Genomic DNA, 71172 nt, shown 5'->3' with positions numbered 1-71172 from the left:
GGTGGTTCTGCAGTTAGCAGTCTGACATGTAACCACCACGCCACCAGCACTCCCTTAACTTATTGAAGATTAGTAACCTATTGAAAGTTTACTGTGTACCATCATAAACAAAAACAAATGCACTGACATCAAGTTGATCTTGACGGACAGATTAAAACTGCCCCTTGGGGTTTCTGAGGCGTTAGATCTGTACAGGAGTAGACAACTTCCTTGTTCTCCTGCTGAGCAGCTGGTGGATTTGAACCACTAGCCTTGTGGATAGCAGCTCAATATGTAAGCCCATCTGCCATCAGAGCTCTAACATCCTCACTTGATTAAATAAATACATTGACTAACTCATTTCATCCTAATAACAGTCACATGTGAGTCCTGTTAACTCAAATGTTGGTTGAATGAGCTTCCTGGAGTCTTGTAGGTTTGAGCACTCCCAGGCTTTAAAAATCCAAATGAAAATAGCTCAACCGAGCCAAATACCAAACTCACTGCCATTGAGTGCATCTTGATTCAGTGTCCCTGCAGCACGGCATTGAAGGGCCCGGTGGCTTCCCAAGGCTGTAACCATCACAGGCACAGAATGCCTCATCGTTCCCCCTCAGAGTGGCTAGTAGATGTGAACTGCAGACCTTCCCGTGAACAGCTCAGTGCATAACCCACCAGGCCACCGGTGCTCCTTCAAATGGATAAGCTCCTGCTGTAGCTACTACGCTACTACTATCCTTCTCAAGATCTCTGCACATTCCCAAGGGATTTTTTTTCAGGGAGTCCCTGGGTGGTAAAAAAAAAATGGTTATGCGTTCAGCTGTAAACCAAGACATATCTGGGAACTTGAGTCTCCTCGGGGACACCACAGAAGAAAAACCAGGTAATCTCCTGAAAAGAAAACAGCTACTGAAAACCCGATGGAGCCCTGTTCAACTCTGACACATGGAGCTCCCATGCGTCAAATTCAGGGTGAGTGACTGGTGGTTTTTGCTTATTGTTTTCCAACCAGGATCCCCCTGCAACTTTCATCTCTTCGTCCCCATCGTCTCTTCGCCCTGAGCTACTGAACCACACGTGGGTCCTTTTTGCCCTACCTCCACGTGGAGCTGGGCCCTTTCGCATTCCCAGGCCGCGCTAGCAGATCTCTGCGGAAGCCGGGGAAATAAGACAGCACAGCAAACCATAGCAGACTGCACCTTAAACAGGATGTCTCAGCTACACCAGAAACTGATAAAGGTGACTGCCTCCAGGGAAGGCAACTGGAACGTTGTGGGCTCAGGAGGAGAAAGCAGCTTTTAATTCAGACCATGAGCTTACACTGCCTCTTCAAGAAAACAAAATACAACTTCCAAAATGTTTGTTTTTTTAATTAAATTATTACTGGAATTTTCTAATCTTAAAAGTCCCTTGACCATTCTCACAATCAGGGCATTTGCTGGTGGCCCCTTCTAATAAGACATTCGCCTTCTGCCCTGTGGCTAGACCCTCCCTTCTATTCTCCCCTCTCCACCTTTATTCTCACACCCGCCTGCGCCTTCTCAGGTCACCTTTCACTGTAGCTCTGGTTTGGGGCTTTTGTTGATGGTGGTCTTTCCCCCCTCCGTTTTCCAGACTAAGTCCAGCAAGGGAGAGAAGGAGGAGGTTCACCTGTCAGGGACAGAATGAATTGAATATGAACTGTGCCACCTCCTAGGAGCGGAGTTTCATTTGAAATGCCACGCTTTCTCTACCTGCTCCGTGGTGGCTGGGTGCTTTCAAGAAGCGTTCGGCACTTGGCAAGGCCCTGTGCCGGAGCAGAACCGGCTCACAGAGTGTTCGTGGCTGTCGTCTTCAGGAAAGCAGGGGCACAGGTCTTTCCCCTGGGGAGTCCCTGCGTCCACCGTTCATACCCCTAGGCTTTCCAGGCAGCAGCCACACACTGGCTTGGTTGCTCCACCACGAGGGCTTCTTTGTCCACGGTCTCCCTCTTACCATCAAGTGGGCTCCTAATTATGGCCAGCCCGGGCACTGCAGAACGAAACACTGCCCAGTCCTGCATCAACGCCAGAAGCCTTGGAATGTCCACGTGCATTTTTTATGGCCACTGTGTAGTTTGAAAGGTGTCCTGGTGGTGGTGTAAGTGGTTTCTCGTTGGGCTGCGGATCCCCAAGGTCGGCAGTTCAAAACCACCTGCCACTCAGCATGAGAAAGACAGGCTTTCTACTCTCCTAAAGAGTTACAGTCTCCCAAACCCACAAGTGTGTGTATGTGGGGGGTGGCGTGGGGGTGGGGTGTCGTTAAGAGTTGGCCTTGACTCCGATGGCAGTGAGTTTGGTTTGGTATAATTTGAGTACTTTCCAAACCTAGCAGGCTCCTCTTTCAGCACCAAGTCAAACCGTATTCTTGGTTGACCCAAAGACTTTCCATTGGCTAATCTTTGAAAATAAATCACCAGCGCTTCCTTTCCACTCTTTCATAGTCTGGACAGCTGCTGAAACCTGGCCACAACCAGTGACCCTACTGGTTTTTGAAATTCTGTGCTGTTGGAAGCTATGTTGCTAGTATTACAAATATAAATACATAAAACTATTGTCCTCTTATTTACTCTATCATTTTATAATAACATTGCTAATGTTAAGTTGTAGTTTAACTGTTTGCTTTCCTGGGTTGATTCTGAGCTTCTTACAAAAAGCAAAAGTCTTCTTCATCGCTAGATGCTTCCTGTTTACTTATCTCAGTGTCTGACACGTAGCGTTGTCTGGAAGCTGACGACCTTGAGCCTGTTAGGGGCTTGGTCCGGGTGGCCCAGCGACGGAGTCCATGCAGGGCCTCAGCACATCCCCCATTCTAGGCCCTGGAATCATTGCTGGGCTGCAGGGATCAAGAGGACAATCTCTAGCCTCCAGGAACATCAATCTTGCGAGCCAGCTAGACACGGAATCTTAGAGTCTATTCCCTACAAGCTTGGATAGAACACAAGGTACAGTGAGATCCCAGGAGGACAGCAGGCCAGAGGTCAGGGGAGAATTCTTAGAGAGGGTGATGTCTGATCTGTGTGTGGGTGAGCAAATGGAGCTGATCGTAGAAGAGCATGAAACAATGTCCCAGGCTGAAGGAAACGGGCACACAAACACGTGGAGGTGTCCGATTGGGTTCGGATCTGGGAAGGGAAAATACATCCTTAGAGTTGGAATGTGGAGTTAGAAGGAGATAGCAGCTGTGATAGGAGGCTGGGGAGGTGGGAAGAATTATAGTCAGGAAGGGTCAAAAGATTTGTAGCTCTGTGCTGATCCGGATGATAGGAAGCCGTTTCAGGTTTTTGTTGTTCAATAGCATTGGGTTGTGTTTGGGGTGAAAGTTCACATAGTAAATCGTACACATCGTTGCCTGGGTTACATTTTTCACACGGTGTCAGCATTCTTACCCTTTCCATTCAAGTTCTTCGATTTCTTCTCACCTAACTCCCCTACCTTCTTGTTGTAGCTTTAGGGTGCATTCTGACTGTTGGGTCTCATACCGCTGATTATTCAAGGAAGTACGTTATTCAGGGAAGATATTGTTTGCTTTCTAAGCCAATCCATTATTTGGATGAAAGGCGATCTCCAGGAGTGGCTTCAGCTCCAGGTTCCAAAGATTTCACAAGGCAATTGTCTCCGGGGTGCCTCTAGTCTCTATTGGTCTACTAAGTCTGCCTTTTTCATGAATTTCAGTTCTGTTCTACTTTTTTCTCAGGCCACTTAGGGTTTTGAGAAGAGAACTGATACATCATCTGTTCCGTGGGAAAAGTAGTCTGACAGTAATGTGGAGAATGGATGGGAGGCATCAATCCAAGGGCGAATTCCAGAAATGCCAGCGGTATGAACCTACCTGAGAAGCACTGCGAGCCCGGGGCTTCCAGAGGGCCCCGTGACCCTTGGCACAGATGCCAGAAATGGAGGTGGAAAGCCACGCCTGAGAGTCACCAGGAAGCCGCTGTCAGAGAATCTCTGCAGAGGGCAGAGCAGTGCCGGACCAGGCCGAATAGCAAGGGAGGAAGCGGGTCCCAGAGTGGAGCTTGGATACTAAGACTGGATCCTTGACGGACCTACAGAACCTGTGATGCAACAGACGGAACTGCAAAGCACAGGACTGTCCCGACTGCGAGCCCACGAATAGGAGTCACCAAACATTCGCACCGATTTGTCTGCAGTGTGGACTTCGTTTCTTCTTCCATCGAACTACAGCCGAAGTTTACTAATCGGTCACTAATTCAGCAATTATTCAGTCCCTGAGACGGGGCCTTCAGGGCCCAGGTGCCAATCATTGGTAGCGGTCTTGGAAGGCACCTGCTTTCCTTGTCGCCTGAAATGGGCGGGGAACCATGGGTTCAGGGTACCGTGGGGCTGTGTACGCCCCTCAACATAGCAAGCAAGTTCTAGAGAAAGGGTGACTAGAAGAGACTAACACACTTGTAGAATATCATTTAAAGATGATCGATTTCCCAAGGAATGCTTTGAAAGCCCCTAGGATTTAATTGATTATACACCAGACAAAGAACAATGTTTCCATTCTTTTAGGTGAAAAGGCAATGGAAAATGGACAATTTCGTATGGTTGAACCGGGGTAAAAGTCACCTTTTTATGGACCTCGGAAGTACACAATTGGATGAAGACGTCTCCTTCATGCCATACGGTTCTCATCGCTCCCCATTGGCGTTCTTGCCTGTCTCTTTCCTGCTGGATTCGGAGAACTCCAAAATCAACACCACCTCCCCACCCCTCCCCATCATGCCCTCCTCGCCCTCCAAAAGTCACCACTACCTTGAGAGTCATCTACAACAGCCCCTTGATCCTTTCTGGTTCCAGCCAACACACGCACATGCGAATCAGCACCTTCTTTAGCGACCCAATGCAGAAAGACGGACATCCTGCCTGCTTCTGCACCAGTCTCAGTTGTTTGTGTTGAACCCATTGGTTCAGCCCCCATATCAATTCATCTCTTGGATGGTTATTGTCTTTCTTGCTTGCTCTCTGCCTGGCCATGCATGATGTTCTTTCCATGGTCGACTCTCCTCATAATATGTCCAAAGGTTTTTGTTTGTTTGTTTGTTAATGTTTACTTCAAAACAAGGATAAAATGCTATTTGTAGTCATTCTGGGATTTTTTTTTCCAATCACGTTTATATTACTAACATGTAGTTCATTCATTTCCAGTGCTGCATAATATCTCATTGTATGGTATACATAGAGAAAGGTTATTTTTAATATTTAATCTCTCCCCCAAAATAAAATGAATAAAATGGATGTTTACTCTTCACTCTTACATTTGAGGGTCATTGATTAAGCATGTGCATGTGGGCTGAGGATTGAGGGTCAGCTTACCACTTTCTAGACAAGTTACTTAATCTTTCTACCAGCATCAGTTTCCTCATCAATAAAATGTAGGTTAAAAATGTATTTGCATCAGGTAATGATTGTTATATAGTGCCCAATCCCCACCTCACACATGTTACCTAGCACAGCTCATCGCTATCAAAATGATCCCAATGCTTAGTGACCCTGTAAGACGGGGTAGAACTGCTCCTATGGGCTTCCAAGACTGTAACTCTTTGTGGGTATGGTAGTCTGGGTACTTTAGAGAAACAAATCCACAGAAACTCATGTATGAAAGAATTTTATATAAAGGTTAAGTGCGCATCAAGAAAACATCCCTACCCAGTGCTGCCCAAGCCCACAAGTCCAACATTAACCCATATGTGCAACACCAATACAAAGTCTTCCTCCATCTCACAAAACACGCAATGATGCCAACTGCAGGAGGAAAGCCGAGTCAGTGAACATGTAAGCATCTCAGTGCTGGCAGGGTCTCCACACGGCTGCTCCGGCACCCAGGCCTGCATTGGGGAGGTCCATGTGGCTTCTCCTCAGGGATGTCTTGCAGGAAGTGAGGTTTGCCAGCTGAAGCAGGGAACTGGCTAAGGCAGCTGCACCCTGGTCCGACCATCACAAAGCAAGAGAACTGAGAACTCAAAAGGCGAGGCTCACCGAGCCATTTATCGCGTCACCCTTCCATTAACCCCACCTGTGTTTATCGGCCAGGTTGGCACAATGAACTTTAGCCATCTCAGCGGGAGTTAGAAAGCTTCGTCTTTCTCCCAAGGAGCTTCTGGTGGTTCCAGACCACAAGGCAAGCAGCCCAGCAGGTGACCATTATGCTGCCAGGGTTCCCATATGGTGAGCATGAAATCAAGTGAGGTTGCTAGAGTTTATCACAGAATGAGTGAATCAACGCTTGGCCAGGTTAAGGAACTTGCTGATGATTACACAGCTGGGGATGACAGAGCTGGGACTTGAGCCCATCTCTATGCAACCAAAATGTTATGCTCTTTCCCCTGTACCATGAAAGTGGTCCAGGCACAGCATGGCGTGGTGGCCAGAAGTGTGAAGTCATGACTGGTATGATTGTAAATTAAGCTTATGTTCAGTCAATATTGCAGTAAAATCCAAGATAGCTTACTGGAAAGGAGAGCCTCTGAAATGTATTTTTTGTTTGTTCGTGTGTGTGTGTGTGTGTGTGTGTGTGTGTTTAAGAATAAAAAGTACGTATTTAAAATGTAATTCATTAGCCTCTCCTGTTTACACCAAGAAAGGTTCTCCTGCTTGCTTCATTGCCTCCATTATCGCCTAGAAGAACTAAACTCTTTAAGGAGCAGTTTAAGGGAGAAGAATGTTTTCAAATGGAGGGGAATCAAATTCATTTTGAGAAGCACTTTTCATAATCCACATATATTTTCTCCTTTGGGCCTTTCTACTTAAGAGTCAGTTTGAAAATACAGTTCCTTTATCTGGAGCAGAAAGGTGTGAACTATACATTTCACATATTGTGAGACCCTTAGTCAATTTGAAGAGGAATTACAAAGAAAAGAAAGAGTGACAACCAAACAAACAAACCCAACAAAAGAAATACAAATATAAATAGCTATATTTGACTTGGAACGTAGCATGGTTTGTTCCAGAACAGAATTCTGGAAGGTTGTATCTATTATTCCATTGCATATTCTGAAAGAAAATGTTACTATTGCCAAAATTTAAGCAGGAAGAGGGGGTTTCCCTGAAGAAAAATATTCAGCTGCCTGCTGAGATTGCAGCCTTAAAAAAGGCATCTACAATATACGTGGTTTCTTTTATTTTCTTCTAACAAAATACCTAATTTAAAAAATAATTATACTGTGCTTCTTTTTGATACATTTGGGGTGAGAATATGTAAGTTTGATTTTCTTTCTCATTTAGTTTTCTTTAGTAATTATTGTTTGGGGAAAAAGACACTCCTTTCTATTCCTGTAAAGAGTTACAGGCTCCGAAACCTCCAGGGGCAGTTCTGCTCCACCCTAGGGTCACTACGAGTCAGCATTGACTCAATGGCAGTAAGTTTGGTTTTTGGTTATTATTGCTAGTTGCCATTAAATCCATTTTCACCATGACGGCCTTGTTTGTGCATAACAGAAACGCTCTGGGGAAGGTTTTCAAGGCTTTGATCTTTCCGGAAGCAGATCACCAGCTTATCTCCCAAGGCACCTCTAGGTGAGAACCCCCACTGTGGGCTAGTAGTTGTGCCACCAGGACTTCCCTAGCTAACTCTTTAGTCTGACATTGAGCAAACACGCAATCAAGATGGTGATCTGAATGTAAAAGTTGGAAACAAAGAAGAACCAGTAGCTGGAAAATATGCCCTTACTGATGGAAACATGCATGATGAAATTCCGCAAAGCCAACAACTTATTCCACGACTAATTAATTCACGATGCATGGCAGGGATACACGTGGACCTCCTCCGTGAGAAAACGCAGGAATCAAATGGGAACGAACCTGGATGGAATGAATAGTCATTCCAAGCTCGGTGCTGACCACCAGGTCAGCAGGTCAAAACTCCCACCTGCTTCTCGGGAGAGAGATGGGCTTTCTGTTCCCATAGAGTCACTGTTTCAGAAACCCACAGGAAGTGTTCTACCCTGCCCATCAGGGTTCGCTGTGAATCAGAATCAACCCCATCACAGTGTATTGTCGTCAATGGCCTCCGTGGGAAAGCATGGCAGCGAGCCTCATTCCCATTAGGCAAAATAACGCCAGAGACTGACTGTGGAACAGATCATCAATTGCTCATAAGTAAGTTAGTTTTGAGCTGAGGAAAATGAACATGATTCCACGAGAACCAAAATAGGACTTTGAGTCTATTCCACCTGAATTTAGGGGCCATGGCAAGCATAGATTTGACACAGTGAACATTGTGGGAATTGTGTCCCACCTTTTCTTTTGTCATTGTTTTTTGTTTTGTTGTTGTCATTTTGTTTTCTTTTGCTTTGTCTTGTTTTTTGTGCTTATTATTGTCTCTGCATGTCTATCTAGATAAGATGGCTGGGATAAACAATCCAGAAGAGAAAACAACGGGACTGACAATTCCGGAGGGACATGGGAGAGGGGGAGGTGGGAGGCGAGGGAAAGGAAGGGGTGTTTCAACCAACCCAGGGACAAGGGATCTAAAATCAATGGTGAGGAGGTTACAGGAAGTCTGGTAGGGCTTGACCAAGGGCAATGTAGCCTAGAGGAATTACTGAAACCTGAATGAAGGTCGAACATGATAGTAGAACAAGAGGAAAGTAAACGGAAATAGAGGAAAGAACTAAGAGGCAAAGGACACTTAAAGAGGTCTAAATACAGGCATGTACATATGTAAATATATTGGTTTATAATTATAAGGAAATAGATCTATGTACATATGTTAAGTATTAAGGTAGTAGATGGACATTGAACCTCTATTCAAGTACTCCCTCAACACAAGAACAATTTGTTCTAATAACCTGGCATTCTGTGATGCTCACCTTCCTGACACGATCGATTGCTGAAGACAAAATAGGTGCATAAGCAAATGTGGTGAAGAAAACTGATGGTGTCCAGCTATCAAAAGATATAATATCTGGGGTCTTGAAGTCTTGAAGATAAATAGGCGGCCATGTAGCTCAGAAGCAGCAAAGCCCACATGGAAGAAGCACACCAACCTGTGTGATCATGAGGTGTGGATGGGATTAGGTATCACACACAAAGACCCAGAACAAAAAAACATATCAATGTGAATGAGGGGGAGTGCAGAGTGGAGACCCAAAGCCCATCTCTAGACAGTTGGATATCCCCTTACAGAAGGGTCACAAAGAAGAGATGAGCCAGTCAGGGTGCAGTATAGCACTGATAAAACATACAACTTTCCTCTAGTTCTTTAATGCTTCCTCCCCCCACCCCCAGCTATCATGATCCTAATTCTGACTTACAAATCCAGCTAGACCAGAGCATGTACACGGGTACAGATAAGAGCTGGAAACACAGGGAAAACACAGGTAAACCCCTCAGTACCAATAATGAGACTAGTGATACCAGGAGGGTAAGGGGAAGTTGGGTGGAGAAAGGGGGAATCAATTACAATAATCAATATATAACCCCCGCCCAGGGGGAAGGACAACAGAAAAGTGGATGAAGAGAGACATCAGTTACTATAAGACATGGAGGAAAAATTGATAAATGATGAAGGGTTCATGAGGGAGGGTGGGGAGGGAGGAGGAATGAGTTTATCCCAAGGGCTCAAGTAGAAAAAAATGTTTTGAAATTGATGATGGCAACATATGCCCAAATGTGTTTGAAACAATGGATGGATGTATGAATTGTGATAAGAGCTGTATGAACCCCCAATAAAACGATTAAAAAAAATCTGTCTCAGAAGAAGCATAACCAAAACCACATTCAGTTGTTCTGGAATTCCCCCATAACCTTCCCCCACTCTTACCCCTATCCCCCGCTCCCCACCCCCCAAAAAAAAAGAATGCTCACTTGAAGTGCCACTTTTTTTCAGGTCCTTGGGGGGTGCAATTAAGAGTGGCCAAGCCTGGTGAGGAGGGCGTGATGCTTGGGAAAGTAGAAGGCAGCAAAAAAAGAGGAAGGCCCTCAATGAGATGGATAGACAATGTGGCTGCAACAATGGGCTCAGGCCAATGTGCTAGTGGCCCATCTAGGTAACATTTGAGTAAAGAGATCTCACTCCTACACAATCACCTATGTGGTAGAGGTTTCAGATGGCTTCTGCCACCTGCAGGCAGATCGTGGACAAGGCAAGAAACCTTTCACAGGTTCTGGTTCAAGATGAGTAAACATGATGGCAGTGAGTTTGGTTGGTTGTATTTTTTTTAAGCCACAGTAGTTGCCATCGAAAAGGTGACCATGAGTTTGGTTATCTTTGTTTTTTATTATAATCACCGCTATATTTATTTCCCAAGCTTCTAGCACATTCTTGTATAAAAGTTTTAGCCTCACCTCTACTTTGCTTTGGGAAACAAAGAGCATAGTTTTTATTCCACAATTGTATGGAGCATCTGTGAGCCCTGGTGGCGTAGTGAGTTTATGTCTTGGGCTGCTAACTACAAAGTTAGCAGTTCAAAACTACCAGCCATTCCACGGGAGAAAGATGGGGCTTTCTACTCCTGCAAAGATGTACAGCAGTTTGAATCCACCATTCGGTCCCCAGGAGGAAAATGAGGTTTTCTATTTCTGTAAAGAGTTAAGTCAGCAGTTTGAATCCACCATTCGGTCCCCAGGAGGAAAATGAGGTTTTCTATTTCTGTAAAGAGTTAAGTCTCAGGATTCTATACTAGGGTGACCAGACGTCCTGCTTTTTAACAATTTTTTTCCGCGTCCCACAGCGTTTTAAATGTCCCGATTTTTTGAAAGAATGCACAAGCTAGGGTATGTGGTTTTCAGCTGCCACGTGGCTATTTCACCAGGATGTGAGTTTTATCAATGGTGTCCCGCTTTACCAACGTTAAAATCTGGCCACCTTACTCTATACTCTTATAGGGTCGCCATGAGTCAGAATCAACTCAGTAGCAGTGAGTTTGCTTTAGTTTATTAGTATCATAGACTGTTCTTAGGTTGGTGACCTCAAATTTCAGAACAATTTTTATTCTAACTCAAAGTGTAGATTTGGTAGGCCTGAAAACCCCAAACCAAACTCACTGCTGTGGAGTCAGTTGACTCGCAGCTAGACTCTAGGTCAGAATAGAACTGCTCTTCAGGATTTCCGAGGCTGGAAGTCTTATGGAGGCTGACCGCCTGTATCCCACCGAGATGGTGATTTCCAACTACCAACTTGTCAGCTGCTTACAGCGATTATACCACCAGGGCCCTTTAGAGGAAGAGTAATGGACAAGTGGGAGTGAGCCTTGAAGAGTAACCAGTCCAACTGGCTGGGAAGGCAGGCCATCCAGACAGAATCCCGCTCTCCAAAGCTGATGCAATAGCACCAAGGGATAGCTCAGCTAGCAATGACTATACATGTGTGTGTTCAATGAACTCTTCGATGAGCAACTCAAATCTTTGTAACTATCCTTTGCTCTTCTACTCTGGATTGACGTAAATTCTGCTGAACCTTCTCCTCACAAATATTCTCCATTCGATCATAAGAGGAGCCTTAGTGGCACAGTGAGCTAAATCCAAGGTCAGTAGTCCAAAGCCACCAGCTGCTCAGAAGAGGCTGTCTTCTCATCACCTCAGCAACCACAGACCCAGAATTGCCAGAGCTGAATCAACTCCACAGCGGTGGTTTTTTGCTTTGTAATGGGCCAGTTGAACAGCAACTGGTCATGGTCTGCTTCCAAGCTCTTCAACCTTTGAAACCAGTCCCAAGCACACTTGCAGTCTTTTGTTTCAGCTTTATATATTTCAACTCCTAACCCAAGATCGCTAAGACTACCAATAAATCATCGACCAGGTATCCCGTGTAGCTTGGTGATCCTCCCCATAACTAGTGTACAGCTTGTCCGACAGTTCCTTCAAATTAAGCTGTTTTTCTGCTTCCTGGGGGCTTTTGTATCCACCAAACCTGAATCAGATTATCTTCCCAGGTCTAGATCAAAACTAAACTCACTGCCATCATGAGTGGATGCCAAAAGAACTGGCCCTGCTATGGGTTTGAGTAACTTGCTTTTTGATCAGAATTAAGTCTCATCCTTCTCCTTGGTACAGCTAGTAGTTTTGAACTGCTTGCCTTGCAGTTCGCAGACCAACCTGTAACCACTACCCACCAGGGCTTTCAGGGCCCACAAATTACAAGTATGCATCAGAATCACGGTGTGGCTCTCGGGGGTTTGGGATGGGGTGTGTGTGTAAGTCCTGGGAATCTCTGCAGACCTATGGAATCCTAGAGCAAGGCCCAGGCTCCTGCATTTTAAAGCAGCCTGATTCTGATGCACTCCTAGTCTGTGTACTCTGCTCAGCAGGCCCAGAAGTGAAGGACCCTCAGCATTAGGGAGAAAAACCGAAAACCAACCAAAATAAACTCTACCCTCTTGGCAAATTGCTGTGAACTCTACAAAGCTTGCTTTTGTTATCACCATTAACATTTATTATGCATCCACTTTGGTGTTTGCCCTTTTACCTCCAAGAAAACACAGCTACTCGGGATTAAGCATGTATTTATTTTAGTTCAGTTAAAGCATACATTGTTTCATTGAAACGGTGTAGCACTCCTCACCAACAAGCCGCACTGGACTTGCTGGCCTCTAACAGTAAGGTGGGGTATTTACATTATGTACACAGATATCACACCCAGGTTCTCAAAGGTCTTTCATGTCACTAAATCACATTTGCTTTCCATCACAAGATCACATTTTGAAAACCACTGCATTTTGAAATTTTAGGCCTTATTTAAAATGTAAATAAGCATTCTGAGGTTGAACTTGCACCAAGTTTTCATGAAAGAAAAAACTGATATTCAACCAGTTTCACTGAAAATTTTAAACATTTCCTTGAATTTTGTACATAATGGTCAATATGTTCATAAGGAAGGCTGTACAGGTATTTTGGGGACAATTCTGATATGTAATATGAAGTCATCAAAATGCAGTTAAGAAACTTATAGGAATATATACAATTGAACCTACGACCCCAAACCTGGTATTATACACATCTATTTACAAATACATATGGACAGACAATGTATGTACATCGATTATCATAAATATTGAAAAATAGGTTAGCTTTAATGGATTAATGCTGTTCTATAAATAACATTACAGTTGTAACTGAAACATCCACGGAAGACAGTAATGCAAATGAGGTGACAGGACAGTGGTTTTTTTTAATACTGAAGACTGCTCATTCATGGGAATTCACTGTTCAGGAACCTTGGGCAGACAAGACCGTGCAAGGAAGTTGCACACTGGAATTGACCCTCCATCTTCAACGAGACACAGGCCTGGAGGTTTCCCCCATTGCTTTGATTAGGAGCCTTCTTCCACTCCTCCTCCATTGCCACTGAACAGGCTCCTCTCACATCTGAAAGGAGGTCAAGTGCAGGAAAAAACACCCGGTGCCACTTGGCTTTCCCTGGCAGATGTGACATGAAACTGGCCTTCCATTCCAGAAATTCACTTAAGTGCCCAATAAATGAAAGCAGTGCTGTGGAATCCATCTTTCTCACTGTCTTTTCAGATGGTCCCCAATTACTTTATTTCCATAGAAATAAACAGAAATGGACCATTGGTTTCACCCAATGTAAGCACTACAAGACGTCTTCCAGTTCCACAAGGGTCTTTGATTAGACATATCCTGTCTGTAATTTTGTCACATATGATACAAGAAAGTGTAACATAAACCATGTCTGCCGCACTTCTGGCTCTAGTCTAAAACTAAAACTGCTTAGTTCAAGAGAGAACCTTAGAGAGCCAGCTGACCAATTGAAGATGCCATTGTTTGCTTCCCTCAACCATGAATGGAATATGTATATTAAACTTTAGACATTATGCCTGATGAGCAAAGTACCACATTATTTAATAATATATTCACCATACACTGTAACGTACAATAAATGTGCTCTTAAAGCCAAGTTTAAAAGTAATGTTTTCACCAGGATTGAAATGGGAGGGTGAACATGCAGTTGGGTCAAAACAACTCCACACACTTGGATTGCACTGTTTTCCCTAGCTGACCATTTGTTGGATGTAAACAAATAATTTGAAGTTGTACAAGAATGAGATGACATCCAGTGCATGAGTTTTTTGTTTTTAAAAAGCGTACTGCATGAGAAACCCAGTGGCCTATACAAAGAGAACTCGTATGATACCAGATACCGGAGTAACCTGTGGATTAGACCTCTGCTGTACATAAAACATGAACACAACTAAGCCATACATTATCAAGTATTTCACACTTCCAGTAGTAGATGAGCATTTTGAAAGCTGTCCTCTCTGGGTAAAACAGTTGTGGCCTATAGCCACCAAATGCCCACTTTCCACCGCTGGAAGCAATATCCAAAAAGGGCTGGCCCAAAAGAGAAAAGAAAAGGCCCAGAGCTGTCCCAACCACTCGGGGACAGATGCAACTGAGTAAACCCTGTTTTACCCAACTGCACTATTTGGTACCTCGAAACTAGTTTGAATGTATTTCCCACAGAAACGTCTACATTGTCTTCTATGCTCATAAATCGAAGCCAAAGACATCTCTTTAGTCTCTAAGAACCAGATTATTTGGGGGACAAAAGTGATGAACAAAGTTCACCTGATTTGGTAAAGCGACATTCTGTTAATTATCCTTTAAAGTAACATAGTTTTGAATGGAGAGAACTATGTTCATATTTAATGGTGTACATTTCATTACATCACTTTTCTCTAAAAATTATTTTGGATAAAAAAGTATTTGGCTTATCATGCCTACAAAAAGGCAAATTAATCACCTCATAATACTTGATTTTTAAAATACCAATGGGGAGGAAATCTGCTTTACGGAATTTATTGATAACTGGATAAAATTTCTTTTTTTAAAAAAAAAGAAGCAATTTTTAAAAAAAGTAAAATAGTGCTTTTGAGGTCTATAAGTATTTTTGGTACAAAAAATAAGTGTTTTTCGATGGTTATTTTAATACTTTGCTGTAAATTAAGAATAGTTTCTCACATCGAATGGTTCCATTAGGCACATTCAAGTAAAATCATAAAATATCCAAGTTAAACAACAACACAGCCAAAAATGTGGCTTGATAAAAGTTAGAGTTCATCCATTCTCTGGAATGGAATAAAAGTGTCACTTCCCTTCACCCGAGACTCGTGGTTTTGCTGTTGATGTCCATTTCCACCAGACAGAATAATTTCTTGAGAGAGTTCACTTATTCTGTACTCAGAAGAACCAGCGAGGAATCTACACTTCAAAAGGAAGTGAAACTGAAAAAATTAGGTGAAATTTCAGTTAGTTGAGTGTTGAGACAACACCGGCATCAATGGACTACTGGAGTTTTGAGGGGTGCCAGTTAATGGCCACCTGGCAGGGGTGTTGTGTACCCAATCCAAGATGATCAAGGCCATGCTTCCGATCATCACCACTATACCGCTCAGCAGGAAGAACAAAGCCTGCAGCCAAACACAAAGGAAGCTGGTTAGCTAGCAAGTGACAACATGCCTTTCCCGTCTTAACTAATTTACTAAAGGCACGCCTTCGTTCTTTGATACGCTTAGTTTTATTTTATTCAAGATATTTAATTGGTTTTATGTCATCAAGGAGCTATTTCTATAAGCACAAAAATGCTTTTTTAATCAAATGGTAATGTATCTTGAGGTAGATGTACTTTTAACTAGCACTGGACTGGATTTATTTTTTAAAACAAAAACTAAACAGCGTAGATATAACCCATATGGTTTTCAAGATGGTAAAGCATGATGGAAGCAGGCAGTCCATCGTTCCTCTCCTGAGGCTAGTGTGTTTGAACTGTTGTCCCTATGGTTGGGAGCCGAATACTGAGACCACTGTACCACTAGGAATGGCAAACCAATTCAAAGATGTCACCCAAGTCAAACCCAGATCTTCTGAAGAGACATGAGCAACTTTACAACTAATCGCACCCTTCAATTATTGCCATGATATAATCTTGACCAGAGTTACTGGGTCATAAACAATTCTAATCATTTAAGCAGATGAAAGTGGCAGTGAAACATCAGCTATTTGGGTGGGTGGGGGCGGTGCGGAATTCTGGTTCTAGAACCATACTCTATGTGTGGTTGCCAAATCATGATCTTTGCCATCAGTTTGGAGAAAGTGCATCATCATAAACACCACTGACAGAAGCAGCCCCTCCTCCCTAGCTCTGCTCTGGTACAGAGATGAGACAGCCAGTCGTACAGAACTAAACTCAAATTTAATTTTCCCACCCACCAGGTTATATAAGCCCAGTAAAGTGCCGACAATAGGTAACAAATACTGGTTTAAACACATGTCAGAAATGAGGCATCCAAAAAAAAAAAACAAAGAAAAGAAATAGGGAATCATGTTACCATCCTCTTTACCTGGATTCCTCTCTCTAAGCCAGGGGTCCTCAAACTTTTTAAACAGGGGGCCAGTTCACTGTCCCTCAGACCCGTTGGAGGAACAGACTATAGTGTTCTTTAAGCTATCTGATACCCTGTTAGGGGCACAATCTGTGAAGCGCACCACTACAGACTGCTTCACTGAACACGTCAGAAGTAAACTACAGCAAATGAGGGCCAAGAGGTGGACATGAAATTTAGTGGAGGAATTGTTTACTCACCCCAATCTTTTGTAGAGATTTCATAGATTCTTTCTTCACCAACTTGATATAGAACGCAGATGGAAGAATGAAAATCAGCATAGCAGCTGCAGATGCACCTGTTTAAAAGAGCTCGATGAACCACCGTCACGTAGTAAACCTTAAAATCCCTGCCGTTTCTGGTGATGGGAGTGCGGCACCAAATGTGAAAAATGTGTCCGCATGTTAAACTGAATGATCTGGGCGGTGATGCCACGTAGAAACCTAATATGCCCTGAAAACAGCAATCATCTCTGACATCGCCCTTTAAACTTACCAATGAAACCAAAGATGTCCCTGATCGTCGGCACAAAGATGACAAGCAAGTTTGTAAAGGCCAAGACACACAGGGTAATGAAGCTGTGACGCGGCCAAGAGAAGTCCTTCCCTGCAAACAACAGCTGAGTTATGGAGCTCCGGATCTGTAGAGAGAGAGAGAGCGAGCAGGTTTTCATCAACTAAGAGGAACAATGGAACTATATCTAAACGTGGCACCTATTTCTAAAATAACATTGTGTCCCCTGCTCCATGGCGGTTTTCAGAAGATTAAAAACCTCACAACTCTTTCCCTCTTTAAAAAACTCACACAACCACAACTCCCCACCCCCACCCCGCAGGACGAGTGACTATTTACCGGGAAAATCACCACGGGAACTGTCAGGGTGACAGCCACCAGCACAGCCAGACGGACAATGAGAAGAATAATATCTGTAGCCATGGCGGTAGAGTAGGTGTGAAGCAGTTCGGCCTCAACGTGTCCTACGGGGAAAGCAAAAGAAGTGTCAAGTGTACCATTTCCCCCAGAGATTAAGTAGTAAACCTAACTTTACAGTAAGATTTGTTTCAAAGTTATTAAGCTACTCAAAAAAGGTCTCTGAACTAAGAGGCTAATGAGATTAATTTGGAATTATGGCCGATGCAATTAAAATAACATTGAAGGAAATTTTTTCTAAATACAGAGGAGAGATTTACGCACATGAAACCCAGTCAGAACAAGAAGCACTAAGCAGTGAAATCTCTTGCTCTGGCTTTTCGTGTGCTGTAGAATTGGAAGGTGGTAAAGATAGGCAGGATGAGAGAGCCTAACGGCAAAACCACCACACAACAATGGCTGACACTCTCCCTTTGAACCTGGATTCACAGAAATAACTAGTCAAGTAGACTCGAGGACTAACTATCCTTCAAATTCAACTCCTCATCAACAAGAGACAGCAGATCATGTCAAGGGGTGAACAAGACAGTATTTACCATAAAACGTCAGGTATCCAAAGAGGGCAGCGAGCAAGTACATGAGAAACATAGCAAAAAACGAAATCTTGGACACGTTCATCATTTTTCTACGGCTCCGGCTACGAAAATGCAAAGGAAAATGCACACCATTAATTACCACCAAGTCTTCAAATGTTTTCCCGGGAGCTTTGGTAAGAAATCCAACTACTCACTCTTTCAGCTCTTCGTAAATGGGTAGAACGGCAGGGTGGCAGACGAAGGAGAAGGTCAGAATCGGCACAGCATAGACGGTCTGAAAAGAAGGCCACAACTCACTCAGCACCGCCAGGCAGCGACGGACGTGCCAGCCCTACAGCCTCACCTTCATTGTCAAGCAGTAACTAAGGTGCCTAAGGAAGCAGTTACCTGTGAGTTGAAGATGAAATAATGTGGCCTGCAGGAATCTTCTTCAGTCATGTTAACTTTCACTTCAGGGACCCAAGTTGTCGGTGGTGGTAGCGTGCTGTTTACGGTTTCATTCATTAACAAAGCCATTTCCACAGGGCAAGGAATCTGAAATTTCTTGCAGATCACCTGAAAATAAGAGCATTTTGCATTTTGTTAAGCCGGCTAACGTGACGTGACAGAGCTTATAAAAATATTATCTAAAAAAATCTCTAGCGTAAAAAAAAAAGTACCTACCACAATCAGAAAGAACATCATACACAACAAGGAAAGGCCACTGGTATATCCCAAATATCCTGTAAAGGTGGTGGTGGGGGGAATGGAGGACATGGATATTAGTCTAATGTAATCCAAGTAGGGCAGAAACATTTTCTCAAACGCGTAAGTCAATTCTACTTGGAAGACTTTAGGTACTAAAGTGTGAAAATAAGATTAAATCTCTAATTCTTTCTTCCATATTAAGAATTATACATATCTAATAACATATAATTGCTTAAATAATACACCAACAGGCACTTCATGTCACAACTCTCAAAGGTATGTTTAGTAAGCGTTCACAAATTTCTATTAAGGGAAAATTCACGGGTCTCTTTCACATCTCTTTAGAGATGGGCTTGCTCACCTAAGTTTCTCAGCAGCGACAAAGGTAGAATGAGCACCACGGACACCAGGAGAACCAAGTAGTTGCCATTCAGATACCACACCCTGAATGAAAGAGAAGACAAGAAACCCCTCTCTGAAAAACAGACTTACAAAAGGGCTGTCATTTCTAACTACAGTTACTTTATGGAAATGCTGTAAATTCAGGTTTGGGAAGAAACACTACAGGTCGGGATAAACTTTTAACATTGTGAGCTAAATGCATATTCCCTCAAGTTAGAAAGAGGGTCTGAAACAGTATAACTTTTGTCTCGTTCTTTATTCTGGGAAGTCTGCCAGCTGATTTCTAACACAAAAAGCTGCTTTAATGCTTGAAGCGAATGCAGAGAACAAAGCAGCATTGTTGCCTCTGTAACCTTATCTTTAAGCATTTTAAAGATTGCCCACCAACTTGGTCACAGCTTTAGCTTAGTTTCAAGAGCCCGAATCAAAGGAAATTTTAAATAAGAACTTTCCCCTCTGTTAGCAAAGACACACATTTCTGCAAGAAAATATTTGCAAGCTTAGAAAAGGTCTTTAGGCAAAAACCAAAGTTAATTCCTGAAACCAGTACTTGTTTACTGATAATCAAAATATATTGTGACAGCCTGACACACCGACCTTGTCTTAAAATGGCTAAAAGAATCCCTTCTGAACTTAAGAAAATGTATACAGTGTGCCCGTAAGAGTTGTAACACTGACTTCCTTCTTAGGCAATCATTAATGTCACCAGTATTTTCAACTTCTAACTGCTCACATGGTTTCCACTTCACTCACCCCAGCAACATGTACACCAGGGAAAACTAATATTTAAAGACTAGCTTATCAAATTAAAGGTCTAAAGCCACACCAGAGAGAACCACATTTCTCTATTTTGAGGTAATGAGCTGCATGTAAGTCAGGAGACAAATGATCCTTTCCCCGTGTTTACTTTAGATAAAACCTGTTGGTCCACTGAGGATGAATGATTTTGCTAGAAAGATAAATGTCTCCAATAGCATGACCACTGCTTTGTGAATAATCTGTCTTTTAAATCAGATATACCTCTTGATATTTTAAACTTTTAGCTTCTTAGAGTATGACCATAAAGAGGAAGCTCACCTGTTTCTACAGGTCAGAAATTACTTATGCAGAATTACAGGGCCAGCTTACTAACTTTGGCCTTTTATTCTTAAAGAGTTCAAATCAGCTTATAGGGGGCTCCTGATATGTATCAAAAGGGATTACTTATGAATAATAGCTTACTGATAAGCATTTGGTATCCAAGTTTGGAAATGATATTTAGTAATTTTAGACTATAGTTATTTATGAGTAACCTTACTTAGCACACCTACCCAGTTTTATCTTCAATGTTCATTAATGCCTGGATCACCAAAGGTAACTCATATTTCACTATGAAGAGGTAGCTTGACATAGCTGGAGGAAAACAAAATTATACCATTACAAGTGCAAAATGTGGCACACGAGCAAAAAGTCTACCCAAATGGCTTTTAATGAAATTCTTACCTCCAATGTTCTGCATTGTAATGGATCCAGAGGCTGCAAGCTTTCCAACCATTCCAAATGCCTTATGTCCCAACTGTTCATATAATAAAGATCCTATAATGTGAAGAACACAGAAGCATGAAGCCAAGCATTTTATGAGGTAGAAGTATTTCATAGTAGGTATGCCTAATTGTTTGGGGAGGGGAACATGGCAAGAATATCACCATACCTCCTTCGTTGGCAGTCTTCAGAAGGAGATGCACAGAATACAGAGAAAATATGGACACGAATGACAGGAGGATTCTGTTGAAAGAAGAAAAAAGCAGAGTTATAAACAAGCATGACTGTAACAGAAAGACAACGAAGTTTGGTTATTACATGTCAAGCCAATGTGGAACTGGTCCTAGTATTAGACTGTCCTCAAGAACTAGTTATTCATTCACCTGCTATGCTAGCTGGATTATCAGTTTCTCTCACTGGGGGCTAAAACTTTGGTGTGGCACACCTCAAATATTCTCCTGCACTGCTTTACTGGCAGGGTAAAGGCTACCACGGAGCCAAAGGTACGAGGACGCACTGGAGAACCAAATCCTCCACTGGTGAAACTACAAGACTTCTATTTGCATTCTAGCACTTTACTAATTTGCAGCACCCTTGTCTGATCCTATAAAATGGTGGTAACATCTGCCACTAAACCCATCCTAGGAGGCACCTATGAAAGGGCTTCAGACAAGATTCTGAAGGCAAAAAAGAATGCAAAAATCAGAGAACTAATTACTGCGCACTACACTGCAGTGGGCTGGCTATCAGCCCCACGGGACAGTTCAGGTTCACCCTTTACTTTTATTTGGGCTGAGTAGGGGGAGGACAATAAGGGATTCTAGTGAATCCCTTAAGTTTCCCTTTAGGGCAGGGATTCTCAACGTACTTGGGCAAGTTTCTTTCCCCTTTAGCTGTGCCAAGGATAGGGAAATCTCCCTCACCAGGCCCTCATCCCTAAGAAATTATAAGCAAAGAGCACCATCAGGAAAACTCATAAAAAACTCTGTAAACAAGTAGACACGTCACTTTCCGATATTATACAGGCAAACTGCACAATAGCATCTTGTAAGGTACTAGTTTAAAAAACCCACCATCAAAACCAACTAACATGTGTTAATTAAACGTAGGTGGTAGCATTGAGCTATCATTCTACCATTGGAACAGCATAAGTTTTATGGTTTCTAGTCAAGCTGAGGTGGAAAACGACACCATTGGCAGCCTCATCGTTGACCAAGTTATTCAATCAAAAACCATTTGAAACCTCAGCGGTCGAAATAAGACCTTCCATCTTGCAGTGAAATTATGAGGGATGAAGAGGCCTGTATAACCTCAGAGGTGTCTTCTCCTCACCAAGGTGAATACGTTACTTAAGCAGAATGTTGTTCAACCAGACTATAGCAACCATGGGGGCTCTGGCCTGTTTACCCCTATCCCTTGTAAAATACTGATGGGCAAAATGCTCACCTAACACTACTATTACTTAAACCATTTAGTGCAATGGTTAACCTAATAAAATACACAGCATTGAAAAAGCACCCAGGCGAGTGCAGAATTTCAAAAGTGCAAAGACGATTGATCTGAACGTGGCCTTCTCTTTTGAACAAAGTATTTTCTGTACTATAACCACACTGGCAAGATGCACAAGCGCCCCCAGTTTCATACGAAGACTGAATGATGTCACTAAATACTGAAAACTTCAGGACTTTCCCCATGAATTCTCTCCTCCTCAGGTAAGGGGTCTCAAAAAGCCTCCAGGGAGTCACACAAGCCAGAGTGAATCCCGGCTTCCAGTCAAAGCCAGGCTTAACCTCACAGCCCAGAAGTAGAGTTGGAAAGGTCTGTTTTTCTTTTCATGAACATTCTGTTCCGGTGGAGAAAATGACTTGAGTGGAAGGCACCAGGAGTTAACTAAGCCCCTCACTCAACGCAGGGACAATTCCATAGTAAATGTATTCATTGCTGCCTCTCCTACCCCTAGGTACTTCCACTTAACAGCTACGACACAACCATCACTTAGAATATGCCCAGTGTCCATGTATTTTTCTGAAAACTTCATTTAAAAAAAAATCCAGCTTTCCACCAAGGATCCGTGATACCCTTGCCCCGCCCTGCCTCCCAACCAAATGGTTTCAAAACTAACAGGAGGGGGGACACAAAAGCAGTACTCTGTAACCCTAAAATCTTATTGTAGGTTATCTGGAAAGCACCAGGCAACTAGAAAACAAATGTTTTTTTTTTACAGCAAGTACAAATTACTCATTATTATTTGCTTGCTATAACCTAGGGCAATCACACAGACCTGTAAGAAAAACATAAAAAATCCACACATGGGCCGCTTTTCAAAAAGAATTAACTCATTCTTCTTTCAACAAACAAGTTCAGGACAGGTAAATACCACACACCCTCCATCCTCGGAGGCATCAGGAGGCATCAGCTCTTTTCCTGATGTAGACACAACTGGGCCACAGGTTCTTTGGGAGTCTCCTGTCAATTTACCAACCTGATTTGGAGGCTCTATACTTACTAGTATTTTTTTAATTTAAGTTTTCCCCTATCCAGTTGGCTTTCTTGAAAATGCACATTTATTGAGTTGAAGAGATCTGGGGGTCTCATATTTTTAATTAAGAAAAATCATTTTATTGGGGCTCATACAACTCTTATCACAGTCCATACATACATCAATTGAGTAAAGCACCCGTTTACATTTGTTGCCCTCATCATTCTCAAAATTTGCCTTCCGGCCGGGTTCCTGGAATCAGCTTCATGTTTTTAATTTTAAGCAAATAACTTAGTCAGCTCCTTTAACTGTAAATCCGATTTCTGAAGCCAAAATAATGTTACATTTACTGCCCTGCGCGGCAGACTCACTACTTACACATACTTACATAAACAGAGCAATTCCAGTATTGGCCATGGCATAAGAAAGCCCAAGGATTCCACTGCCCACAATCGCATTGCTCAGATTAAATACTGACATTCCAAAGGAAGTAGTACCTGGATGCTACATAGAGGGGAAACGATAACCAAACATATAACAATAATTAAATGGAGAACACCACCTTTGGGCAAGTCAGCTTTGAAATCTCAAAGTACAACTATTCTTTTACTCCATAAAGTCACAGACACAACAAATTACTTTTAACTTACAAAGTCTGTTTCATACTTCTTCTTCCCCAAATTTGACTCAAGTAAAAAGTTCTGGTTTTCGGGATCTACATCGGCATAATGGCTAGGGAAGAAAAAAACATAACACGCGTGCATTAGGTTGAATCGAAACATCCACAATCGTCCGTTCACCGCTTTCACGCGGAACAGCTCACTTTCAGGGGTGCCAACGGCGTTACTGGAAACGCAAGCACAGTAAGCAGCAGCATACCCGCGCAGGATCCTGCCGTTACAATCTCACATTTCAAACCAGGCACTCTCTCCAGATGCAGCGAGCTCCATCGACAGAAGCATAACCCTGGGTGAGGAATTCCTCCCTGGTCCACAGGCCATTTTTGTAAAAGAAAGAAAACCAGTAAGCACACAACTCTACCTTTTCAGAGCCGCTTGCTTGGTGGGGTAGGAGTAGTTGAAATCACTGTTGGAACTGTAGCTGCTGCTGTCCTCATCGGGGGAAATGTTGAACCTTCCCATTTCGGCCTTCTTCATGGTGGACACGGGCAGGAATGGGGTGTCGCCGTCCGCGCGGGGCTCCTTTTGTCCTTGGCTGTGCACCGACCCTCGAGGCTGGGAAGGTAGCGGGCGTCAGACTGCAGCTCCCGCTCGGCCCGCCCAGTCGGGGTCACGTGACGCCGCCCCGCGCAGCGCGGCTGATTCATCCCCAGCCAGGCGAGTGGAAAAGTACCAGCCCAGCGGCGCGAGGGGCGGGGGCTCGGCGAGGGGCGGCGGAAAAGTACCGACGGCGGAACCGTCGAGAACAAAGATAGCCCCACCGCAGCGCGGCGGCCGCCGGGGCCCCCTGCGCCCTCTGGCCGCCGGGGCGCCTCTCTCGGGTGGTTTTAGGATTCTCCTCTCCGTTATCCGAGGTCTGAGCGAAGGGGGGGCTGTCTGGCCCTAGTCTCCCCCTAGTCTCTAAGGTCGTGCACGGGCACCCAGTGCACACCTCCCGCCCCGGCACGAGCTCGAGGTGCATGCAACCCAAGCGCCCCGCTCGCCTCCTGCTTTCTAGCCTTTGTAACCGCAGGGCCGCCGGCACCCGTCTTAGAAACTCCGGCTGGGGAGATGTCGCCGCGGCGGTAACACACTTCCAGATGGAAGCAGAAAGCCCTTCGAGGGGCGACACGGACCGTCCCCGGCTCCGAGGGTTTGTTTACACTTGCACACCGTGCCCGCGTCCCAAGCACAAGCATCCCGAGGCATGTGGTTGGCGCGCGGGCACCTCGCCCGGCCAGCTCCTCTACCCGGAAAGAAAACTGATGCAATATCGATCGTAGATTGTCAAACGTAACCGACCGCTCTTCCCCTAGCCTGGCCTCCAGTAGAATAAAGGCCCGAGCCCACCTTCGCCTCGCCCCGTCTTGGTTCCCTTTAGATTGAATTCTTCAAACGGTAATGAGGAATGCAAACCCGTCACAAGATTTGCCACAGGATTTGCCGCAGCGGAGCCGCGGGCCGAGCCGCTTCCCCTCCCCCTAACAGGAGGATGCGCCTCCGCGCGACCAGGGGGCTCCTGGTCCCCGCCCTGCGCCCCTTGCCCGCCCTGGGGAGGCGACCCCGCGGGGGCCGCGGGGACCGGAGGGGCGCCCCGCGGGACGACAAGGCCAGTAGGCAGGGAAACGGCCCCCGCCGCCCGCCTTTCCGGAAGCCCCTCCCCCACCCGCAGGGGCCCCCGCGCCCTTTGCAGGGACGTCCCCAGCACCCTTTACCTCGGTGGTCTCCGCTCCTGGGTCCCGGAAACCTCACAAAAACGACCTCTGCGGGATTTCCTCAGCCACCCCGCGAATTGTAAAAGATGTTTTTAAAAAAAATTTTTTTTTAACCCACAAAAACACTGGGAAAAAAATTTGAACACACAATGGAAATGGCAAGTGGCCGCCCTAATCCTGCGTGGCGTCCACTGTCTCAAGGGAAAAGCGCGAGGGTGAGGAAACGCGTGGTCCAGCTGCAGGCGACCATGCGGCGATTGACGTTTGGGACAGTGGCGACTCTCAACTCTGGAGCAGCCCCGCGAGCGGCGGGTTTTAAGTGCGGCCGAGGACGTCAGGGGGCGGAGCCGCCCGGATGGCTTTTCTTTGTGTATCAACACCACCTGGGCTCCGCCCCCGGCCTGCCCGGGCCCTTGGCCCCGCCCCTTCCCCGCCCCCCGCCGCTGGCGCGGCCCAGCCCGGCGCGCCCCGCGCAGCCGCTGGCGCCCTGGACCCTCCAGCCAGCCAAACGCCCTTCCCTGCAGCTTTCCTCTCCCCTCAGCCCGAGCAGACCCCGCCGGCTTCCCGCAGGCTGCTCGTCTCAGCCCTGGGGCTGCCCGCGCCAGCGGGGGTCTGTGAAGAGCACTTTCCTTCCAAGCCCCTGCTGTCCAGCCCACTTTGCTTTCTCCTCGAGGCTTTTTGGGGACACATCCCGCCCACTGCATCTTTTTGGTGCTTGTTACTGGTGGGGTTTTGACGTGGCCGTTTGGTCTTGCAAACTTGAGCCGAGGCAGCGGCGCAGTCCTGGTGGCGGGTTTCTCTTCTCGTTCTCCCTGCGCATCTCAACGTGCTTTCACTCTTCAGACTCGGTCGGTTGCCTGCTCTGACTTGGGATAGCCTTTTTGGATGGAAGTGAAAAAGCCAGAACTGGGGAAGGGGGTCCCCCAGAGCAGCAAGCCAGACCCCTGGAAAAGCATCCCGTTTCTGTGACGCGGTTGAGGGGCCCCCTCGATGCTCCCAGGGTGCGAGCTCTCCTCGGCCGCCTTCGCCTGCATGGACACAGGCGCCGCCTCCGGAGGAATGCTGCTGCGAGACGCCTTCTCCCGAGCCTGGTGCTTTCCCTTCCAGGGATGCTGGGGGGTCTTGCTCAGCCAGGCGCCTAGGGGGTCCCTTCGTTGTGGGAGACTTGGTGCTGCCGGAAAGGCAGGGGTTTCTAAAACAAAGAGTGCTGAAGAGACAAACGCTCCTTGAATTAGCGAATAAACAAAGACGATTGACCTACTGCTCTCTTCCTTTGGGGGACGTGGGAGACGCTGGGCAGGGCCCAGAGTAAAGGGTTGAATGTGACCATAATTTTTGCTTTCAATCTTTTCCTGAGGAAATCTGTACAGCTATCTATTTCCGTGGCACGTGAAACTGCCCGTGCCCGTCTGCTTGCACCAATGTTCATAATTGACAAGGGTGGACCCGATTTCCCCTTTAACTGCAGCTCCCCACCCCAAGCCTTCTGGTCAGACCAGTCTCACCTAAACAATACTCTTTCCTGCTTTAGTGCCCTACAACATTCCCCCCCCCTCCCCCAAGCCCGCCCCAAATGTCAACATCACTCAAGCCTTAGTCAGTGATCCTGGAGAAAGTCTCCCTCCGCCTTAATCTAACTTACCATCTCAGGGCTTTCATTTGCAGCTAGAGTTTTCTACAACTGGACCGTGCAGGATTTTAAAAGCCCTGGTTGGTTTGTACTCAAAACTGTTCAAATTTGTGGTTTTCTCTCCTATATAGGTGATGAATTCCCTGGGGACACATTTGTAATTTAACACAAATCGGAGCTGCAAATATTTGATTATTTTCTGTCCACACATATTACACAGTCGCATCAATCAACTGGTCAGGAGAACAATCTTGAGATGTGTATTGGAGGGTGAGAGAGGAGTCTGGGGAAAAGACTTTAGAACAAGTTTCAACTAATAAAGATCAAAAGGGCTGGAACCCCCTTTCCATTCCAGTGAGTCTCTGGCACAGCCTTAGCAAGGTGCTGTGGAAGTCCTCAGGCCAGTGGCTGTCGCAGGCAAGTCACAAAGAGACCCCCTGCCCTTCAGACTTTTTAATGGTTTACATCGAAACGCAAACTTACGGGCAAAGCAATTAAAAATTCGGAAACCAACTCACTGCCATTGAGTCAATTCTGAGTCATGGCGACACTGCAGGACAGAGTAGAACCACCCCTTCGGATTTAAAACACAAACTCACTGCCCTCAAGTCGATGTCGACTCATAGTGACCTTATAGGACAGGGTAGAATTGCCCCTGTCCGTTTCCGAGACTGTAACTGTGTAAGGGCATATAAAGCCCGGTCTTTCTCCCGCAGAACAGGATCGGGTTTCAAACTTTGAATCTTGCAGATTGCTAACCACTACACCACCAGGGTTCACTCCTTTGGGTTTAGAGGTTGTCAATTTTTACTGGTGCAGGAAGTTTCATCTTTCCCCCTCAGCGCAGACAGTGAGTTTGATCAGCTAACCTTCTGATTAGCAGAACCACACACAACCCTGGACACCGCCAGGGCTCCTTACCCAAGCGCAAGATCTGTAAAATTGAGGGCAAATTGGAGATCAGGACGACAGCGGTTGTTTAATTTTATCTTAACTCTGTTGGACCAGAACCTGAAGAGGAAATGACCAAAAAAAGAAAAGTGTTCAAATATTCATTTTTCTCACACCAGTTTGATTCATGATTTGAAGGGCCAAGCTGAGGCTCATTTGCTGACTCAGTGACATCCTACTGAAGCCTACTGTGTCCTGGGGTCTTGCTTTTACGGTCTGCGCTAGGATGCCTTGCACCCAGTACTCTCATCTGATTCCTGAGGAATTGAACCACCAAGTAGCTGTGGATCAGAGAGCAATGTCTAGAAGAGCCACATTTTCCAAACTGCAGAATGGACATGGTGGCGGCATGTGATCGATTCGGTGGATTGCTATTAGCTTGCTGTTTCTTTAATGAAATAGAACAGAACCACACCAAAAAAACCCCACTGCCTTCAAGTCAATTCTGACTCATATAGACACTATAGAGTTCCGAAGGCTGTAAATCTATTATGGGACCAGACAGTTTCATCTCCCTCCCATGGGATAGCTGGTGGGTTTGTTTGTTGTTGTTGTTTCCTCCAGGGGATAGCGCGAACACAGTCCGCTACTACCAAGAATTATGCAGTCGAGTTTCCCACATGTGAGGAAATCGCAGGGGTCAGAACATCCAGAGTGCAATGGGTGAGCCTCGCCCTGGGAAAACCACCGTCATGATCATGGTATCTTCCCTGACAGGTAAGTATAGCTGGTGGGTTTGAACTGCCAACCTTAAGGACAGCAGTCCAATGCTTACTGTACAGTGTGGCACCAGGTACAGAATTTTTAAGCAAACTAATATGACATATATAATCATGCCAAGTGTTATTCTGAGTTGTGATGTAAAACATATTTCTTTTCTTTTTAAATACTTTTATCGGGGACTCTTACATCTCATTTCACAATCTATACATTCCTTCCACATATGCCATCATCATCTTCAAATCATTCTCTTCCCACTTAAGCCCCTGATATCAGCTCCCCTCCATCTTTCTTTCCCCTGCATTCCCACTCAACCCTTGATATGTTATAGATTATTTTTTCCATATCTTACATCATCCTCTGTCACCCTCACCCACTTTTCCATTATTTGTCCCCCTTGGAGGGGGCTCTAGGTTGATCCTTGTGATCGATTCCCCCTTTCTCTCCCCACCCTCCCCTAAGTAAAATGTATTTTTTTTGGTAAAATGTATTTTTTATTGTGGTTTCATGTGAAAACATTTTGAAAGCTGCCAAGAGCAAACCTTATCACTTCTCTTAAGACAGGAAAACAGTTATAAATATCAGTTGTCAACTTTGAATTTTCAGGAATGGCCTGTCCAAGTGGGTCATTAGAAGTCCTTTGGTGGCAGTAGATAGCAATCTTCTCTAGGTATGTGGTCACTATCACCTGATAAACTATGAATGGATGGGGTTGGCTTGTGAGGTCTGTAATTAGTTTGCCTTCTCAATTTATTGCTTGCCTGCTGGCCTTTAGGATAATCGTCAGCATTCTATTGAACATTCTATTGAATTTGCCATCAGTAACTTTACACATTAAATTACCTTCTCCCTACCTCTGTTTCCAATGGAATAGTTTAGAGCTCCGGAGTTGGCATTCATAGTTTTATCTTCTATGGCCCAGGTTGCTTTCCCTGACTAATCATCCTTTATCCCTTGCTGCCCCCAAAGAATCTCAGCTCTGGTATTCACACCCATTTGTAATCCCTTTCTCTTGACTGTGGGCTGGATCTAATGCCTTGCTTCTAGTGAATGTTGCTGCTGCTGTTAGGTGTCCTTGAGTCGACTTCCATTCAGAGACCCTATGCACAACAGAACGAGCCATTGCTAGGTTCTGCACCAGCCTCACACATAGGTACACTGAAGCCCATTGCTTCTAGTGAACAGAACTGGGCAAAAGTGATAGCTTGTCACTTCTAGGATTAAAAGGGGGCGTGGGGTGGGATTCTGGCTCACATTTTGCACAATAATAAAGCCCTCATGTGCTTTCAGGGAAATCAGCAGCCATCTTGTCCACTGTTCCAAGGAGAGCTACGTGGTCTGAAGTCGCTGGCAAAAGCCTGGCCGGGACCAAGGCCCACCAATAGTCACATGAATAAGCCCGAAAGCATCTCCTGCCCAATCACACCTGGAGATGAGGAGAGCCCAGTAATACCTTAGCCAGAGCTCCCAGCTAAACCCATCCCAGATTCCTGACCCATAGAAAGTATGTGGTATAAAGGTTTGCTGTTTTTAAAGTCACTCCATGTTGGTGCCATTTACTCTGAAACAGATTCCCTTCGACATATCCTATGCTTTTGCCAAAATGCATCACTCAGGGTTTTCCATGAAGAACATTTCCCCCACTTCTTCGAATGTCCTCCATGCTTCCCCTTCCGTGCCGATCCTATTTGTCTACATTCTACCTTACTGTGGAGTTCTTCCATGCATCCTGGATGTTTCTGCTCGAAATGAACCTTGTTCTACTTTGAATTTAGTTATTTATTAGTATCCATTTGTGTTTGTTTTATTATTTTTTTACTTAAAGTTTTTATAGTATCCATTTGTAATACTGTACTTTGCCTGTCTGTGCATGAGACTGTGCATTAGTATTTTCATAGGGCAGACTCTGGCTAATCACTCTAGCTAGCCCAATCATTTGTTTAAAAAAAAGTGATTTTTAAGTGGATGAATTACATGTTTTTTTTTAAATTTAGAGTAGTCACAACTATCTAAAGCTATTTTAACTTATTTATTTATTTGTTTGTGTGTCTATTGCTTGTCTCCTTCACTAAGGCATACACTTTATGAGGGCAGGAATTTAACCAGTTTCAATCACTGCCAGTTCTAGAACCTAGTGAGCAGTATCAGATGATGCATTTTTGCTGAATGAAAGAAAAAAGGAGGAGGAGGAAGCAGCAACAAATAGTTTTGAGTTTCTGAATGACCAGGAGAAAACATAGTTTAATAGGCATCTACCTAACTCTAAAGCAGTGGTTCTCAACCTTCCTAATGCTGTGACCCTTTCATACAGTTCCTCATGTAGTGGTGACCCCCCCAATCATAAAATGACTTTTGTTGCTACTTTATCACTGTCATTTTGCTACTGTTATGAATCAGGTGACCCCTGTGAAAGGGTCATTCGACCCCCAGAGGTTGAGAACTGCTGCTCTAAAGGAACTTTGGTGGATTGTAGAAGTTGGCTGCTAACTTGAAGCCCAGCAATTCAAACCTACCGGCTACCCTGTGGGAGAAAAATGAGTGTTTTTGTTCCTGTAAATTTTTACAGCCACAGAAACCCCCAGGGACAGTTCTGATTTGTCTTAAAGAGTTGCTCTGAGGTGGAATCTTCATGGCAATGTGTTTTTGGTGTTTTGGTATCTTATCCTTGACTAACCTAAACTTTTATTTCCATACCCAAACAGTTCTTTCCCCCAATCTTTCCAACTTAGAAAAGTATCACCACCATTCACTGGAGGACTCAGTTCCCAAACCAAGAAGTCACTTAGAGTGCTCTCTATATTGGAACATCTACCCCATTAGAAAGTCTTGAGGACCCTGCCTCTGTATTCAGAATCTTGCTAGTTTTCAACATTCCTACTGCTCTCTCTCCAGCTCAAGCCACCTGTACCTCTATTTCTCTCCTGGAGCCAAAGAAGAGCCACAGCCGAATTCGCCTCCCTGCTCCCATTCCAGGTGCTCATAGCCCATTCTCCACCCAATAGCAAGAATGATCTAAGAGCATGAATCGAGCCCTTTGCTTAAAGGAATAAAGCTTTGTTTAAAGCCCCCCAGTGACTCCTTAAACCTCACATCTCGTTCGCCGTGTCTTACATGATTGTGTCCCTCCCTATCTCATCCTTTGCCACTCTTTGGCTATATTTGCACTATGTAACAATCATGTTGGCCTTCTTTCTGTCCAACAAAGCAAGTCATTCCATTTTCAGAGCTTAGCACTTACGTTGCTGTCTGCCTAGAGATCTTCTTCCCTCTGTCTTTGTGTGCTTACTTTATCTTTTAGGCTTCAACTTAATATCATTCCCCTCGTTAAACACACACACACACACACACACACACACACACACACACACAAAACAAACTTTGAAGATTGCTGCACCCAATCTCAATTTTCCCTGTTGTCCTATTTAATTTTTCATGGCAGTTTTCATGACATGAAAACACATCGTTTAATTACTTGTTTGCTGGCTGGTGATCTGCTCCCCCTCCCGGTATCTTGCCTCCCGAGTCTCTCTGGAAAAGGAGCTGCATGAGGAAAGAGTAGTTCACGAAATATTTGTGGAGTTAAAACAGTTGATTTTATCCTTCAGTACCAAGCACGCAAACATAATATACTCCGGATAAAGGATCTGTTGACTTGGATGAATGAGGGAATCTGTCATACAAAGGCATCTCAATACAGGAGGGAAGATGAGATGTATCGGCCCTGTAATTTCTAGTCACGATCTGTGGCATACTCTTTGAGTTCAGACTCCGCTTCATTGTTTTTGTCTTTCCAAGGTGGATAACAATATGGCCAATTCTGCCTTCCTCAGTAGGCTGTTAGATCCTTTTGTATATTTTGTCCTTGGGATCATGCTTAGTAGGCACTCAAACCACAGCTGTTAAGCCTAAAGAAGTGTTGGTGCCTTTGTGAGCAGCCTACTGAATTTCACATGCTTTTCTAGCATTGAATGACACCTTATTAGGCACCCATTGTTGCCACACATTTCTTCCAAACTTATGTATGAAAACCACCACCACCACCCCAATGCTTTCTCAATGTGTCTAGGGGGCAGGACTTCAAGAGCAGCTCAGATGGGGGATTCTGACTTGGTGCGTCTCATCAGCAGCAGTTGACTGAGACTGTCTAGTCATCCTGTGCCGGAACTTGGAAGATCTGCTTCCAAGATGGTTCATTCACATGCTCACAAGGTGCGTTCGCTCCGTGAAGATTTCTCCACAAGCCTGACTGAGTTCCCCACAGCCTGAGTGTCTCCACAACATGGTAGACAGTTTACCGCAGAGCAGTGATCCAAGAGCAACTGAGGCAAAAGCTACCATGTCTTTATGGTCTAGCCTTGGAAGACATCCATCATTACTTTCACCATATTGTATCTGTCCCAGACGCAAACCCTGATTCAATGTAAGAGTGGGGGAGGGGGCTTGTTGAATACCATTTGGAAGCAAGGATCCCTGGAGCCATCTGGAGGCTGGTGATCACAGTGGTTGTCAGCAGTTGGATGATTTTTATTGCAAGAAATAGAATATGAAATTACAAGTGAATTAATTAATAAGGGCACTAGTACCTCACCCAATAGGATGTTTGCAGATAGGGCAGTTCGGGGGTTAATGCTTGGCCTCGATAATCTTAAGGACTGAGAGCTCTCCATCTTTTCACTTGGAGGATTGTCCCTGCGATGGTCAGATGTCCACTGTTGTGGTCTCAAGAGTCATTTGCAGACAGGATCACGCACAAACCAAAACAAACTCACTGCCATTGAGTCGATTCTGACTCACATCGACCTTACAGGACAGGATAGAACTGTCCCCAGGGCTTTCCAAGACTATAACTCTATGGGAGTAGAAAAATGTCATCTTTCTCCCACAGAGCTGCTGGTGGTTTCAAACTGCTAATCTTGGGGTTAGCAGCCCAATGTGATACCACCATACCATCAGGGCTCCTAGATCACATTCCATAAAAAAGAAAGGAGTGTCTGCTTGTATTGTGAGAGAGAACAGTTCCTGAACCCCGAAGCTGTAGCTATTGCAGATCCCATAGGCCAGGATTGGGTCACATGATCACACATTAAAACGTATCTTGTATTGTGAATCTATATATTTACCAGTGTTTTATAAGCGGATGTCTCATTTCTCAACAAGAAAAAGAAAATGATACACATGAAATTCAATTTTAGAAATTACTTTTAAATGGTTAGATGGTTTTACACATATTTTAATGTGAGTAAATTCCATTCTGTCCAGACTATAGAACTTTCCAGGAACATAAGAACAATTATGAGATGGCCCGGGACCAGATGGTCTTTTATTCTGCTGTGCGTAGTCAGAACCAACTCAATGGCATCCGACAACAAACACGGGATCAGTATTGATTTTCTCTCATTACCTTCTTAAATTCAACAACAACAAAGGGTGGTATTTTGTGAAGCATTTGCAATACAGTACTTTTAAAAATCATTTTATTGGGGGCTCATACAATTATCACAATCCATCCATCCATCCATTGTGTCAAGAACATATGTACATCTGTTGCCATCATCCTTCTCAAAACATTTGCCTTCTACTTGATCCCTTAATATCTGCTGCTCATTTTCCCCCTCCCTCCCCACTCCCTCCTCCCTCATGAACCCTTCCTCATTCATAAATTATTATTTTGTCATATGTTACACTGTCCGACGTCTTTCCCTCATCCCCCACTCCCCCCGCCCACCGTCTTCTCTGCTATCCCTCCCCCAGGGAGGAGGCTATACGTAGATTCTTGTAATCAGTTCCCACTTTCTTACCACTGGTACTGGAGGAGTAATCTGTCCTGGATTACCTGTGTTTCCAGTTGCTTTCTGTGCCTACGTACATCTTCTGGTCTAGCCTGATTTGTAAGGTAGAATTGGGATCATGATAGTGGTGGGGAGGAAGCATTTAAGAACTAGAGGAAAGTTATATGATTCATCGTTGCTATGCTGCACCCTGACTGGCTCTTCTCCTCCCCCAAATGCTTCATTAAGGGGTGTCCCGTTGGCTATTAGTGGACTTTGAGTCTCCACTCTGCACTCACCCACATTTTCAATGATATGCTTTTTTGTTCCTTGATGCTTGATACCTGATCCCTTCGACAGCTCGTGGTCACACAGACTGGTGTGTTTCTTCCATGTTGGTTCTGTTGCTTCTGAGCTAGATGGTCACTTGTTTATCTTCGAGCCTTTAAGACCCCAGGTGCTATATCTTTTGATAGCTGGGCACCATCTGCTTTCTTCACATTTGCTTATGCACACGTTTGTCTTCAGCAATCGTGTCGGGAAGGTGTGCATCCTAGAAGGAATACAGCACTTTTATATGACCTTTGACACTATGGTTTTATAACTCCCATTGGCCAATTACATGAGACTATACAAATTAGGTGCTTATGGCTGACCAAAATCACAGATGTGAGTTTCCATATACATGTTTACCGATTATTCAAAATGTGCCAAGGTTAACCTAAGAGTCAAGAAATCGAGCTAGAGGACGTGTGCATGTGTTCCTGCCAGTCTATAGGAAAGAGCGAACTGGTCCACTGGGTTTCCAACACTAGAGTTTCATGACTGGAGTTGATAGCATCTTTTTTTTCTCTCTCAGAGTACTTGGCAAGCTTGAACCGCCAAGCTTGGGATTAGCTGTCCAATGCTTAACTCATGTACGGTAGGGGTCCTTATTTAATAGTATCTTTGCTCCAGTCATTGTGGAAGATAAGGCTTTTTGCTCCTGTAAAGACTCAGTTTGGAAACCCACAGGGGCAGTTCTACTCTGTCCTATAAGATGACTTGATGATATGTGGAATCCCCTTGATGGTATACAGGTGTTTGGTTTTGTTTGTTTTTTTTAAAATGCTCTATTCATTAGCATTTGACTGCTGATGGTTCAAATCTAAAGTTTGCTCAAGAGGAGAAAAATGTACAAGTCTGCTTCCTAAAGATTTCAACCTTGAAAAACCTTGCGTGGCAGTTCTATTCTGCCCTATGGTTTGCTGAGTTGGAATTGACTCCACCGAAATAGGTTTGATGCTTTCTTTTACATTTCGTTATTCTGAAGAATTAAAAAGTTCAGATTCTTAGAATATCCCGAAAAAGGCTTAATTGTCAATGCTCCGTCTTGTCCAAAGAGAAATGACAGAGTCGATGTGTTCTAACCCCAAACACTCTCCGGTCACGATGATCTGCATTCTTGGCCTTCCATCAGTTTCTCGATCTTTCATTGCCCAGGGTGAAGATACTAGAGATTTATTAAAATTAACATACCTGCAATTCTGGTTCTTAGGTGAAGTTTTCTCATGTAGACCTCACACTGTTTGGCTGAAATACCTGGCACTGTATTTCTGATTAAGGTGCTTGCATCTGGTTCCAAGTAATCTCATGTTGGGCCCCTGGAGCTAAGCCCACTTTTCAAACCTTCCTCTCCCCACTTGAGCGACACTCATCAGGAGGAGCGTTCCAGAGCCAACCACTGCTGCCACTGTTGCATGTGTGTCCTCTTGAGGTGAACCACGTGCTCAGCACTCCCTTTTGAATGAAATAATGTCATTGTCTGTCCCCTGCCCGGGGTGGGTGAGGTCAACACTCCCCAAATTGCTGGCTCAGGGATAAATTTTGTTGGTGGTTGGGAAAAGTAAGTGAGGAATGTTTTGGAAAAGGGAAAACAGCTCGCTTATTCTCCGGGTGGCTGGCTCAGTGGGAGTGGGTAAGGCTCACTGGGGCTGTGTTGGTGCTTTGTTTCAACCAGGGCGCCGTGCGCTACAGGCGAAGCCCAGTCCCGGTCTGCGGCGGCTTTCCTTGGGTGCTAACCCGGTCTCGGGGGTGTCAGGGGCAGGAGGGGCGAGGACAGGACGGAGGCGCCACGCCGCCGGCCCTCGCCTCGCAGGACGCCAGCCCACTCCGCACAAGGTCGGGGGCAAGGCCGCGCGGGGCTCCGCGCGCCGTCCGCCCAGGGGTGAAGGAAGCGAGGGCGCAGGGTCGAGGCCGGCGGGCGCGGGCGGCGCCAGCCCGGAGGGGCCGCAGCGGGCGGGGCGAGGGTCCCGCGGGAGCGTGGAAGCTCCGCAGGGGCGGGGCCGGAAGGCGGGGAGCGGGGGACGGCGTCGGCGGGGAGGGGTGACGTCGGCCGGCGGGGAGGCGGGGCCTCCTGCGCGCAGCCTCAGTAGGGCTCCGGTAATTTTCCACTCACACTCGGCGCGCCGGGGCCGCCGCGGCGCAGCCCCGCTCCTGCGCACTCCGGGCCCACGTGACCGTGACTCACCAGGTGCCGCCCCTCGAGCCTCGCTGGGCGAGGGGGCGAAGGGAGTAGGGGGGAGGAGGACAAAGCGGGGAGCGGAGCGGAAGGCGGGGCGTCCGGAGGGAAGTGATGATGGAGGATGGGAGCAGTGAGCGGGCTTCCGAGGTGCGCGGCGCCTCGGCGGCGTCAGCCACGCGTGGGGCCGACTTGTGCGGCGCTCGCCGGCGACACGGAAGCCGAGGGGCTCCTGGAGCGTCAGGGCTCCTCCCGTGGCGCTTTCCGGAAAGCCGCGGGGTCCCTCGAGGCCCCCGGGGGTAGCTGGCGGGGACGCGCCAGGACGGGAAGGATGGCCGGCCGCGGAGCATGAAGTCCGGGAAGCGGTCACGCCCGGCTGGCACCTGCCCGCGCTTGTCGACGTGGCTCCTGACGTGCCGGCCGGCGGTCGAGCCAGTGCCTCGCCCGAGGCCCGAGGGCGCGGCCCGCGGTGCCCTGCAGCCCCACGAGGCACTGGGATGTCCGGTCGAAGCCCCGAGGCTCGGGAGCATCCCGCCCCTGGCCTGCAGCTGGGTCTGGGCAGCCAAGATGGGCTCCGACCGCGATGCAGGGCTGAGTTAGACGCCGCGCCGTCCCGCCCTAGCTCTGCACTGAGAAGGAAACATGTATTACGGAAGTACTCAAACCATAACCGCGTATCCTTTCACTAGGTTCTTTCTAGTAATTGTGACCTTTCTCACTCGAGTCGTTCCATTAAAGCCCTGGAAGCAAATAATTAAAAAACAAACACGAGCAACAACAAAACCACCTTGAATTAGCAAATGGAGAGTTTGTGTTTATCAAGTGCCTTTTCTGGGAAGACAGCGTTGTGGGCTGAGCCCTCTTCAGGTTTCCCGCTTCTGGGTACCTTTTTATTTCACCCCATTTTGGGATAAAACGATGTACAAGAGAAAACTGCTGAACTGGCCAAATTGTTATGTTCTCCGTTTGTCTTTTAACGGCTCTGCCAGGCTATGTGTATTATTTTCTGGTAGGTTTCTGTAACTAGAATGATTGTAAACACTAAAAACTAATATATAATGTTTTGGGTAGGCACTTTTAAGTACCTGACAAATATATGAATATTTTTAATCCATCAGATCTGTAAAATAGAGACTATTAAATGCCTATCTACCATTTACACATAAGGGCATTGGAACTTGAAGTGAAATGACGTGCCCGAGGCCAGTCAGCCTCTGAGTAGACAGAGGCACTGAGACACTTGAACCTCCACTGTCCAAGGCTGTGGCCGCTGTTCTGTAGGAATTTCGTATTAACAAACTTGGTTGTGTTGCAGTACTAAATTCAGACTTTGGTGGGACTTTCTCTTTCCCCCTAATTATTTCTTTAGTTTTCATAAAGTTGATTTTGTAGCTAGATCTAAATCAAATTTGGATAGAAAGCCACACACAATTTTTAAAAAAGGAATTCTTATGAAGCAATCATGCATGTTACATGGAAGATGATGATTATGTTTCACCCAAACTCCAAAAAGTCACTGCCATGGAATCAATGCAAAAGGAGCTTACTGTTCCCAAGAGAACACTTATCTTTACACATTTAGCCCATAGCACGTGGTGAACTCTCCAAGAACATGAGGGTGATGCTTTTCAGTCGTCAAACCGTGCACTGCATAATTTGTTGACTGAAATGTATCCAAGAAGGAATACCCTTGATAAAAGGTCTATGTGAAAAAAAAAAGCTGATACCAAGGGCTCAAGTAGAAAGCAAATGTTTTGAGAATGATGAAAACAGCAAATGTGCTTGACATTCAATGGATGAACGTATGGATTAGGATGAGCTGTACGAGCCCCCAATAAATTGATATAAAAAAAGAAAAGAAAAAAGGTCTAAGTCATAATGCCTCTTGAAAAGGAAATTTCCAAAAGAAACACATACCAGACAGGTCCAATAAAAAAGATACTACTATCTTTTTGTTTTTCTAGAATCCTTGAAACCTTTTCCTGGTGCATCAGGACTGGTTTAGGAGCCTCTTGTGTGTGTTCTCATCTCACCAAGGATTGGCCCTTGAGGGGGTACTTGCGGCATCATATCCTCATTGCATGTTCACCTAGGTGTACCATCCAGGAGATTTTTTTTTTTACAGAAACATACATTTAACTGTAGCCAGCAAAGACAAAACCCCTTCAATGATATTTCTCCACCATCACCATTACATGTGTATAAGTGTGAACACTGGTTTTAGTTTGGCTGGTTTCATGCAACCAAAACTTTATTATAAATTAAGCAGACATTTCCACACCATCACGATTATTAGAAGGATATCTATATTGCAAAAATAAATTGATATATTTTCTTTTTCTAGTCAATTTAGGTGTACTACAATTTGGTAGCAAAAATTCTGTTGCATTGTCACCAGTACTTTTCCTCCTCTATCTAAATTTAGCTCTTTATTCACATCCAGGAGATTTTTACATTCCCTCTAGGGAAGGCTTTCTGTCCTGTCTCTGATTTTTTCAGCGCTCAGACATACTTGTTAAGAGAATGAGTTTACACAATTGGTCAACCTTCCCTCTAGGATGGACTGAGTGGGATTTAAAGAGACCCACGAGACCAATGTTCCCTGAGGAAGAGTCTCCCTAGTTTTGCTCACTACGGAACAACTCCCCTCAGTTCTTTTTCTTGCATTTTCTTGAATTCTTTGTTTATTTACCTCTTTACTACTGGATATAAACTGCTTAAGGTCAGAGACTATATTTTATTTGAGTTTGTATATATCTTGCTGCCAATAGCTGTTATGTTATCTTGCACCTAAAATTTGTTGTTTTTGAATTCATTAAATAACAACAATAACAACTACTTTAAAAACCTCTGAAAAAAATTATGCCTGGTTATTGCATTTTTTTTTTCGGTACTGAGGTAATGCATGGTTAGACATTTAATAGCTAAGCAGTGAGCTGCTATCCCCAAGGTCAGTAGTTTGAATCCATCTGCTACTATGAGAAATGAAAGATGAGGCTTTCTGCCTTCGAAACCCAAAGGGGCAGTTCTACTCTGTTCTATAGGGTCTCTATGAGTCCATTTGATGGCAATGAGTATGAATTGGAATTGATTCACTGACAATGGATTTTGTTTGTGCCTTAGAATTTTGGGGTATTTAGAATGATAGAATTGGTGTTTTGTTTTTTAAATGACTGGAAGAAACCTTAGAACGCATTATTCAATATATAGACACTAGCTACATGTGGTTGTTGTTAATGAAAAACTCACTGCTTTGGAGTTGATGCCAACTCATAGTGACCCTATAGGATACAGTAGAACTGCCTCTCTGAGTTTCCCAGACTGTAACTCTTAATGGGAGTAGAAAGCTGTCAAGTCAGTTCAGACTTACGATGGTCCGAGGACTCCACTCTACCTAGTCGGCCAGCAGTCACCCTCCCAGTCATTGCCATGTTTAAGCCTTTGTTGCAACCACTGTATCACTCCATCTTGTCTAGGGTCTTTTTCGATGCCCCTCTACCAAGCAAGGCATCTTTCACATGGACTGATCTCTCTTGGTAATGTGTTTAGAATCTGTGAGATGAGGTCTGAGGTCTCGGTACCAGTCCTGTTAAGAGCATCTGGTTGTATTTTTTTCCAAGATTGATATGTCTGTTCTTCTGGAAGTTCCTATGTTCTTCTGGAAGTCCCTGGTACTTTCAGTATTCTCTGCTAACAACATAATTCAAATGCATTAATTCTGTAGACTTCCTTATTCATTGACCTGTGTTCATATGCATATGAGGTGACTACCCTGTGCCTGGCATTCCTTAGTCCTTAAAGTGACATCCTCACTCCTCAACACTTTAAAGAGCACTTGATTATGTAGACGATTAAATTCATTCAGATTACATAAAATCAAACATTCCGTTCATCAATAGCATGGTGTTTAATAGTCACATGTGGTTAGCGGTTACCATACTGGACAGCACTGGAGAAATTGGAAGAGAAGATAGGTACAAGAGTATAATTTTATTAGCTTAAATGTATCACTAGAATTAAAAAAAAAATCAGCTTGTTTAGCAGCACCATTCTTGCATACACAGAACATCGTATTATTTCAGTTATCTGTTAGCTCTTATAGGAGGGTCCTTCAAAAAGTTCATGAGAAAATACCATTATCATTTAATTCCATCGCACACAAACTTTTGACTGTGTACGGAGGATAATTCTGGCTGGTTGTCTAAGGAACCTTGACCAGAAGTGTCTTTCTATGGAGCATCATTCTGGCTATGTTTGTCTATGGAGCATAATTTATACTGGTTTTTTTTCTGGCGCATAATTCTGGCCCTGTCTGTCTAAGGAACATCATTTTGGCCAAGTCTCTGTGAAGCATCATTTAGGCTTTGTATATCTGTGGAGCATCATTCTGCCTGTCTGTCTGAGGAGCATCATTCTGAGCATGACTGTGTCTGGAGGATCATTCTGGCCATATTTGTCTATGGAACATGATTCTGACCATTTTTTTTTTGTGCAGGAGCATAATTCTGGTGGGCCTTTTGGAGAAAAACTTTTTTTTCCTTTCTGAATATTTGTGTTTAAATTATTGCACATATAGACATACTCAGGAGAACTGAAGCTTCAAAAGGAACCATTCTATTCCTTTAAAATGAATATTAACCCCCCCCAAATGATTCTTTGCAAATCTCAAGGATTTTCTGTTCAAAAGGGCTGTAATTAACTTGAGTCACTCACTGCACAGTTTGACATTCACTAGGTTTGGCTGTAGTTTTTAAACTAGCATGATTGAGAAACTAAAATACACTGTAATGTTGGGAAAGGACAAATGCCAGAGAGTTTTGGACAGACCTAATATATATTTAATGACATCAGGCATGCAATACAGACAGTTCTCAATTTACAAACACTATATTCAGAAGTGGCCCAAGTAGAAAACGCCCTGAATGTACCTTCTTTATACTCTTCCTTACAACAGCATTGGCAAGGTAGGCATTATACAAACAGACAAACACATAACATGAAGACCAGTACGAATAAACTTTGAAATGTACAGCTTGAGTTGTGGAGGTAGTAAAGGAACGGTGGAAGACTCAGTTGAATAGTAGAGGTTATTTCCATGGTGAAATACATTTGTTTAAGTGGTAACTCCCTGACAAAAACAGTTATGTCCACCTTAACCTCCCCATCCCACGCCTCTCTGTAATATGCTCCACGCCTTTCCCTAGTCTCCAATTTCCGCTGTATTCTGTAATGTCAATTCCAAATTTTGTGACCTTGTGCAAGTTTGCTAGCGACTCTGAGCCTCTGCTTCTAACTGTAAATGACTAACAATACCTGCTGAATATCAAGGAAAATATATGCTAAAATACTTTCTAGATTAGAAGAATGATATCCATGGAGGGGGCTATGATTGGAAATATTAATAAAACATGAAGACATCCTTGGAAGGTTACATGTCATCTTAGGCAGGTGTAGATATATCGTGAGAATATGGCCCATCAGACCTTTTCAGAAGGTTGTTGGCATGAAGGATCTTGGTGGAGTGGAAGGTGGGTTCTCCAAGAGATCGAGAGATCGAGAAGAGACTGAAAGAGAAAATCTGGAGGGAGCATGGATGAAGGTCACCTTTTCCTTTAAGGAATGATTGTAATGGCTTGCATTTTCTCTCTACATCCTTCTTCTATTTCATTGATTATTCCTCAGGCTAAAGTTTCCACTTCACATTCTAATTCATCTGACCTAGCGTGTTTTTTTTTTTAAAAGTTAACGTGGCTGACTTTGATTTTTCCAGTTGTCTTTTGCTGACGGAGCTTCTGTAAGGGTCAACTCAACGTAAAACTGGCTGCTGAGAGCCAGGGGCAGAAAATGTTTGTTGTGATTATGAGGAGTCAAGGGTCCAGCTATATCTTTAGAGTTGGGGAGCCCATGCCAGTCAGGGTTTCTTGCTGATCTAAAGCAAAAATAGCAGGAGCGGGGCCAGACCTAACCAAAGCAAAACTCTCAAACTGAGAAAATAGGTGTAGATGGGTGAGGGGCAGGGAAAGATGTGAAAGCAAATGATGGATCACATCATCGTTGTAAGCAGGGCACATGCATTATTAACTTGTATGACATCTATTTGATAGACGAGGATGCCCATGTGTTAGTCCATCCACGTGAGGGTCTTCCTCTCCTTTACCAAACATGATGTCCTTTTCCAGAGACTAGTCTCTTCTGACATGTTGAAAGTATGTGCAGAGCAGAGTCTGGATTTTCACTCCTAGTTTAATCCTTAATAAACACACACACACACACACACACACACACACAGAGTCATAGGCCTTACTAACTTTGAGGGGACTTTAGATATTTTCGGCAAAGAGCCCTGGTGGCATAGTGGTTACACAGTGGGCAACAAGGTCAGCAGTTCAAAACCACTAGCTTCTCCAAAGGAGAAAGATGGGGCTTTCTATTCCCTTAAAGAGTTATAGTTTTTCAAGTAGAAAACAAATGTTTTGAGAATGATAATAACAACAAATGTACAAATGTGCTTGACACACGTATGTATGGATTGTGGTAAGAGTTGTACGAGCCCCAATAAAATGATTAAATTAAAAAAAGAGTTATAGTTTTGAAAATACACGAGGACAATTCTACATTGCCCTATAAGCCTGCCACTTTCAATAGGGTGAGTTTGGTTTTGCCTGGATTTATTCTAACTAACCTCCTTTTTAATAGAGGCAAGCAGCAGCTAAGCCCAGGCAGGAAGATGTCTTACTGAGGGTTGAATTACGGGTTAGTTGCCGTGAAGAGAAGGAGACCCTTCCCATTTTCACATGCAACGAATTAGTACGTCTAGTCCCTCAGTCATCAGATGGCATGTGAATTGACAGTCATGAAAGTGTGGTCAGTTCACACATTTCATCAATGCTATAGTGAAAATTGCTCTTCTACACCCAAAATAGTCTGTCCCCAAAAGTCGTGGTCTGTTTGGTAGTATTTGGTTAGGATGCTTTACAACTTCACTTTCTTACTTAATGCCTTTTGTTTGCGCTGAAGAGAATATGAGCTTGCTGTTGGAATAAGGATAAGAATCTGAGAACCAGCAGTCTGTGACATTAGAGAACACGGATTGGCCAGCTATTATCTGCGGGATCTGCTTTTCTTAAAGATGAGCATATTATGGTCTACAGGTTTCCAAGACAAGCACCTTCCTGCCAACACGATCCCTGAACATGTAGTTCTGGAAGTGGAACTCGCTACAGAAAGGGGGTTTTAAGTGGAGGGCCCCTGCAGATACATTTCGGTGTGGGTGGGGCCGAGCCACAGTTGGCTGTGCTGAGTTCATTGAAGAACTGCCCCAGGATAAAGTGATTCCTGAGGAGCTCTTAGCAAATACCCAGTACTTAGGTTTTTAACCCATTAGGCTAAAATCCACTTTAGAAGTTTGGGGAAGCCAGAACTCAGGTAACTAACTAGTCATTTCCCTCTCCTTGTGTATGTTTTAAGTATAATTTGACATTTTTTTCATTTTGTCAGCTTTGTCATGTGGTTTCATGAAGAGGAAAAGTAGTGAATGACTTCCTTCGACACGTTCAGAGGATTACTGTGCGTGCTGGGGTGTTTGGATCTCGGTCCTGGAAGGGGAGGAGGTAAAGGTAAGCATTTCATTTTGGTTCCCAATAGTTAAGATCTATGCAGAAATTACCTTTTCGGTTGAATGCAACAGAAGCATTCTAAGATAGTCTTTGCTTAGTTGAGACTAGAGCTGCTAACCACAGGAGAGTGGTTCGAAGCCACCAGCCGTTCGGAGGGAGGAAGACAGGGCTTTCTACTCTAGCAAACCGTTGTTGGTAGGTGCCACCCAGTTGGTTCTGACTCATAACGACCCTACGTACAACACAACAAAACCATCCAGTCCTGCACGAACCAGTTACAATCTTAGAAACTAGGTGTAGTTCTACCCTGTGCTATAGGCTTATGATGGATCAGAATTGACTTGGTAGCAGTGAGTGAATATGCTCTTTTGATATTGAAGTATGTTTTAAACATTTTACATACTTTATTTAGCACTGAAGCCCCAAACCTTTGTTTGCTGAAGGCTTGGACTTGTTTGGAGCTCCATTCCCTGGAGTCTTCAGAGGTACATGTGCTGTCCAACTAGTCCCAGCTACAACACTGCCTAGACGCAAGCATGAATTCTGCATCCAGGCTGCCTAGCTTACTTCCTGGTTCTGCTTTTTACTAGCTGTGTGCTTGACTTTTCTCCATTGTAAAGGAGGCATAATAAATAGTACTTGACTTGTAAGGATGTAATGAGTCTGTTCTTGTAAAGAAAGCACTTAGAAGCCTGCCTAGCAACTGTTAGCTTAAACAAACAAAATAATCTCATATTTTGTCTTTGTTGTGTCAGATTCTAATTTCAAGTGGCAGCTTGAGCAATATATCGGTAGTTAATCTTAAATGATTCGGGGAATTAATTTTTTTTTCTGTGAAATCTTCTAAGGAGTCCTTAGAAGATTGCACCTGCTGGTGTAGGGGGCTATGCTTTGGTCTACTAACTGCAAGGTCAGCTACCAGCTGCTCTATGGAAGAAAGATACGATTTTCTGCTCGCACAGAGTTACAGAAAGCCCACACAGTTCTATCCTGCCCTATAGGGTGTCTATGAGTTGGTATTAGCATGATGGCAGTGAGTTTGTTTGTTTGTTGTTGTTGTGTGTGTGAGAGAGAAATCTTTTAGGTAATTTCATCCAACTGGGACTGAAACTGGAGCAGAAGAAGCAGAAGGAGATACGGAAGGAGCAGAAGGAGATACGGAAGGCATAGCGGAGTATGAATGCCAATACTTAAAACTTCAGTTTGTCCTGTTTCCAACAGGAGATAAACGCCATTGGTGTTACTTGTCATCGGTATTGCCCAACACCTGCAGTTTGACAAGCTTGCTTTGGAGGAAATGGAGAGGTGGCGATCTTCTCCGAGTCAGTGAGGGGTCATTACTGAGCAATTGTTAGAAGCCAAGGAGGGCCTACTAGTCTGTAAAATGTTTGTGACAATTAGAAGGAATCACCCCACAACCATCCCTATGCCTGCCGTGTTGCTGCAGCCCTCTCGGGGCTTTTCACTCGGTGAAGGTGCCCTTCTTGGAAGGCAGCCCCATGCGAGGCTGCAGGCCTTGCTACATGGAGTACAGGCGCTGGATTTCAGCTCCCGCTCAGTCTTCTGCCCTTGAACTTGTGCAGTGCACAAACTGTACATTGAACGTGGTAGCCCTCAAGACAGGTGTTTCAATTTACCTTCCTGCGCTTTGGCTTGCTCATTCTGTTGTCTACTTAAGTAGTTTGAGTTGGGGGAAAATGGTTTGGTGGTTTTTGTCATTGAGCCTAATGGTTGGATGTTAATTGCTACTTAAGGTGACTCACAAGTATCGTGTTGGCAGTCCAAGACTGTTTTCTCTCAGAGATTTACTGAAGTCGCTTAATTTAGGGTCAAGGTCGTGTGTGTGTGTGTGTGTGCATGGCAGGGTTCTCTTGTGCCCAGTGTAACTATGAATAGGGGCTGACTCGACAGCACCTAACAACAGTGACAATCAGGTTAAGATCTTGTTAAATGACAAACAATTCTGAGAATGAAGAGATTTAATCCCTTTTAGCCATGAATCATACATGAATATATTATATATTTAAAATAATTTTATTGGTGGCTCGTACAAATCTTATCATAATGTATCCATCCATCCATTGTGTCAAACACATTTGTACATTTGTTGCCATCATCATTCTCAAAACATTTCTTTCTACTTGAGTCCTTGGTATCAGCTCCTCCATATACATATATATATACATACACACATACATATATATTTGTAATGCCATTTGTTATATATATATTTTTAATGCCATTCTACTTTTTTTTCTATACTTGCGTGCAATTTAAGATGATGCATTTTGTTTCATTTCCAATGGTTGCAAGTTGTAATGGAAAGATTGGGTGCTCTGAAAAGGCTCTGGCTAAAAACCAATGAGTCTATTGACATGGAATCATGTCAGGAGTGGCCTCACAAGGGTTGTGGGTTTTGGCCTCTTTCATTTCTCATCCACTATTTCTTTAGTACTATTACAGTCAAATTCCACATTGGATGTGCATTCAAATCACATTAGCGTTTGGACTTCAACCAAACATAGCAGAAAGTCTTGCCTCGTTGACATTCCCTCCTTCTAGGCAGAGTTCATAACTCCTCTATTATGAACCGTAGTGATCCTGAACGTTGACACCTTTGGGTCACATAATATCTCACCTCCCTCCTTCAAAGGGAGTGCCAATAATAAAAAGGCACTGAGGAGGTTTTGTGGTTTTGTTTGTTTTGATTTTTAACCTCTAATTGCGAATTAGTTAAACGTTTACAGAACAGATCCTGGCTTTATGTTTAACAATTCATACACACTTATCCATTGCAATCTGATTCAACTCGTCCATTGCAATTTCCTCAATGAATCACTTCTTCCCTGTTTTCTGTGTCCATCCCTCCTTCTTTCCCAGCTTCTGAACGTTGTCCTTGGATAAATGCGCCCTTTGATCTTAAATGGTTAAGTATTCTGACACAGAACTGAGTGCAGTTCCAGACCTGAAGTGTAAGGGCCATCATCTTGGGGGTTCCACCAGTCTCTACCCAGAGACTTGGGGAGCCTACCAGTCTCTGTCTGACTGGTAAGCATAATCTCTTTTATGATTTTGAGTTGTGCTTCACATTTCCTTCAGCTTTTGGACCTTCTCATGTGATCCTTTTTGGAGCAGTTGGTGGTGGGGACGGGTCACCATCCGGTCTCTGGTCTGGGGACTGTGGAGACTGGTGTTAGGACGGTCCATTCCTCCATTGCATTCATTGTTTCCAGCTGTCTGTCTTGCATCCTTCTTCCCTCTGGATGGGGAAAGACCAACAACCGCATTCTAAGTGGCTAGTAAGCTTTTAAGACCTCAGTGGCTACTCACCAAATTAGGGTATAGAACAAGGTCTTTGTGAACTGTTATGCCAATTGACCTTGGTTTCCCTGGAGACTATGGTCCTGAGCACCCCAGGCCCAACATTAGGGAATTCTTTTTCATTTCAAGTATATTTTCTCTCACATCTAAGGAAATGTGAATTAGCTCCCATTTTTCTATTCTTGCCCTTTCCCATTACATTTCCTTTCCCATCTTCTGTCGTCACTGTTCTGAAATTTGTAGAAATCTTTAAAAAAAAAACTCTCTCATGATACAAGTAGCTCTAGAAAAAGTTGTTTTAAATTGTCAAACTTAGATACAATGCTAAGTAACAGGTATTCAGAGTACTAGTTTGTAAAGCACTTTCAACTTCAGTATGACATTTGAATATGATGATCTTTTGAGATGGATAATATAATTTTATTCAACAAACTGAAGTTCAGAGCTGCATATACTGCATTGCTCAAAGGGAATATGAAGAGAACCAGACTTTTCACATTTTATTGATTTCAAAAAAGAGAGGTAAATTCTCACTTGCCCCCGGGGATTAGCCAGTATTGAAATGCTAAAGCACCCTTTCTCCCTGAAAGATGTACAGCATAGGCTATGTGGTATGGCATAAAAGAAGAAGTAGCTACATGGGTAACTAGTCTGTGAATGTGCCCCAACTCATTTAGAAACTCTTGGAATCACTTAGAGTTCTTAGTATTTTAAGCTCTGATTAAACAAACAGGAGAATAAGTAACTCTTGGCCAAAATTTACATTAGATAGCATATCTGTAGTCTTCGAAAATGCCCAGTCAGAAAACCTTGAATTTCTGTTTTATTTTGTTTATCATGTGCCCCAGCTAAGTTTTTTTCCAGGTATGTTGACCTTCAGGTTAGTTTTGAGCTGCTGTTTAGATTATCCAATGCCTGGCATATATAGGCATGTAAAACATTTCAAATAAACGAATCTCTCACCATATTGTTCCTATCACAAAAACAACAACAAGCCAAACTCAATGCCATCGAGTCAATGCCTACGTATCGTGACCCTACAGGACAGGGTGGAACTGCCCCTGTGAGTGTCTGAGACCGTGACTCTTTATGGGTGTAGAAAACCCCACCTGGCTCTCAGGGAACAGCTGGTGGTTTCAACGTGCCTAGGTCACGTCATCACAACACGAGGACGGATTTAAAGTAGGAGGTTTTATAGCACCTGAAGAAGCACAATAGAAGGAATATTGACTTGGGACTCTGAAAAGATCGGGGTTCCGATCTCGACCTGCTAATTGCCATTCTTACTTTCTACACATAACGCTTATGATCTTCAGTCTCCTTACCTATACATTGGGGATTACAGTAGCCATCCTGCGAGATTAGTATAAGAATCATCCATATTGTTCCAACAACATATGCAAACTACCTAGCACACTGATCATGCATGACACACGTTCACAGTTTAAGTTCAGAATGCGAAGGAAGGAATAAACAGCTATTGTGGTTCTAAATTATTATGATAAAAAAGATAATTAAAAGAGCTCGCTATATAGTAAGCATCGGAAAGGCACACAAGGAGGCCTATAAAATGTCTTATTTCTCTAAGTAGTTACATCTACTGTGGAGGCAACGACAAGCCTGAGGACACTGAGAGTGTGGAAAGGCTAATTTGACATTTTATTCTAGAAATAGGGTGAATGTTAGGACTCTTAGGGGTGGTAGAGCAGTGTGGATGGAGAGGGACATTTTAAAATCCCACTTAGTGGACTGGCTAACCAGTCAGTGGTGGGACTTCCTTCTGTGTTTCAGGAACCGTGGACGCTACTGTCCTTCTCTGACACTGAACAGGAGGAAGAGGAATGATGAGCCAGTGAGGGATGGTGGCTGAAGTGCACAAGTGCAAAGTAGAGTGAGATGACCACGTTCTGATGGGTGAAAAGCCCAAAGTGTGGTAAAATTCATAACCGACACCGTAGAGCATCATTTTGTCATATCTTGGGCATATGACATTTTGAGAGGTTAGGATGATATTATTTGCATATTTTCTGATGAGCCATTTTATGTAAAAATCCAGTGCATACCCTATAGCATCAAAATGCTGCCAAAGTTCAACAGCCCTGTTAGCAGTTTTACTCACAAGAGCAAAAGGACACACACAGTGAAGATAATTTTGAAGAGGTACAAGGTACAGATTTGTGTTTTAATAGATATCAAGACTTACTCTAAAGCTGAACTCCTCAAGAAAGTGCAGAAATGACAAAGGGGACCTATGCACCGAAGGAACAGAATGAACAATTTAAAACAGATGTCTGAAAACTTGATATACCAGAAGTCATACTGGCACTTCTGGTCCAACTGGTTATGAACATAAAAAACTAGAATCAGATCCCTATCACTCCCAATGGGAAAATCAATTGAAGTGGATTAAAGACGAGAATTTGAAAAGCACATTTTAAACTTCCAAAGAAAATATTTATCACCCGTGGGTTAGGTCAGGTTTTGGGGCTTTTTAAAAACAATGTATAAAGAAACACAAAGTATAATGGAAAGCACTGGTACACAAAACCCCACTACTTTAAAATTAAAATCTTCTATAATTAAAAGGCACCAAACCAAAAAATAAACCAGTTGCCAGAGCTGATTGTAATGTAAGGCAACCCCCTGGGTTCCAGAGTAGACTTGCTCTCCAAAGGCGTTTTCTGTGTCTGGGATGTTTGGGAAGTGTTCTTCAGAGGTGCCTCTGGGTGGATGGATGCAAACCGGCCTCTCAGCCAGTAGCCAAGCACTTGACCAAGCACCACCCAGGGTCTTGTGGAAAGCACTTACAAACATGTGAGCAAGTGGAAAGAGCTATATGTAAGACACAGAAAAATGGATAAGAATAGAAATCTTCCTTATAAATAGAAAAAAAGCAACCCAGTAGAATAGTAACAGTGCACGGATAGAAAACATGCATGGCCAAGAATGATGTGAACACAGGAATCAGGGGAAATGTAAAATTAAAATCACCAGAAGATAGGATTTTACACCTGCCAGAAGCCATGTGTTAGTGAAGATGCTTTGCTCATGGGTTGGGCTTCACTGGCCGACCGTCCTGCACATGAATTTGATAAGGTCTAGTACAACTGAAGATGTACTAGATCCATCCTCTGGGAATAGATCCCTAGTGACATTCTCTTGGCATTTGCCCGAGTTCCCACTGTATAGTAGCAGTGACTAGATCTAAAAGGGAGGAAGGGAAGCAGGGAGGAAGAAAGACTATTTGCATCGCTGGCTTCTCTGCTGAGTTCTGGGTGTTGTGGTATTGCCAGTGAGGTCCCATACCCCCCACAGGTACTCTGGGGTACTAAGGGTTTCAGATTTGTCTTTCTCTGTCTCTGTGATTCTCCTGTGATTAGAAATAAGGATTTACATAGTGCATGCATCAAATAATTCTGTAAATGCATTGTCTTTGAAAGTTCACCGTGCAAGTTCTTTAACTGCTCAGCTCTGATTGCATGTTGAAAACAAATCTAACTAATGTCAAAGATAAGAGCCGCTTCTCCCCCTACATTCGGGTGGCATAAACGACTAGTCATTACTGGGTTCTTACAATTCCAGTGGTGAAAGAAAGATGAGATCTAATGTCTGGAAAGGTGCAACACACCGATGGGCATCTGAGTAAGTAGCAAACCCATCACTGGTTTGCCGAGAAACGGTTATTCTGTGTAAATGGTACGTCTTCGCATGCACTAAACCAGTCCTTTTTATAACATTCATTTTTCCGACCATCGAAACCATCCCAGAGCCGGAGGAATCTGTGTTACCCTGGCAACAGCAGCTTCGTTCCTGCGCCCCAGTGCCACCTGATGATTTTAAGTCTAACAGCTGTGCAATATCTACATTTCCACAGAGGACAGAAAATGCATCCATGCATCGTCTCACGGAGCATTTAAGAAGAAATGAGCTTACAAACGTGGGGAAGGAGGGGAAGAAATAGCACCACATGCCAGCGGAGCCAATTGGCGTGCAAAAGGGCCTACTGCAACCTTGCAGGCTTGACTGCGGCAGGCAAGATCACCTCCTTAGGAGCATAGGGCGGCTGGGTGGATTTTCCGTCAGAACGCAGAGGTGCCTGACTCATCATGCATACACTTTTGAATGAAAATTGGCATTCTGGTCAGGAGCAGAAATTTAAACCACAAGGGCGTGCAGCCGTCAAGGTGAGAAGTGGAGGGATACGGAGATAAAACAAAACCAAAAACACCCCGAAAACCTATCATCCGTTTCTTACTTGTTTCTCATTGTTCCTACCTAACGTTTCTCCAAAGCAGTGCTCCTCAACCTTCCTAATGCCGCAGCCCTTTCATATAGTTCCTCATGTTGTGGTGACCCGCCCACCCCAACCATTGAATGATTTTTGTTGCTACTTCATAACTGTCATTTTGCTACTGTTATGAATTGGGTGACCCCTGTGAAAGGATCGTTCGACCCCCAAAGGGGTCGCGTGACCCACAGGTTGAGAACCACCGCTCCAGCTATCGGTGAATGTACCTCATTTTCCAAGAGCGTAATACATTCGAGGGTGCTCATCTGCCCTACTTTCGACTTCAGCAAGCAGGACAGTAACTCAGGTCTGCAGTGGAGCCCGAGAAGCAAGACCACCCGCAGCGGCCTGTTGCTAGAGAAGACTGCAAAGAGATCTCGGTGCTCTCGCAGGCGTGGGTTGACGTCACCCCACGTCATCATAAAGTAGTTGTCTGCTCTTAAGAAGTGGTGAATTCTGCGTAAGCGAACGTGTCAAAGGAAGGGAATGTGGGCACCGTGTCCTTTCCTCCCGAGGACCCTACCGCTCCAGTGTAACGAAGGAAGCACACACTGCACGCGGGGTTCGAACGCGAGCGAAGATGGGCAGCCCTAGACTAGGTTTCTCCCTTCACAAAGACATTTAATCCAGGTGACATGTTCAAAATCATGGAATGCTCTATGAAGTATGTCAATATGACGCCGCAGCATTAGAGGGGGCGGTCAAGACAGTTCAGACCCTACAGATCCCTGTAGTTCACAGGTGTGCCACACGGAATACATAGGACCTTTGTGCGTGTGTGACACTTTTACCAACATACAGTTTACGTCTCATACAATTCAATGGTTCAGACTATTAAGAGTTTCACTGTTTTTATTTTGTGATGCAAGAATAGGAATCCAGGGTGGACGATACCTTCAGGACCAGGGGTGTGAGGGGCGATGCTGGGAGAGTGGAGGGTGAGTGGGTTGGAAAGGGGGAACTGATTACAAGGATCCATATGTGACCTCCTCCCTGGGAGATGGACAGCAGAGAAGGGTGGGAAGGGAGACTCCGGATAGGGCAAGATATGACAAAATAACAATGTATAAATTACCAAGGGCTCATGAGGGAGGGGGTAGCGGGGAGGGAGGGGAAAAAAAAAGAGGACCTGATGCAAAGGGCTTAAGTGGAGAGCAAATGCTTTGAGAGTGATTGGGGCAAAGAATGTAGGGATGTGCTTTATACAATTGATGTATGTATATGTGTGGATTGTGATAAGAGTTGTATGAGCCCCTAATAAAATGTAAAAAAAGAAAAAAAAAGAATGGGAACTTTCAATGACCTCATTAGTAAAGTTTCAGAAAAGCATGACAAAGTGTTATCAATGGCATTAAAGATCAATCTGCAAATTGAGCTTCCAGGTGACCTTGCAGCTTTTCAAAGGACCAAGCTGCATAAAACAAAAGAGGATGGGAAGGGGAGGCAGCTAAGTGGGAAGAAAGGAGAGGAATCAGGGGTAGGGGTGGGGGGGGCCTCTAAGCCTCTGGCTGCTCAGCAGAGGCGCTGTGTGATGACACTCAGCTCGGGGAGGGGGCAGGGTAAGAAGTCCTAGAGTTTGGATTTTCTGGTCTGGAGGACATGGTCTGCTGGCAGCTTCTAGCTGCCTGTGCTCAGGTGAAGATCAGCAGGTAAGCCCTGGGGAGCAGATGGGGAGGGTGCATGGTGTGAGATGCACTCGTTGTCCCAGGGACCGTTTTATTCCCATTTCACCCACTCCTCCCCACCCCCCAATTTGGAGCTCCCCTCCCTCATTTCTATCTAAATCGTCACCTCCTTCCTAAGTAATGAATGTTTACTCAAAACAAGGAAGGAGCCCTGGTGCCATGTGGGTGCCAAAGGCCTTGGGCTGTTAACCCAGCAGCAGCTTTTGGGGAGAGAAAGGAGGCGCTCTGCTCCCCTCAGATGTGCTGCCTTGGAAGCCCACAGGGGCAGCTCGGCTGTGTCCTACCAGGTCGTTGGGAGTCAGATTCAACTTGAAAGCAGCAAGTTTGTGTTTTAGGTATCAAAACAAAGAGATACAAGTTTTTTCACCTCAATGTAGGAAAACCACTGAGCTATTTTCACATTTATCCGAACCTAATGGCTATAGCGAAACTTGTGGCCATTCTCCTGGTTTTTCACTTTAAACTATGCAGGGCCTTTGATCCAGGAATCCCATCGCTAAGCAATGACCTTAGGTTTTGCAAAAGTGGGTCAAGTCAAGATACCTGTATACAAATGTTCTTTACAGCATTTACTATGTTCAAAACAACAATAAAGTAGAACCACCAGCGAAGTGGAAACAGTTTTTAGTAGGGGAGTTAAGTAATTATGATCTGTTAATGAGACAGAATGGCACAGGTGCCTGTAAAAAGGAGGCCAGTTTATGGAAAAGGATCTCGAAGCTCCTAGTCCAGTGGTTCGCAGCCTTCCTCATGCCGAGACCCTTTCACACAGTTCCTCATGTGGTGGGGACCCCCAACCATAACGTTGTTTTCATTGCTACTTCATCACCGTCATTGCTACTGTTATGAATCATCATGTAAATATCTGATACGCAGGATATATTTTCGTTGTTACAAATTGAACATAATTAAACATAATTAAAGCATAGTGATTAATCACAAAACAATATGTAATTATATATTGGGAAATATTTATGTGTTTGCCGATGGTCTTAGGCAACCCCTGTGAAAGGGTCGTTCGACACCCCCCCCACCCAGGGATCACAACCCACAGGTTGAGAACCACTGCTTTAAAGGATCCCTGCACATGGCTAAATACTTGACTATCAGCTGAAATGTTGGCAGTTTGAACCCACCTGGGGGCGTCTTGGAAACTAGACTGGCAATCTGCTTGTACACCCTCTGCAGCACTTCTCTGTGCACGCCGAGCAGCCATGAGTTAATGGCACCCACCACCAACCTTTTCCAATGGGCTGGGACCTCCCGGAGAGCTCCTGGCATGAAGAAAGTGAGTCTCCTCAGTACTGCAGGGCTGCAGGGGGACAAGGAGCTGGGAATAACTTCCTCACCGCTCCAAAAAAGAGACGATGAACGAACAGTGTTAAATCTTATATTTCTATATACATCTTAATGTTTGTAAACATATATTTAAGGTTTTTATTTTCCTATCCCTGATGATCATGGAGCTATTTCTATAATATGGAAAGCTACAAAGAGGAAAAATGTGTATATCAGCAATAATAACATTCACTGAAAATGCTAACATAAGAAAATTATTTCAGTCTAATCTATCAATTTTTTAAATCTTCAAGTCGCATTCAGAAGAATTCAAGTTAGCTAGCTACATTATAACTGGATTACCATTTATGCGTTTTAATGCTTTAAATGAGTACTTTGATTCAGGTTTGGAATTTTAAGTTGTTTTAAAAAATGTTGTTATTTTAAAACATTGTTGCAGTGGGTTCATTTTCTTGTCTCCTTTCATCCTAGTGTATTTATTCTCGATTGCTCCTCCACTTTGTTTATAGAAATTGTGCTTTCAGGCACCTCTGTTTAGGGTACCAAATGGATATGATTCAGAATTTTCTTTGGTATGGATTTTCCTTCTTTCTTTTTTCATGAGATGCATTTCACCGCATCAAAGCATCACAGACCAGTCTAAGGAATCATCTAGTCTGCAGCTGGACACCTCTTAGATCTTACTCATCAGCCTATTGAACTCTTCCCTTTTCAGAAACATATATCCAAAAGGTGTAGCAAGCCTTGTTTTAACTGCCCTGGCTTTCTAAATTAAAGCAGCTGAATTTGATGCAAGTTCAGTGTTGTTTCCTTTAAGAATTAGCTCATCTTTCTGGGCTTGAGACATACGACAAGCAACACCTGGCCTCATCCAAGCCCTCTGGATGGATTTGTCACCTAAGAAGTTATGGATTTCAACAAGCAATCCATTCTCCCCTGAATCTCCACGTTGATGAGGAGGTGAGCATCCACAGACGTCACCTTGTATCAGAAGTCCACTGAGACACCCTTGGTCATATTCTGGTCAGGATTACAGACAGTGAGAACTGCAGCCAGTTTCTCTGCACCCCCCAACCCCAGGGCAACTCAAAGCCTCCTTTTAGTACCAAGGAGACAGAGGTCTGCTTTGATGAAGCCCCTCTGCAGGGTTCCCCTGGGGCCCTTCACAAAGTGTGTGCCCCTCCAGGGAGATGCCCCCATTCTCTGGAATGTGGATGGTCTGGTTGCTGAGAATGGTCTTCATTTTGGCAGTAGATGCAGCCTCTTCGATATGACTTTTGTGCCGTGGAATCTTTTTAAAGGCAGCTTGTTGGTTTCATGTAACCTCATCCTTGAAGAGGTAGAGATTTAGCTAACCTAGTTTAAGAAATCTAGAATAGAGTTACCTGACCAATCAACTGAAAGAGATTGATATTTGTGCCCATTCCAAAGAAAGGTGACCCAACAGAAGGCAGAAATGATCATACTATAAAAATATCACAATGTAAAATATAAGTAAATATTATACAAGTAATATTGTATAAATTAAAGTTTACTGCAGATAATTACAAACAATGGATGTGGCAGTACATCAACAGAGAGCTGCCAGACATTTAAGCCAGATTCAGGAGAAGATAGGGATCGAGGGACATCATTGCTGACATCAGATAGATCTTGACAGAAAGCAGGGACTATCAGAAAAGTGTTTACTTGTGTGTCATTGACTATGCAAAGTGTATACCATAACAAACTTGAATGACATTGCAATGAGTAGGAATTCTAGAACACGTCCTCATGCTCATGTGCAACCTGCACACAGACCAGGTAACGGCACAAGAGAGCACTCTGTGGCGTAAAATCAAGAAAGTTGTGCATCAGAGTTGTATACTTTCTGCATCCTTACTCAAGCTGAATGCTGAGCAAGTAAGCTGAGGCGCTAAATGATCGGACGAAGAAGGCAAAAATTGCTACAGTGCATTTGCCTGCTAAAATGATCCAGTTGTTACAGTTGGGTGCCGTTGAATCCACTCTGACTCAGTGACCCTATAGACGCTCTATCCTATAGAATGAACCACTGCCTAGTCCCGATCGTGCCTCACAAGCTTTCCTACATCTGAGTGCATTATTGTAGCTACTGTGAAAACCATCTCCCTGAGGAGGGTCCTTTTTGTTTGCTGACCCTCTCCTTCACCAAGTGTGAGGTCCCTTTCCAGGCTCTAGTCTCTCCTGACAACATGACCCAAAGCATCACGGGAGACAGACCATCTCAGGAGCATTCTGGCTGTACTTCCTCCAGACCGATTTTTCTTCTGGTTCCCCTGGCCGTCCATAGTACTCTCAATTCTTCAACACCACCGTCACTCAAACGCATCAAGTCTTCTCTGGACTTTCTTATTCATTGTCCAGCGTTCACACACAGAGGAGGCGATTGAGCATGCCGTGACGTGGGTCAACGGCTCCTTAGTCCTTAAAGTGACAATGTGATACTGCAAGAAAGAGCAGAGAGATGAGTGGAGCAAGGCCTTTGACTAGGTGAGGGCGTGGATGCCAGGGTACAAGTGGCAGGGCTGATTTTGAGTGGGAAGAAACGTGATGACAGTGGGTTTAGGTATATGACATTAGTGACGTTTCTCACAGGGTATAAACCTTCTCTTTCATTGCGTTCTGGGTGTTCCACTTCTAGGACTCTAGTTTCCCTGCCCCCTTGTCTGGTCAACTTTGCTCGCGTATCATTTTTGTTATTTTGGTCTCATGCACTCTGTTTCTTTAGTGCAGCACTCTGCTCATCGATAATATCCTTCACTTTGCTGCTTGGTAATTTCACTAGAAGGTGATTGACAGGGACAGGCTCAGTTCTAGGTTTTAAGAGCGTCTTAGGACTGAGGTTTCAGGACGTCTTCTGTTTCGGTTTGCCTGGCTTTTTAAAAAAGCAAAACTGGAGTTGTGCTCTACATCTGCTCCGACTCTCTCTGGGCCCCTGTGCTGTGACCCTGGCTGGAGCACTGAGTGGGGGTGCTGGTAGGGGGCCAACACGAGCTCTCTGGTCTCAGCAGAGCAGAGGCTGTGGCTCAGGGAAGCACTCAGCCCTGTGCAATCATTTCTTCTCTGAGACTTTAGTTTCTTTCTTTCCCTCTTGCTCCCGATCAGCAGAGACCAATAGCTGGGACTCAGCTTTCTGCACGCAAACTAAAAAAAACAAAACAAAACATTTTATTGGAGGCTCATATAGCTCTTATCACAATCCATCCACACATCCATCCGTTGTGTCAAACACATTTGTACATATGTTGCCATCATCATTTTCAAAATATTTTCTTTCAACTTGAGCCTTTGGTATCAGCTCATTTTCCCCTCTTTCCCACCCTCCCTCCATTATGAACCCTTGATCATTTATCATTTTTTCTATGTCTTCTACTGACCAATGTCTCCTCTTCACCCACTTTTCTGTTGTCCATCCCCATGGGAGGGGGTTATATGTAGATCATTGTGATCAGTCCCATTTCTCTCCTTACCTTCCCCCCCGGTATCCCTACTCTCATTATTGGTCTTAAGGGGTTTATCTGTCACAAATTCCCTGTGTTTTCCAGTTCTTATCTGTACCAGTGTACATGCTCTGGTCTAGCTGGATTTGTAAGGTAGAATTGGGTTCATGATAGTGGTGGGGGGAGCATTAAAGAACTTGAGGAAAGTTATTGGTGCTACAGTGCACCCTGACAGGCTCTTCTCTTCTTTGTGACCCTTCTGTAAGGGAATGTCCAATTGTCTACAGATGGGCTTTGGGTCTCCACTCTGTACTCCCCTCCTTCACAATGATATGATATTTTGTTCTGGATTTTTGATGCTTTATACCTGATCCTTTTCACACAGACTGGGGTACTTCTTCCAAGTGGGCTTAGTTGTTGCTCAGCTAGATGGCCGCTTTTTGTCTTCAAGCCTTTAAGACCCCAGATACTATATCTTTTGATAGCCAGGCACCATCAGCTTTCTTCATCACATTTGCTTATGCATCCATTTATCTTCAGCGTTAATGTCAGGAAGATGAGCATCATAGAAACCAGATTAGAACAAAGTATTCTTGCATTGAGGGAGTACTTGAGTAGAGGCCCAATATCTGTCTGCTACCTTAATACTAAACCTATAAATATATGTCCATAGATCTATTTCCCCATCGTCATATGTAAATATATTTGCATATGTACATGCCTTTATTTAGACCTCTATAAATGCCCTGCCTCCTAGTTCTTTCCTCTATTTTCTTTTACTTTTTTCTTGTCCCACTATTATGTTCGGCCTTCATTCGGGTTTCAGTAATTCCTCTCAGCTACATTGCCCTTGATCAGGCCCCACCAGCTGTCCTATGTCCTCCTCACCATCAATTTTAGATCACTTGTTGTTCCCTTGTCCCTGGGTTGGTTTACAACCCTTTTCCTTTCCCCTGCCTCCTCCTCTCCTGGATCCCTCAGGAACTATTAGTCCCGTTGTTTTCTCCTCTGGATTGTTTATCCCGCCTATCTTATCTAGATAGACATGCAGAGAAAATAATAAGCACAAAAACAAGACAGAGCAAAACAATAACAGCACGCAAACTTTTAAGACCCCAGACACTGCTCATTTTACTAGGATGCAGAGCATCAAATTTGTGTACCCTATTATATTGACTGAGTTGTCACTTGAGACTAAGATCCTGGGGCTTCAAACTCAGAAAATCCATCTCCCAGAAAACAAGGCATTTGTTAATGTCTGAGCGTTCTCTGTAAGTGTGTCTTTTATGAATAGCTATGCCTCCACAGCATTTCCATGTTTCACACACTTCTATCTACACACACACACACAACACACACACACACAGAGGATATCACACCTGTACCTACACATATTTACATACCTGTATGCATTCATACGTGACCAGACACTATCCTCCCATCGTTGTTGGTGTTCTGCCAACTGGCATATGTTAAACAAATCTGCTACTTTCTACTTCTTGAACAGTATGTTCCAAGTGACAGCAGTCTGCTGTTACACATGTGTTCACATGTACACATGTGAAACATCATGTGTAGTATGGCCCCATAAACTCCTGTGCCATCTCATGGTTACTTAGCTCAAATGCCTAATTACCATGAGACGTTATTAAAAAGGTAGCGCCGTCGATGGATGAGAAGGATATTTCAAGTACTGAAGTCGGACTCAGAACCAAGGAATATATTTAGATGGCACATGAACAGGCCTTAAAAAGGAATGTTATTTGTCTTAGGTTAGCAAGTATTTTTTTGAAACATAGTAAAGTTTTGAAGTGTTTGGTGATGTCTCATATTTCCAGAAACATGTTCACTAGAAGAAATCTTGGAATGAAAGGCCTCCGTTACAAATATAACCAGCTCACCTTCCCCCCCCCACCCATCCCGCACTCCCCAGAAAGTTGTGCAGGGAGGGGTCTTTTGCTTGGACTTGCTGCTGTTGCCAGCTCTTGCCCCTCTTCCTTTTTGGTACGAGAACTCATCCATAAGAAGATGACGGCCTTATTAACATTTCCATATATGTTTACCGTGCGTGTGAGGGTGAGAGGTGGGAAGCTTTAGGCCAAAGCTAGAATTAGTCCTATGAAGTGTGTGCTTGTTTGGACCCTGGGCCACTCCTGCCCTCACACGGTGCCAGTACATTCTCCAGGCAGCTGCATCACCCCACTCCGTTTCTAGCCCGCTCCTATAAAATTCCACGCCAGGGTACAAACCACAGGCCTCTCTTTCTTGGGTTTTCATGCAAACACCATTTTAGAAGAAAGTTTAAATGTCAAACCTGCAAGTCTTTCAAACAGAGGAGGCTTCATCTCATTCAGTTCACAACATGCCAAAATACTCTGCGGCAAGCACTCAAAGTTTAGTAGTGGCGGGTAAATTCCAGAGGCGGGCGGGGGATTGAAATTGCTGTGTTGGAGGAATGGGATAAAAGATGACACAGCGAGCCCCTCATACACGTTTCCAGGAGAGACCTAGAGGACCCGGGTCTGGACATCGCCTTAATGGCTGCTTCATGCAGATCAGTAAACAAACCCGGTTCCCTCATCATGTAAAGCACCCAACACTGATCCAGCCAGGCATGGATGTGAAATGCGGATCCTGACAGACATTTATGAATATGCACATAGAACACGCTGCAGGAAGGAGTTAGTGTCTTTCTTCAATTATTTCGTATGTACACATTCCAGAGTAAACAAAGACACAGTCAGTGCTCGGTCGTCTGAGCAATAGAAAGCGCATTTGTAAGCAGCCCTGGACAGCAGGGGAAGCTTCCTGCAGGCTTTGAGGGGGACATCCTTCGCCAACAGATGTTTATTGATAACAGGAGGCAGGAAGCTCTATGGCATGTGTCTACCTTCAAAGGGTTTAACAGTCTGATAAAGCGCTTTAGGAGATTTTGGTCACCAGGAAATTGAAGAGAACTTTGCAGAGCTATACGAGAATGGTATAAAACTGGAAAGAGGCAAGAGAAGGTCAAGTGTTGTATTTAAAAATTATAAATGAAAACTATTATTAAATTAAATTATTATTAAAAATTATTATCTATGCAATCTGAAAAAGTCTCAAGGAACCAACACAGGCAAACAAATGGCAATTTTATGCCTTCACCTAGAGCAAGTGGTTCTCAACCTGTGGGTTGCGACCCCTTTGGGGATTGAAGGACCCTTTCACAGGGGTCCCCTGATTCATAACAGTAGCAAACTTACAGTTATGAAGTAGCAACGAAAATAATTTTATGGTTGGGGGGGGCACCACCACATGAGGAACTGTATTAAAAGGTCTCGGCATGAGGAAAGTTGAGAACCACTGACCCAGAGTATCCTAAATTATGAGATATGTTCCATTGAACTTGAAAAATATTGGGTGAAAGCTTTGGATCCCAATATATGCTTGCGCTTTCACCTGAGACAGTTATATATGTATGTGCTGAGTTCATGAACTCTGTATTTTTTTCAACCCCACATAGTTCTCGTATCATGGTTCAGGGGTTAGAACTTTTACACACCTAACTTCTGGAATAGGATTGAATCTGCTGCTAGGACTCAATTTGTCCTGAATTGAAACTATCTTTCTGTGTAGCATGATGCTTGTTATGCTTGGTAGAGGGCACTAGAAAGGTTGACTGACACCTGACTCTCTTGCTTATGTGTTCAGTTAATACAGCATCTTCCTGATGTCAGCTAAGAATACTTTCATAGTTCATCCCATAGCAGCTTCTTATTTATATGAATCTTATCTACTCCCTGTAGCTGTAAGGTACTGCTTGTTGGTGACAGAGAGTTACATGTTACCGTATTTCAGAATGAGAATGCTACTTTCATTCCAGTTCCTTTCAGTCTAATGTACTCCTGGGTGTGTGTGTGTGTGTGGGGGGGTATGTGTGTGTGATTGACTGTCTGCTTGGCATGAATCTCTCTCTGACATGTGAATGTTTTCTTTGACGATAAATATAGGCACTTCTCTCCAGGCAGCATTGGAGTCCCTGGGTAGTGCAAATAGGTAATGCACTCAGCTAACCAAAAGGTCAGAGGTTCGAGTATGCCCCAAGACACCTCAGATGCAAGGCCTGGTGATCTACTCCTGAAAAATCAGCCACAGTTCCGTGGCACATGTGGTGTCCCCATGAGTCGAAGTCAACTTGATGGCAACTGGTAGAAGGCATTATCTGGCGAGAAGGGAGTCACATTGCTTTGCTTCTTCTTGCACTGATTTTTATTATTGTGGCAAATAATATTAGTTTTCGATTTATGGAAGGGATACAAGTTTTTTAAAACATCTACTTAAGAGAACAGTTCATTAGTTCACTATATCGGTGTAACATGAGCATGGTGGCTTAGGACAGAACAGTGATTGACTAGGAGTCTATGGGTGGTTGTGTTCCACTGGGCTGTTCTGCTTCTCCCCGTGGCATCTGCCCTGGGGCTTGTGAGCTTGGCTGAGGCTAGAATGTCAGAGATGACTTTGTTCAAATGTCAGGCCACAAAGCTGGTGTGACTGGAGTAGTTGCTGTTGGCTAAGTGGTGCTCTCTCTCTCTCTGTATTGTCACCTATCATCCCCTAATCTGCCCTGGACTTTTTCATGCTATGCTCAGTATGAAGAGTCAGAGAGAACGCTGCAAAGTCATTGGAGGCCTGGACCTGGACGTTACACGGCATCATTCTTGCCACTTTTAATGGATCAAAGCAAATCACAGGACCAGTTAGATTCACTCACTCACTCACTCACTCACTCACTCACTCACTCACTCACTCACATACTCACATACTCACATACTCACTCACGCACTCACTCACTCACACTCACTCACACACTCACGTACTCATTCACTCACTCACTCACTCACACACTCACTCACGCACTCACACACTCACTCCACTCATTCACACACTCACTCACACACTCACTCACTCACTCACTGCAATTGGGTTGGTTCTGATACACACCTACTCCCATATTTTGGGGAGGGGCTACATGTGTGGTTAGGAGTGAGGGGATTTTGTTTTTAAGTAAAGAAAAAAAATTTTTGTTGTTGTTTGAAACTAGGTCATGTCACCAAAGAATTTAAATCAGTTTCAATTTTACTTTTCCTCATTTTACATATAACCACTCAGATCAGTGTTTAGATCAGATGCATAAGGAGACCGGAAAGGTCGTAATAGGGCAGGTTGCAGCAGATGTGGCAGAAAGTGTGAGGTTGCTATTTACATGACTTGTGTTTGGAAGATGCTTTATTAAGTTAGCACCTAAATATTGTAATTGGTCAGTGAGTTGAGCTCTTTTAGTGCCTGTACATACTAGCACAGTACAGGCAAAATGAGAGATAACACAGGATCCAAACGGCCTGGGGTCTAGTGAGGGAGAAGACTATGTAAAGAACCATTTATAGTGTGTCGTAGTAAAAGAGTTAAAACACAGAGTTCAGGCATTTTCTGCACAAATTTGAGTGCAAATGTATCTTTCCAGGCTGATGATTTTTATCAGATTCTCAAACAAGTGTGAGACCTAAATGGACCTAAAATGCACTGAAAAAATAAAGGGATGCAGTGGTGTGGAACCGAGAGATCCAATCTCCTAACCTAACTTCAGTGGTCAGGAAAAGCCTTCCCAGAAGCAGGGACCTCAACAGAAAACGAAAAAGGCTTCCATGACACGGGGAACAAGTCATTCATTCATGTAATGAATGTTTACTGAGGGCTGTGTCAATTAAGTAAAGCTTAACATGGGGAACAATTCATCCCTTTAATGAGTGTTCATTGAAGGCTCTGTCAATTAAGTAAACCGTAACATATGCACTTTTTACAAAAACCACTTAGAAGGCCAGGGAATCCCAGGATGTAAAATATGGACTCTGAGCCCCCAACAAAATCTAGCTGTCTTTCAAATGTGTGCAACGCCCTCACTGCAGGTGTGGGTGAAAAGAGAGGGCTGACCTAAGTAAACTTTGGAGAATGTGGCTAACGGAGGCGGCCATTCCACCTTATTCTAATTGATTTCGTTGTCCCCATACAGTGAGGGTTCTCAGTTCTGATACTGCCTTATGCGTACACCAGAATAGAATGATGCAGCAAGCGAAAGCAGGTGTTTGTACATTCTACTGCCTTCTAGGTGACTCCAACTGAAGGGACAGGGTAGAACTGCCCCTGTGGGTTTCTGAGATTGTAACTTCAAAAATAAAATCATTTTATTGGGGGCTCATACAACTCTTGCCACCATCCATCCATCCATCCATCCATCCATTTTGTCAAGCACATTTGTGCATTTGTTAACATCATAATTTAAAAAACATTTTCTTTCAACTTGAGCCCTTGGTATCAGCTCCTCATTATATTTCTTCCCTCCTACACCCTCCTTCCCTCATGAACTCTTGATAATGTATAATTATTATTAGTTTTCCATGTCATATACTGACCGATGTCTCCCTTCACCCATTTTTCTGTTGTTCATCCCCCTGGGAGGGGGTTATATATAGATCATTGTGATCAGTTTCTCCTTTCTTCCCACACCTTCCCCTTCTCCTCCTGGTATCGCTACTCACATTATTGGTCCTGAGGGGTGTATCTGTGCTGGATTCCCTGTGTTTCCAGTTCTGATCTGTACCAGGGTGCATCCTTTGGTCTAGCCAGATTTGTAAGGTAGAATTGGGATTATGATAGTGGCAGGGAGGAAGCATTAAAGAAGTAGAGGAAAGTTGTATGTTTCATTGGTGCTATACTGCACCCTGACTGGTCACTCCTCCCCACAACCCTTCTGTAAGGGGATGTCCAGTTGCCCACAGATGGGCTTTGGGTCCCCAATCTGCACTCCCCCTTATTCACAATGATATGTTTTGTTCTTTGATGCCTGATACTTGATCCTATCGACACCTCGTGATCACAGGTTGGTGTGTTTCTTCCATGTGGACTTTGTTGCTTCTGAGCTAGATGGCCGCTTGTTTATCTTCAAGATGCTATATCTTTTGATAGCCAGGCACTATCAGCTTTTTTCATCACATTTGCTTATGCACCCACTTTGTCTTCAGTGATATTGCCTAGGGGGAAGGTGAGCATCATGGAATGCCAGGTTAATTGAACAAAGTGCTCTTGTGTTGAGGGAGTACTTGAGTAGAGGCCCAATGCCCATCTGCTACCTTAATACTAAACCTATAAATATGTGTCCATAGATCTATTTTCCCATCATCATATATAAATATATTTACATATGTACATGCCTGTATTTAGACCGCTGTAAATGTCCTTTGCCTCCTAGTTCTTTCCTCTATTTTCTTTTACTTTCCTGTTGTCCCACTATCATGCTCAGCCTTCATTTGAGTTTCAGTTAATTCCTGTAGGTTACATTGTCCTTGATCAAGCCCTACCAGGCCTCCTACACCCTTCTCACCATTGATTTTGGATCACTTGTTGTTCCTTGTCCCTGAGTTTGTTAACACCTACTTATTTCCCCCTGCCTCCCCATCTCTCAAATCACTCCAGACCTTCAGTCCCATTGTTTTCTCCTCTGGATTGTTTATCCCGCTTATTTTATCTAGATAGACCTGCAGAGATAATAAGATGCACAAAGAACAAGATAGAGCAAAATAAAAGAAAACAACAATAAACAACAACAACAACAACAAAAAGTCTATAAGTAGTTCAAGGTCTGTTTGTCGACCTTTAGGAGTGTTTTCTGGTCGAGTCTGATGGGATGCCAGGCCGTAACCCCAAAGTCTATTTTTGGTATTCCCTGGGGACTTCATTGCCCTGCTCCCCTTGCTGTTCTGTTGCACACCCTTAGTGTTTCACCTCGGTGTGGTGGGGTCAGATTGAGTGCAATTTCTGCACTGTGTCTCCATTGTTGTTTCCCCATAGTGCTACGGATCAGTGAGGGATGTTGTGTCTCATAGTGGAGCCGGCTATATGGTCCTCTCTGTGTGGTTGCTCTGAGCAGGAATATCATCTTCCAGGCTTGGTGGGCCAGGATGTGCTCCATTCTCTCTTCCTCTCTCTTTATTTGCTCCCGTGTGCTCTGATCAGGCATGGCCCTCTCCCTGAGCTATAGCTTCAGTGTTGTCCTCTGAAGTGAATTCTTTTGTGGGGAAGGGGGGCTATCCACGTAGTTGGGATTGGGGCCGGAGATTGTAACTCTCAAGGAGAGTTGAAAGCTTCATCTTTCTCTTATGGAGTAGCTGGTGGTTTCTAACTGCCGACCTTGCAGTTAGCAAGCCAGTGTATCACCCACTACGCCACCAGAACCCCTTCAGATACTCTTACCACTCCTTTCACATAGGCAGAAATTGCGGCTCAAAGAGCTGGAATGGGAGTTTGCTCCCATTTTCTCGGGCAGCTATAACAAAACAACACCCACTAGGTGACTCATAGGAACAGATATTTATTAACTCGCAGTTCTAGAGGTTAGAAATCCTAATCAAAATCATCCCAGGGAAAGTATTTCCAAGTGTCTAGGGGAAGATGCTTTCTTCGCTCTGTCGGCTCCTTTTGGGCACTTTTGGCTTATGGCTGTGTCTTCACATGGCCGTCTGCCTTGTTATCTGGTGCTGCTGCGACAAACATGGATGGTTTCTAAAAACAGAACTATCTGCTCTTGCAAGTTGTCTTGTTTGCTGTTGCGAGTCAGCTAAAGGGTCCTGGCTCATAGAGACCCCACGTGCAGGAGAATGACCCTGCTTGGTCCTGCACCGCCCTCCTGATTACGCTCACAGCTGTGTTCTTGGTTGCACTCGCAGTGGCATGTTGTCACCGTGTATCGGTAAGGGACTTCCTCCTTTTTGCTATCCCTCCACTTTACCAAGCACGATGCCCTTTCTCAGGGACTGGTCTCTCTTGATAGCACGACCAACGTACGCGAGAGGAAGCCTTGCTTTCCTTGCTTGTTTGTTATGAGGTGCCTGCAAGTCGGTTCCAACTCAGAGCTGCCCGTGCACATCAGGACGCAGCCTTGTCCAGCCCTGCACATGCCCACTCTTGCTGTGCTGAGCCCGTCATCGCAGGCATTGTGTCAATCCATCTTGTCAATGGTCTTCCTCTTCTTCATGACCTGTTTTACCTTACCAAGCACGGTGTCCTTTCTAGGGATTGATCTCTCTTGAGAAGTCTGAATTCAGGGCACCAGCTCCAGGGGAAGGCTCTATCTCTCTGTTGGCCCTGAGAAAAAGTCCCTGTCTTCTCTCAACATCTGGGGGCCTGACATTCCTTAGAGATATCTTCGGAATGTCTGGATATCAATCTTCTTTTGGGTCTAGGATGTTCTCAGCACAGGGATCCTGGGTCCAAAGAACACACTGTTCCTGGCTCTTCTTCGTTGGTCAGACTCAGGTCCCTCCCATCTCGGCTTGCTTGATTCATCTCCTATTTACCTAAAAAAGGAGTGGACTCAAAATACCACCTAATTCTGTGGAATGCATTCGGACTTTTTAACATAACTGTCTTCAGTCCTGCCTCATGAATATCATAGAGGTTAGACTCTAGGGCACAGCAGATTATTATATCAGACCACGAAGTGAAGGTAATTGTATAGCACCGGGAATCACGGCCTATCCAGATCAACATTTCTTATATCTGTCTTCCCATGTCTCTTCTCTCTTTTAAGGGTACCACTCAAATTGGATTAGGACTTACCCTTCTCTAGTGTGACCTTATCTTAACAACCACCCTCAAACATCTTTTCAAAACAAAGTTGTATTCCCAAGTGCCAGGATTTTGGACTTCAGCATATCTTTTTCGGAGGAGGCAAGTCAATCCTTAACAGATTTGGTGCTAACCGGAGAGTGAGGACTGATCATAAATGTGCAAAAGGAAGATTTTTCTTTAAGGTGGAAAGAAATCATTTGGGGAAAAGCTGGTTCATCTTTGAAGTCACTGCTAAGCCTGAGAAGAGGTAGTCAAGTCAATCTACCACAAATGGAAAGTGGCCCCGGGCCAGGATAGCAGCTATCTGAAGTCACTGCTGAGACTCTCATAATCCAAAACCACACGGAACACGCCCCAGAGTTACAAAATGCATGCGCTGGGTGACTACCTACAGGCTCCTATTTTATAGAGAGGCCTTGAAGCACCATCTATAACCTTAAAGATTGGGTTGATTTTTTTTTTTTTTTGATCCTGGTAAAAGGTAAGTTTTGAGTTAGCTGAGTAGGGATCTGGGACCTCATTTATTTGTATATATCCCGACAGGAGAGAATCACAAAGATTAAGGTTTGATTAAAAGGGGCAAGCTCCTACCAGATTTTATGGGAGGATTATGTGAATGAAGGAGAATTGTGTGAACAGGAAGGAGACCTTCAGGCTGGACTTATTTCCAGCTCCATGGGGAATGTCGGGATCCGTGTTTACTCTAAGGACCATTCAGGAACTGCTGAAATTCCTTTAATGTTCATAGTGGGGGCCCAGGGGGATCCATTATTTCAGGTTTCATAATGATACTGCTAGGGACAAGCAGAACATTTATGGGCTCTCTCACTTCATCACAGAAAGTCTCTCTGGCACCTCTTCATGACTGCTGTTCTCCTGGGCATCCTGGCGCTCCATGCCCTGGGCTTGGGAGGCTCCCCATTACCTGCACATTTTGGCATGAACGGAGGTTGCACTGAGGTGTGTTGGAGAGGCGACCCATCCCAATGCTGCTGAGTTTTAACCCCATCCTCTCATCCCTATGCCCAGAAAAGCATCCCCCTAATTCCTCTAATTAGGCCTTGGGTGTTTTATGATGCGGCTGACGTTTTTCTTTGACAGGCAGTATTGTCACACGGAACGGTCTGCGCCCTTCTGTGTCACTCTTCATAACAGCAATAGCTTACACGAGGCCTAGGGTGTCACAAACATGTGTGCATGGCACTATTCTACCAGTCCCAAACCGGTCAAGGTCACAGACCACGTGCCAGAGGAAGGAAGATGTGAGCACATTGTTATAAATAGACGTGCAGCTCGAGAATGGCCCTTTCCGACCTGGGGCGTCAGCTGGCAATAAGGAAGGAAGTGATGAAACACAATAATAATTTTATTTTATTAAAGGGAAGCCTCCAGGTGTATGCCCAATCCCATGCTATTGTGTCGAGTCTGATAGTCATCTTGGCATGTAGGCGGTTTAAACATTCATTATAGCGATTTCATGACAAGAAAACATTAATTAAAAAAAAAAGAATGGATAGAAGGCAAATATTCACTCTGAAATGCAAAAGCATTGTGACATGTAATTTTAGCTTAGAAAACGTAAGTGAGACCTGCAAGAGCAGTGGAATTTGTACTCTGTCACTTGGAACCTGAAAAAGCATAAACACTGGGGTCACATCCAGTAGTAAGCTGAAACAGAGCACCAAATCCCATTTCCTCGCCCCTTGCTCTCTCATTCACCTACAACAGGCTGATCTGAAGGACAGTCTACCTCAAAGGTACCAATCGTTGCCTGGAGATGGTGTCTGAGCTCCTCCAACTTCACGAGGGTGGAGGAGAGGCGCCATCAGTATCAGCCCAAGGCTATTTCCTATGAGGTGAGGGCCGGACATCCTCCAGCCTCTAAACTTTATATCAGTTCTGACTTCAGCCACCCGCCAGTGGTCCCCACTTCCCTCCTTCATCACAATGGCCGCACGGAACTCAGAGACGATTCAGGAGTGTGAGGTTCATTCGGGAAGTTAACAGATTGCAGTTTCGCATCAGCCGTGCTCGAGACGCAGTCCTTCTGTCGGGCTGCCTTCTGTCAGCTGGGCTAGCGGCATGCTCCGGGCCTCAGCCTGTCATGTGGCTCGAGCATGTGCACGGAGCTCTTTTCACTTTCTGCTTCTTAGCTCTCTGGTCCCTTGGCTTCTGCTCTGACCATCTTATAAGGGGCTAATCTAATCATATCAGGGGCCAAGAATTCAGGCACAGACTTTAGCCCTTGGGTAAGGTACCTCCTTTTCGACTTGTGTTTTAGCTTCCTCACCTGTAAACTGCGACTATAATTATAATAATGATTAATAATGCCTTACTGAAAGGTTTTCCTGAAGATTGAATGGGAATGTAGGTAAGGCACTTAGCACAAGGCGGGTTTCATGGCTACTCATTTTTATGACCACCATCATCGTCCTTCCCATGTTTTGGATGAAGAAGCCCGGGATTTAGAAAACTAGGACATGCAAGGCAGGAGTCAAAACAGGAACTCCCTGATTCCCAAACCCCTGCTGGCCACGGACTTCCCATGACATCATTGCAGCAGGGGATGCTGCTTTGTGGGAATGGAGGGCCAGGGGTAAGGCTCAGCTCCCGCTTTGGGAAGAGCTACCAGGAACCCGGAGGGGGCAGGGAGCAGTCACAGTCGGAGCCCCAGGGGCCTCGGATGCGGCCTCTAATTGGCACTCTTCTCCCTGCCGCATCCCGGCCTTCTCCCACTGGTGTTGCCCTTTACAACGGTCATACTTGCCCAACCTTAGGAAAACGTTTCTTTAGGTCATGTCCACGGGTCCAGTGTCTCTGACCTTACTTAATCCCCTGTGAGTTAGTTAGTTTATTGTGCCAACCTGGCTGATAAACACAAGTGGGATTAATTGAAGGGTGGAGGAATAAATGGCTCGGTGAGCCTTGCATTTCTAGTTCTCAGGTCTCTTACTTTGTGATGGTCAGTCCAGGGTGCAGCTGCCTTAGCAGTACCCTGC

General features: G+C 44.3%; 1 protein-coding gene and 1 non-coding gene across 2 annotated transcripts; both read right to left on the bottom strand.

The window, feature by feature from the left end:
- Nucleotides 1-12431: 12431 nt before the first annotated feature.
- Nucleotides 12432-25575, bottom strand: SLC38A2 (solute carrier family 38 member 2). Its single transcript, XM_075551835.1, has 16 exons — nt 25275-25575; nt 23942-24135; nt 23551-23632; nt 23289-23404; nt 20591-20664; nt 20383-20475; nt 20211-20292; nt 18860-18942; nt 18475-18533; nt 18199-18366; nt 18006-18085; nt 17812-17912; nt 17198-17322; nt 16841-16985; nt 16546-16643; nt 12432-15373 (listed from the first exon to the last, which is right to left on the bottom strand). Exons 2-16 carry the CDS (start codon nt 24055-24057, stop codon nt 15209-15211), a joined length of 1587 nt encoding a protein of 528 aa, XP_075407950.1. The 5' UTR covers nt 24058-24135; nt 25275-25575; the 3' UTR covers nt 12432-15208.
- A 2841-nt stretch (nt 25576-28416) lies between these two features.
- On the bottom strand, nt 28417-28580 carry LOC142451920 (U1 spliceosomal RNA). The gene has a single exon (XR_012785024.1). It is a non-coding gene; the product is annotated as a U1 spliceosomal RNA (small nuclear RNA).
- Nucleotides 28581-71172: the final 42592 nt, after the last annotated feature.

Source organism: Tenrec ecaudatus, chromosome 6 (assembly GCF_050624435.1).
Source record: "Tenrec ecaudatus isolate mTenEca1 chromosome 6, mTenEca1.hap1, whole genome shotgun sequence".
Classification (NCBI taxonomy): domain Eukaryota; kingdom Metazoa; phylum Chordata; class Mammalia; order Afrosoricida; family Tenrecidae; genus Tenrec; species Tenrec ecaudatus.
The sequence above is the reverse complement of the archived record's forward strand: the minus strand, read 5'-3'. Positions and strand labels throughout refer to the sequence as shown.

Excerpts from the sequence above, each read along its gene's own strand:
- SLC38A2 (XM_075551835.1), bottom strand. The coding sequence starts at position 24,057 with ATGAAGAAGGCCGAAATGGGAAGGTTCAACATTTCCCCCGATGAGGAC. Across the intron at positions 23,405-23,550 it reads AGAAGTATGAAACAGACTTT|CATCCAGGTACTACTTCCTT; the intron begins GTAAGTTAAAAG and ends CCCTCTATGTAG. Across the intron at positions 18,943-20,210 it reads AACATTGAAGATAAAACTGG|GGTGTGGTATCTGAATGGCA; the intron begins GTAGGTGTGCTA and ends TCTTTCATTCAG.